The sequence below is a fragment of the Lactuca serriola genome, chromosome 4, assembly GCF_051521515.1.
Source record: "Lactuca serriola cultivar US96UC23 chromosome 4, Lser_US96UC23_V15, whole genome shotgun sequence".
NCBI lineage: Eukaryota > Viridiplantae > Streptophyta > Magnoliopsida > Asterales > Asteraceae > Lactuca > Lactuca serriola.
This window is the reverse complement of record NC_136411.1, coordinates 168,332,766-168,404,854: the sequence shown is the minus strand read 5'-3', so window position 1 is coordinate 168,404,854 and position 72,089 is coordinate 168,332,766.

The following is a 72,089-nucleotide window of genomic DNA, read 5'->3' as shown; positions in this document are numbered from 1 at the left end:
ATTCGTGAACAAGAATCCTTAAATCATCAAAAACCATATACAATTGTTGCCATAAGAAACTTCGAAAACCATAAATAATCAAAGAACCAAGAAAATCAATTTGTTAGCATATATATATATATATATATATATATATGTGTGTGTGTGTGTGTGTGTGTGTGTGTATAGAAAAAACTAAATATACCCGACATGGTATAAAAGTTTAGATACTACGTCGTTTTGTATCATATATATGCATTGTAATCGTACAAGGTTCTTAAACTTCAACTTTAAATTGATTTACGTCCACGATTTTTGAAATTTCACTATCATCTTCCTCTTACATCTCATCTTTCTGTCAGAAACCTACCAGACTATATATATTATAGTTGAAAATGAAAATTATATAAGATGAAGATAATGGTGAAATTTCTAAAAATCATGAAAGTAAATCAAGTTAGGAGTTGAATTTTAAGAAGTTTGGGAGATTACAATGCACATATGACACAAAATGAAAGTAAATCAAGTTAGGAGTTGAATTTTAAGAAGTTTGGGAGATTAATAATATGTAACATCCCTCATTTTCGAGATAGAAGTTTGGGGCGTTTCGGTAAAAATAATTTTTTTTGGAAATAAAAAATAATTAAATTTAAGTACATAATAAATAAGTACAAAATGAAAAATATAAAAAAAAAACTTTTGAAGAGAAATTTTATATTTAAAATAAGTATTTAGAATGAGTATTTGTGAAGCCTCAATTAAATTTCAAAAGTTTCAGGGACTAGTTTTGCTAAATAGTTAACTTTATGACTAGCATTGACTTAGTTAATTGAACAATTCATTTAAAAGTAATATTTTACGCCTAATGTGTGAGAAATAGAAGTTATATAACCTAGTTGATTTAATGGTGTCACTTTTGTTAAATTAATAAAAGGGAAGAGCCAAATATGTCAAGTGATGAAAGATGTAGCTAGTTAGATGGAGGTTCTTCTCCAATTGTGAGAGAAAACAACTTGGAGAAGAAATAAGAGCACAAAGGGGGATTTTAGAGCTTAAAGGTATGAATTATAGATAACCTTGAAGATGGAAGAAGATCATGAAGCCAGAGTTTCAGCTAAGCAATTAGAAGTATAATTTCTACCCATTTCTATCTAGATTTCGAACCTAGGGTTTCGGGTGAAGTCCCAAATCCAATGATGGCGATGAAATGAGTGTTTATTTGATTTATTCATGTAAATATTTTAAATTGGAACTTCCATTCTTCATTATATCAAATCCAGTTTGGCAGAATTTTAAATTTAATAATTCAAATGAATTTTGGAGTGTTGGATTACCTTTTAAAACAACATGAGATTGTTAAATCATCCTTAAATGATTTCAATCCATCAATTAATGGTAAGAATGGGTGATTCAAACTCTAGATTTATCATTAGGTTGTACCTTGATAATGATGAGTTGTAGCGTAGCCATTAATTGTAGAATTAGACTTAATTATGGATTAATTAAGTGATTAGATGTTTGTATTTGTTAAGCTCTAGTCTAGCATCAAGTCTCGATATGAATCCATAAGATTTTTCTATGCAATTAAATCAATCATTTTAAAGGAATATAGAATTAAAATTTCCAATGAAGATCCATGAGAGTTTTGAAGAAAACTTTAATGATTGGACAAGGATTACTTTGAGTATTGTCGTAAATTGAAGTTATAATTCATGAATTAAAGTGTTCGCGTATAGATGATTGATTAATCATAAGGTCCCATTTTCACAAGAAAAATTTTCATTTTTAAATTAGGTAAAATCACCATTTACATAAAACCCAAGTTATGAAAATTCGTTTGTACCAAAATACAGTTTTTTGAAAATTAGAGTAATAGAAATAATGCAGAATCTCCATTGTTGTTGATGAGTGTGTACAGTCATGTCTTCGTCTTTCCAAGATCACCAATGGTACATGAAAAACATTTAATCCACAACTGTAAGCCAAAGCTTAGTGAGTTCCCCCAAAATACCACTATAACATCCCAAAAATTTCAATAATTTTAAACTTTTCAAAACGATCATTTTACTAATAAATGTTTACAATAATAGTGTTCTCAAAACATTATTTGAAAATTAGTGCCTCCTAAGATTAATGACATAAAATCAGGATGTGTACGGTCATGCCTTCACCTTTCCACGAATCTCTAAAATGCCTGAAACCATAAATCAAAAACTATAAGCACAAAGTTTAGTGAGTTTCCCCCAAAGTATCAACACACAACAGATAGCATACACAACAAACAACATACTACGTGTCCGATCAACCATTGGGTTGGAATACCCCAGGCCCCTCAACCATCGGGTTGGAATGCCACATAGTACGTGTCCGATCAACCATTGGGTGGGAATACCCCAGGCCCCTCAACCATCAGGTTGAAATGCCAACATACTATGTGTCCAGTCAACCATCGGGTTGGAATGCTAACATACTATGAGTCTAATCATCCTCGGGATGGAATACCCTCGGGACCAATCAACCATTAGGTTGGAATGCCGCGGCCTGTTGGCTTACATACAAAGCAAAGAAGCCTCATCCACCAATCAAACATGTGCACATATAATAGTCTACAACCAGTCAAACATATCTACAGATCAATAAGCATAGCAACATCCTATCTACCAGGATACCAATCTAATATATCATAACAGCATAGCAACATCCTATTTACCAGGATACCGACCTAACAGATCATACTAGCATAGCAACATCCTATCTACCAGGATACTGATCTAACAAATCATAACAACATATCAACATCCTATCTACCAGGATACCGATCTAATAAAATCATAACAGCATAGCAACATCCTATCTACCAGGATACCGATCTAACATATCATAACAACACAATATCATGCATAACAAGATATCAATCCAATGGGTTGGCATTGGTGCCTTCGACCCGCAAGTACAATGAGGACAACTCACCTCGCACTACCGAAACACACATACGATCCCTTGCTGCTGACTGACGGATTCCCCGAACTTTCAAAATCAAAACAACACCCAATTATCAATTAGGTTCCAAACCAAAACCATAAATCCATACTCGGGGTAAAAAGACCATTTTACCCCTAACCAAGCTTGGTCCAAGACCAAGGCCCAAAAGCCAAATAACCAACCAAGGCCCAATTATGGCCCAATGTTCCAAATTGGGCCCAAACCCCTTACATGGGCCTTACCCTAAAGCCCAACCAAAATTCGTAGTCCAAGACACTTATGCTCAGATGGCCCATTAATAACTCAAACACCCATGCCCAAAAAGGAAGCCCAACATGATGCCCAAAAGCTAAAACCCTCCTGACTCAGTACGAGGGGCGTACTCAACTGTATGCTAAGTGTACTTGCAATTTCGCTTGTACGCTGCATGTACAGACTTGTACGCCCAACGTACTCATCCATTAAGCCAAAACTCCATTAAGCACTTAACGCTAAAGACCAGGAGTCCAAATCACACATCTACTTCTTAAAAAACTGTAACGCCCGTAGATCTGGCCTACTCAATTTAGAGATAATAGGGGTCGAAAACGACTTTTCGACAAAAGATTATTTAGAATAAATAATCTTAACCAAGTTGTAGAATATGTCTCAAGGGTTCCGTACATATAAAGAGCGCCGAAATCCGAGTTATAACGAAGAAGTTATGACTCGTCGAAGTTTAGCGACGGAACCGGCACGGCACCGCGAAGACGTAAATAGTGAATTTATGATAGAGAGACTTTTAGCCTTAGTAATCTAAATGAAAGTCGTAGAATATTTTAAACTAAGAGCGTCCATAAAAAGAACGCCCAAATCTGACTTCTTATGAGGAAGTTATGATTTTTCGAAGTTTCGGCTTAGCGGTGTACAGCCTGAAGTTAGAGTATTAGATTGAGCGGTTTTTAGCCGACACAACCTAAATGAGAATCGAAGATCTCATTATTAGTAGCATAACGATAAAAAGACAGACAAAAATGGACATCTAATGGAGAAGTTATGAGATTTTAACGGACCAATCATGTCCCGGCCTGTTAAAAATATAACTTTAAAAATAAAGTCAAAATTAGCCGACGGAGTCTAAACGAAAGTTGTAGAGTACATCTCCACCTACACATGGATATAAATAATGACAAAAATGGAGTTCGTATGAAAGACTTAAAAATTATAATAGCATATTTACGTATTAAAATAAAGTATAAATCATATATACGTACACACATATATATACATATGTATATATCATTAGAAAGGTATCGACGATGCGGTCATTATAAGACTAATGTTGAGTTCTTTCGACATTACTTTAGTACAAATATCATTAAATCTATTTAAAATAGTATTGTAAAGGGGTGTTTAGTTGTTTATATAACTAAAAGGTCATTAAGTAATTATGGAGTGTAGTTTTTGAAAATTCAATTAGTATAAATAAGAGCCTTGGGCTCTCATATTTCTTGCACCATTCTCTTGATTCAAGAGTCTTTCTCTTCTTATCCCCCGAGCATTTCGGTCCCTCGTGATTCGACTTCTCTTTCTGTAGTTTTAGTATACTAAGGTGAGCGCCGAAGCACTGCACGAATCTTTCTTAGAAAGATTCTGCGACGAAGTTCTGCCCCTGCATAGCCCAACTCCTAGCTAAAACCCCCTTGTTAGTAACTTATGCTTACCCTATTTTAATATAGCTTATATTAAAAATTAGTATTTTAATTATGAACTTATAATAAATATTTGGGATATTATTATATAAGTGTCGTTATAATATATTTTTAGCTACCCCTGTCTGTACATAGTGGTTGGAAAGTATTGTTTAAACACTTATATAATAATAATAAGACTAATTATTAGTCACAGTAAATATTAGACTAAAATCTAGTGGTAATAATACTAGGTTTCGTTGAAGGAAATTATTTAAAAGTAAACGAAGCGCTGTCCGAGTACCGAGTCACCACCTTCTCAGGTGAGTGCATAGTTACTCTCATCTTACACATATATATGAAGTATTTTATATAAATTACGTGCTATATGTGCATATTATCTGAGTACTTGTTGTCTATGCTAGATGAACGATTTTTATACATGTTTTAAATGATTTAAATTGTATATGTATTTTATATCTACGATAATGTTGGGGTAAAACATGGGTAGATGTAAGAGATGGAAAATGAGTTGGATGATGAGTTGAGAGGTGTTATAGACCACGAGGTGAGGGTAAGGTGGACGATGTGAAAATCCTTTCCCAAATGATGGCCCCGTCAGTCAGCAAAGTATGGGTGGCAACCACGGACTATTCTAGACAGTCCAGTGGAACACTAGCAGGCTCTCAACCTGTAGGTGTTGTGAACGATGTGTTCACTCGGTGTACTCTAAACCATGGCGTCCATGCAGACTTGGTGCCTAAACCTTGGTGATCATGTAGACTTGATGCCTAAACCTTGGTGATCATGCAGACTTGATACCTAAACCTTGGTGATCAAGCAGACTTGATGCCTAAACCTTGGCGACTATGTAGACTTAGTGCCTAAACCATGGCGACTATGCAGACTTAGTGCCTAAGCCCTGGAAACTATGCAGACTTAGTGTCCGTTGTGTAAACCATGGCAACGATGGACTTCATGACGATTCCTTAGGATGATCCTTAGGAATGAGTGAACGAGAAATAGCTGATTCTTAGGGTAGATCCTTAAGAATAAAGAAGATAATGGGGTTGGGTAATTGGGTTGATTGCTTGATTGTTTAAACAGAAATAATTATATTATTGGCGGTTGAAAACCCTATGTACTCACCAGGTTTCCCAACCTGACCCACTCAGTTTATTTATATCACAGGTGTCAATATGAAGTTACATTACACTGAGAGATTTATAAGAGATGTAGATCACTAGAGATAATGAATGTAAGTTTTGTTTATGCTTATGTTTCTGTATTGACAATGACATCCCAAATGTTTTAAAATGAATAAAAATACTTTTCTTCGGAAATGCTTTGATAGCGTATTTATCATGTTTTATTGGGAACAAATTCCGAAACTTTTTTATTAAAAGAGGTACTTTGGTTTTTATAAAGCATAAACAAAATCGGTCTTTTCTGGCCGAGAAAATGGGGATGTCACAGTTGGTATCAGAGCATTAGTTTAAGCGAACTAGGAATTTGTAGGAAATTTCAAGACTTAAACTTAGAATGCTAAGCGATGATTGTGAGATGAGTGTCTGCTATAATTTAGACACGAGTACTAGTTTATTTTAGGAAAGATGCCTAAAATGTTTTATGTGCTAAATGATTTATGTTATAGCTATAAAGATGCCTTATATGCTGTTATTTGTTCGGATCTATGGTCTGTTGCTGACCGGATCTGGAAACCTTATGTGTTCAGGATTCTAAGCGTATGATTACGGTATTAGAACTACCATGTAACGTTTCGTTGTGACAAGGAGATTTATACGTCTATCGTAAATAAAATCTTTCTTATCTTAAATTCTCGTCTCAGTACACCGAACGTCTGCTTGTGTGTACAAAACAAGAGGAAGATGACAACCTGAGCCTAAGAATGTGATGGGTCATAAATCGGTCATTACGCCTGCACCCGAACCTATCACAATGGCAGAAGTTCAGGAAGTGATGCGAACCATGATAGACTGAGAAAATAGAGGAAATGAGATGGCTTATGATACTGAATGATACATATCGGAAGATATCATAAGAGAGGTATCTTGCCTTTAGAATACGTCTGATAAAATAGCAGTACGTCTATAGAAGTAAGGTACATCTGAATGTACACATTTGATTGGAGGGATGATAGAACGATTGGTGTAATTCCTAAAGTTTTCTTATCATCTGGAATGTCCATCACCAACCGAGTTGAAGCGGAATTGATGATTGAAGATATCCATGGAAGAAGTCCTAGTAGAGTCCAGGGAAATTTTTATAATTATTTTGACACACTCGTTTATGTTAAAAATTTTTGTGATTTTAGGACATGGAGACTACGAGACAATACTTCGGACGAGTATGAGTAGGTGTGAAGGGTAATAGATGCATATACTACCGGAAGCACAGGACTCACGCTTGGATCGGGGAAAGTCACAAGGTTACCAAGAAGCTAGTAATTGATTTCGTTTTGTTCGTGTATGTCGTTACCATCGTTTCGGTAATCACTAAGAAGATGATTGTTATTCCGACCCTAGTGGTCATATCACTTTGACTCCGACTACGCTGAGTATGTTATGTGGTTCATAAAATCAAGTTCGAGGTAGCATCTGACTTAAGATGAAAGATTGAGATAAAAAGTGATTAGTAGAGGTATCGTGAAAAGTTGCTTGTAGCTAGAAATGCTACCTTTTAAGATGTGGTTAGAACTTGAAGGAAGGTATAGTTTGTTCTGGAATTTGACTCTAAAAGACTTGATTCCAAGCGATGCATCATACGATGAGAGTTCATTAGAACATGACCCATCAGTCTATTATGATAATCGAAGGAAGAAACTTATCTCAAGTTTGTTAAAAAAAGAGTCTCCAATAAAGATCGAGATCGCGACATGAAGATCATGATTGGAAGTCTAACAGGAGATAGAGAGCGGGTCCAAGATCGGGCACCACCTGCAGTCAGGAAGTCTAAGAGTTAGATACTCATTCGAAGAAACATCAAAGTTACGGTTATTAATGTAATGCCCACGTTTCCAGACTAGGCATTTTCGTTGATGTAATAGTCTAGGTTCATCTTTGTAACCCGTTTTGAAATAATAAGAGCGTATTATTTGTGTATTATGTGTTTCGTGCTTAATTGCTTAATTATGTGATTTGATTAATTAAGAATAAAATAAGCGTCAAAATTTAAGTGTAAAATAAACTCAATATCTTTACATGGAGTTGTAATGGCCGAAACGAGGTTTCTGATTATATATAGAACGCCCAAATCTGAATTCGTATGAGGAAGTTATGATTTTCTAAAGTTTCGACTTAGCGGTATGCAGCCCGAAATACTCGATTTGAGATCCAGCGGTTTTTAGCCGAAACAATCTAAACGAGAATCGAAGATCTCGTTGTTAGTAGCGAAACGATGAAAAGTTAGGCGAGAACGGACGTCGGACGAAGAAGTTATGAATTTATAACGAAGTTTTCCTGTCCGGGCCTACTAAAAATAAATAATAAAAATAAAGTCAAAATTAGCCGACGGAGTCTAAACGAAAGTTGTAGAGCGTAGTCTCACCTACGCGTGGATATAAAGAACGTCGAAAACGGAGTTTGTATGACAAAGATACGAATTTTCAAAGTTTATTAAATAATTAATATTTAAATTTAATTATTATGTCCGATATTATCCGAAGAGGAGTCACCAGACTCATCCGAAGTACGCCCAGCATACTTGCGTACGCCCAGCGTACTTGCGTATGCCCAGCGTACAACGAAGCATGACACGCCTCGCACTCGAGTTCTTCGGATGACGCATGCAGTGAGGATTTCGGAGGCTTACGCCCCGCGTAAGTCTGTACGCCCAACGTATTGCGAGGCCTCAGCCTCCTATAAATAGGATGCGAGGGTTCCGGGCATATTTGCTCAATTCTTCTCTTTTTCGTGCCGAAGCTTTGCGTGTAAACCCCCAAAGCCATCCCTACACCCCGTATCTCATATCCAAGTTAAGACGGAAGTTTTACGCTCCCGAGATCCCGAGAAGTGCGATCCCCGAGCCGAAGCCTGCCCGCGAGGAGTTCGATTTTTGTGGAGATCTTCCAGATCTGCCAAAGAATACTACTTCTATAAGCCGTAGTGCTGTCCGATCATCTTCTAATCAAGTGAGTGTGTAGTCACTTTCATTCCAACACATTATTATGAAGTATTTTATACGAAATACATGCTATGTGTATATATTTTGTTGTTATGTATGTGAATGTATATTCACTTTCTTCTATCTTATAGATCTGATTATTTCTCTATGAAATACGTGTTATGTGTGTGTGCCTCATCTGTTATGTGGAAAATGTATTGATTGAGCATGTTATACAAGTTTTAAAACTATGTATAAAAATGTATATTTTATCTACTAATATGTTGGGTAAAACATGGGTAGATAGTTGGTGTGTAATAAACAGATGAGAGGCCTCGATGTTGTTTTGATCCAGTCATCTAGCGGAATTTAGATGACGACCACAGACTTTTCTAGATAGTCCAGTGGAACGCTAGCAGGCTCATAACCTGTAGGTGTTAATGAACTTGGGTGTTCATTCGATGTATTCCATCCCCCTCATGGTTGCCTTATTTGACTTATATTGCTGAGGAACCCCCGAAGCATGTGTTGCCGCCCCAATGAAATATTCTTAGACTAGGTCCCTTATGTTAGTCATCTTAGGGACGTAAAGTGAGAATAACGGGAATGGGTAATTGGGTTATTGTTGGTTGGTGGAAATTAAATATAATTATTTATTGTGGGTTGAAAACCCTATATGCTCACCAGGCTCCCAAGTCTGACCCACTCAGTTTATTTGTATTACAGGTAGTGGCGCAAGGGCATAAGATGGATGAAACATCAAGTGGTTTTGTTTACAAGTCTGTATATGTATATATTTGTTGAATGAATTGTAATGTTACCATTTATGCTTTATGGTCTGTATCGGAACATGACATCCCGAGTTTTGATTATATAATGAAAATACATTTCTTTTATGAAATGCTTTGGTAAATATTATTTTATCATACTTTGCTTTTGGGAATAAGTTCCGCAACTCTTTCAAATCAAAAGGATTTACTCTGAAATTATTTTAAAAGCATAAATGAAAATCGGTCTTTTCTGGCCGAGATTTTGGGAATGTCACAGTTGGTATCAGAGCATTAGTTTAAGCGAACTAGGAATTTGTAAGATTTCTAGACTTAAACTTAGAATGTTAAGTGAAATTTTGAGATATGTGTCTGTTATGTTTTAGACATGAGCACTAGTTTATTTTACGAAAGTTGCCTAAAATGCTTTTATGTGCTAAATGTTATATGTTTCCATATATGATATTATTTGTTCGGATCTATGGTCTGTTGCCGACCGGATCTAGAAACTTTATGTTTGTAGGATTCTAAGCGTACGTCTACGATATTAGAACTAGCATGTAAACGTTTCGGAGTGATAAGGATGATTTGAATATCTCTCGTGAATGAGGATCTAATTTCACCTTATTCGGTGTGTAGATCAAAAATGGTGAGAACAAGAAGTTGAGTTGGAAATGCTGATGAAAACAGGAATCAACCACCAGTGATTGAACAAATACATGTTGTAGCAGCAGCACCTGAGCCAATAACCATGGCTAGTGTGCAAATGATGATTCAAACAATGTTGGATCGTCAAATGGAGGAGACTAGGCAGTTGCTTCAACAGAATCGTGAAGAACTGTCAATTCGTGTGGAAGAGCCTGAATTAAATGAAGGGAACTCGGAAGGTGGAAACTTCAGTGGGTCTGTTGGTCAAGCCAACCCACCGATAGTTAGGCAAAACAACCATGACGGAAGGAATGATGGAATGGGATGCAAGTACAAGGACTTTCTAACTTGCAAACCATTGACCTTTACTGGAAAGGAGGACCCGATCAAAGTGATGGATTGGATCTCTGAAATGGAGTTAGCCTTCATGACTTGTGGCTGCAGAGGCAAGTTGCAGACAACCTATGCAGTCTGTCAGTTCCGAGGTGGAGCCGTTCGTTGGTGGAACACTCTAGGGAAGAATTTGAGCCCTAATGAGCCACTGCAATTGTCATGGGCAGAGTTCTTGGCGCAGTTCAAGCGCAAGTTCTGCTCGGCCCAAAATCTGTTGGAATTAGAGAACAAGTTTTTGGCATTGACGAAAGGCAGCATGTCAGTTGATGAATACACCAATAACTTCAAATATAAGATGGAGTTTGCTTTGCGCATCATTCCAGATGAGCTGACAAAGGTGGACCGGTATGCGAAGGGACTCCCATGGGAGTACGAGGTGCCAGTACGTCAGGCACATACTCTAGAGGCAGCTATCTGGGCTGCCAAGTCTGTTGAGAACATGATTAAGGGGAGAACCACCAACAAGGTTGAGGTTGGTGAGAAGAGAAAGTTTGAGGGAACATCTGGTTCCGGTAAGAAAAGCGAATTTTCGAAATCTGATTCGAAAAAGTTTGGTGGAGGAAAAGGAGGCGAAGCGAAGTGGGGTGATAAGTGTAAGAAAAAGCACTTTGGGAAATGTAGTGAGGATGTAACCTGATACAAGTGCGGAAAAAGTGGGCATTTTGCCAATGAGTGTCCGAACAACAAAAGGATGTGTTTTGGTTGTAATGAAGAGGGGCACATTTTGAAAGACTGTCCGAAGAAGAAGGAGGCAGCTAAGCCCAACATTCCACCAAAGCCGAAGGCAAGAGCCTTCCAGATGACACTTGAGGCTGCGAAAGATGAAGCTGATGTCGCTTCAGGTACCTTTCTCGTAAACGAATTACCTGCTCAAATTTTGTTTGATTCTGGAGCCAACTACTCCTTTATTTCGCATGAGTTTGGTAGAAAACTAGCTTTGCCTGTTGATAGACTAGATAATGTTTTATTAGTCGAAGTTGCTAGTGGCAAGTTTGTACCTGTTAGCCATCGTATGAAAAACGTCTTAATCGACCTTAATGGGAATAAGTTTCACGAGGAATTATTGCCTATCGAACTTACTGGTTTCGACATCGTTTTGGGAATGGATTGGCTTAGCGCCAATGATGCCGAAATTTTATGCAAGAAGAAGATAGTTAAAGTAAACCCGCCTGGGAAAGATTCATTTATGGTGTACGGGGACAAATGGCGAGTAAATTCTGGAATCATTTCCCTAATGAAAGCCAGAAAGTGTTTGACCAAGGGATGTACATCATATTTAGCATTCGTCATCGATGTTAAGAAGGAAAAGAAGGTGATGTAGAGTATTCCAGTGGTGTGTGATTATCCGGAAGTATTTCCCGAAGATCTTCCTGGATTACCACCTGAAAGACAAGTGGAGTTCAGAATTGAAATGTTACCAGGAACCACGCCAATAGCAAAAGCACCTTATCGATTAGCACCGACGGAGATGAAGGAGCTGATGATGCAACTTCAGGAGTTATTGGACAAAGGTTTCATTAGACCTAGTTCATCACCCTAAGGAGCTCCAGTGTTATTCGTGAAGAAGAAGATGGAAGTATGAGAATGTACATTGATTACAGAGAGCTGAACAAGGCAAAAATAAATAATAGATATCCGTTGCCAAGGATTGATGACCTGTTTGATCAATTGCAAGGTTCGAGGTATTTCTCGCAGATCGATCTAAGGTCAGGATATCATCAGCTGAAAGTAAGAGAGCAAGATATAGAGAAGACTGCATTCAGAACACGATATGGACACTATGAGTTTTTGGTTATGTCGTTTGGACTAACCAATGCTCCGGCAGCATTCATGGATTTGATGAATAGGGTTTGTAATCCGTTCCTTGATAAATTTGTGATAGTGTTCATAGACGACATTCTGATTTACTCAAAAAGCCAAGAGGAGCATGGCAGACACTTGTGAGAAGTGTTGGAAGTCTTGAAGAAGGAGAAGTTGTATGTGAAGTTCTCCAAATGTGATTTTTGGATTCGAGAAGTCCAATTCTTTGGTCACATGGTCAACCAAGAAGGGATAATGGTTGATCCAGCAAAGATTGAAGCTGTAATGAAGTGGGAACAGCCAAAAAGTCCCACAGAGATCCGAAGCTTTTTAGGATTAGCCGGATATTACCGAAAGTTTATCCAAGGCTTTTCTTCGATTGCTAGTCCATTAACAGCTTTGACCCACAAAGGGGCTACTTATGCTTGGAGTGATAAGCATAAAGAAGCATTCGAGAAGCTAAAGAAGAGGCTATGTGAGGCACCAATACTTTCTCTACCCGATGGAGTTGAAGACTTCGTTGTGTATAGCGATGCGTCTGGGGTTGGATTGGGTTGTGTTTTGACCCAAAGAGAAAGGGTGATAGCATATGCGTCTCGACAACTAAAGGAGCATGAAAAGAATTACCCGACTCATGATTTGGAATTGGCAGCGGTAGTTTTCGCTCTGAAAATATGGAGACACTACCTCTATGGCACGAAGTGTAAACTTTTCACTGATCATAAGAGTCTCCAATATTTATTTAATCAGAAAGAGTTAAATATGAGGCAACGACGCTGGTTACAGTTACTCAAGGACTACGACTGTGAGATACTTTACCACCCTGGTAAAGCTAATGTTGTTGCTGATGCTCTTAGTCGGAAAGTCAATGTTGAGAGGAAAAGGCCAAGAGCGTTGAGAATAGAAGTTTCCTCGACAATTGTTGAGAGTATAAAGAAAGCTCAAGAAGAAGCTTTAGAGAAGAATGACCGAAAGGCGGAACGTTTGTGTAAAACGTTAGTGTTTGGTATAAACAGTCACGGACTGAAGGTGTTCCAAGATCAGATTTGGGAACCTAAGTCCGGAGGAATTAGAGATCTCCTGATGGAAGAAGCTCACAAGACCATGTACTCGATTCATCCTGGTAGCACTAAAATGTATAGGGACCTGAAACCCTACTACTGGTGGCCGAGGATGAAGCTTGATGTTGCAAAGTATGTGGCCGAGTGTGTGACTTGTGCAAGAGTCAAGACACAACATCAGAAACCATATGGGAGTTTAGAGCCTTTACCTGTGCCTATGGGTAAATGGGAAGACATTGCTATGGATTTTGTCACTAAACTACCCCGAACAAAGAATGGTCACGACATGATTTAAGTGGTCGTTGATCGATTCACTAAGAGTGCGCATTTCATAGCAGCCAAGGAGAAATGGTCTATGGATGAGCTTGCGAATTCTTATGTGAAGGAAATTGTGAGGCTTCACGGTGTTCCGTTAATGATTGTATCAGATCGTGATAGACGTTTCACCTCAAGGTTTTGGAAAAGTCTACAAGAGGAAATGGGTACCAAGTTGTGTTTAAGTACAGCTTACCATCCGCAGACTGATGGTCAAAGTGAAGGAACAATACAAACACTTGAAGATATGTTGAGAGCATGTACCCTGGAATTCCTAGGTAACTGGGATGAACATTTACCTTTGGTAGAATTTTCCTACAATAATAGTTTCCACTCGAGCATAAAGATGGCACCTTATCAAGCTTTGTACGGACAAAAGTGTCGTACGCCGTCTTGTTGGCTTGAGGCTGGCGAAAAGCAGTTTATGGGACCCGAGATGGTCCATCAGACTGCTGAGAAGTTAAAAGTGATCAGGGAAAGAATGTTAGCAGCTCAAGATTGTCAAAAGAGCTATGGTGACAAGAAGCGAAGGGCGATGACTTTTGAAGTTGGAGATTCGGTTGTGCTTAAAGTCTCGCCATGGAAGGCACTTATAAGATTTGGTAAAAGGGGAAAGTTGAGTCCAAGGTTTATTGGACCGTTTAAAGTTCTTCAGAGGATTGGGAACCAAGCTTACAAGCTTGAACTACCAGAAGAACTGAATGGAATTCACAACACTTTTCATGTGTGTTATTTGAGGAAGTTCACGGGAGAAGTTCCCGATATAATTCCAATTTCTGAATTGAAAATTGATGAAGACAAGAGGTTAATTGAAGAACCTGAGACAATTGTTGACCGAAAGACTAAAAAGCTTCAGCGCAAGATGGTCGAATTAGTGCTTGTTCGTTGGAAACATTCGAATGGGCCAAATCTCACCTGGGAAACGGAGAGTGACATGTTGAGTCGCTATCCGCATTTGTTTGTCGATGTGTGATTCCGGGGATGGAATCATCCTAAGGGGGAGAGAATTGTAACGCCCGCGTTTCCAGACTAGGCATTTTCGTTGATGTAATAGTCTAGGTTCACCTTTGTAACCCGTTTTGAAATAATAAGAGCGTATTATTTCTGTATTATGTGTTTCGTGCTTAATTGCTTAATTATGTGATTTGATTAATTAAGAATAAAATAAGCGTCAAAATTTAAGTGTAAAATAAACTCAATATCTTTACATGAAGTTGTAATGGCCGAAACGAGGTTTCTGATTATATATAGAACGCCCAAATCTGACTTCGTATGAGGAAGTTATGATTTTCTGAAGTTTCGACTTAGCGGTATGCAGCCCGAAATACTCGATTTGAGATCGAGCGGTTTTTAGCCGAAACAATCTAAATGAGAATTGAAGATCTCGTTGTTAGTAGCGAAACAATGAAAACTTAGGTGAGAACGGACGTCGGACGAAGAAGTTATGAATTTATAACGTAGTTTTCCAGTCTGGGCCTACTAAAAATAAATAATAAAAATAAAGTCAAAATTAGCCGACGGAGTCTAAACGAAAGTTGTAGAGCGTAGTCTCACCTACGCGTGGATATAAAGAACATCGAAAACGGATTTCGGATGACAAAGATATGAATTTTCAAAGTTTATTAAATAATTAATATTTAAATTTAATTATTATGTCCGATATTATCCGAAGAGGAGTCACCGGACTCATCCGAAGTACGCACAGCGTACATCAAAGCATGACACGCCTCGCACTCGAGTTCTTCGGATGACGCATGCAGTGACGATTTCGGAGGCTTACGCCCCGCATAAGGTTGTATGCCTAGCGTACTGCGAGTCCTCAGCCTCCTATAAATAGGATGCGAGGGTTCCGGGCATATTTGCTCAATTCTTCTATTTTTCGTGCCGAAGCTCTGCGTGTAAACACCCGAAGCCATCCCGACACCCCGGATCTCCTATCCAAGTTAAGAAGGAAGTTTTAAGCTCCCGAGATCCCGAGAAGTGCGATCCCCGAGCCGAAGCTCTGCCCGCGAGGAGTTCGATTTTTGTGGAGATCTTCCAGATCTACCAAAGAATACTAGTTCTATAAGTCGTAGTGTTGTCCGATCATCTTCTGATCAAGTGAGTGTGTAGTCACTTTCATTCCAACACATTATTATGAAGTATTTTATACGAAATACGTGCTATGTGTATATATTTTGTTGTTATGTGTGTGAATGTATATTCACTTTCTTCTATCTTCTAGGTCTGATTATTTCTCTATGAAATACGTGTTATGTGTGTGTGCCTCATCTGTTATGTGGAAAATGTATTGATTGACCATGTTATACAGGTTTTAAAACTATGTCTAAAAATGTATATTTTATCTACTAATATGTTGGGTAAAACATGGGTAGATAGTTGGTGTGTAATAAACAGATGAGAGGCCTCAATGTTGTTTTGATCCAGTCATCTAGCGGAATTTAGATGACCACCACGAACTTTTCTAGATAGTCCAGTGGAACGCTAGCAGGCTCATAACCTATAGGTGTTAATGAACTTGGGTGTTCATTCGCTGTATTCCATCCCCCTCATGGTTGCCTTATTTGACTTATATTGCTAAAGAACCCCCGAAGCATGTGTTGTCGCCCCGATGAAATATTCTTAGACTAGGTCCCTTATGTTAGTTATCTTAGGGACGTAAAGTGAGAATAACGAGAATGGGTAATTGGGTTATTGTTGGTTGGTGGAAATTAAATATAATTATTTATTGTGGGTTGAAAACCCTATATGCTCACCAGGCTCCCAAGCCTGACCCACTCAGTTTATTTGTATTACAGGTAGTGGCGCAAGGGCATAAGATGGATGAACCATCAAGTGGTTTTGTTTACAAGTCTGTATATGTATATATTTGTTGAATGACTTGTAATGTTACCGTTTATGCTTTATGATCTGTATCGGAACATGACATCCCAAGTTTTGATTATATAATGAAAATAAATTTCTTTTATGAAATGCTTTGGTAAATATTATTTTATCATACTTTGTTTTTGGGAACAAATTCCGCAACTCTTTCAAATCAAAAGGATTTACTCTGAAATTATTTTAAAAGCATAAATGAAAATCGGTCTTTTCTGGTCGAGATTTTGGGGATGTCACAATTAATTAGGATGAAGAGATAACATATGGAGTCATCATGTGAGTCATATTTCGTTGATGATTCTGGGACGTAATCATCCTAAAGGGGAGATAATTGTAACGCCCGTAGATCCGGGCTACTCAATCTAGAGATAATAGGGTTCGAAAACGACTTTTCGACAAAGGATTATTTAGAATAAATAATCTTAACCAAGTTGTAGAATATGTCTCAAGGGTTCTGTACAAATAAAGAGCACCGAAATCCAAGTTATAACGAAGAAGTTATGACATGTCGAAGTTTAGCTACGGAACCGGCACGGCACGGCGAAGACGTAAATAGTTAATTTATGATAGAGAGACTTTTAGCCTTAGTAATCTAAATGAAAGTCGTAGAATATGTTAACCTGAGAGCGTCCATAAAAAGAACACCCAAATCTGACTTCTTATGAGGAAGTTATGATTTTTCGAAGTTTCGGCTTAGCGGTGTACAGCCCGAAGTTCGAGTATTAGATCGAGCGGTTTTTAGCCGACACAACCTAAACGTGAATTGAAGATCTCGTTATTAGTAGCGTAACGATGAAAAGACAGACAAAAATGGACATTTAATGGAGAAGTTATGAGATTTTAACGGACCAATCCTGTCCCGGCCTGTTAAAAATATAACTTTAAAAATAAAGTCAAAATTAGCCGACGAAGTTTAAACGAAAGTTGTAGAGTACGTCTCCACCTACACGTGGATATAAATAACGTCAAAAACGGAGTTCATATGAACGAGTTAAAAATTATAATAGCATATTTACGTATTGAAATAAAGTATAAATCATATATACGTACACATATATATACATATGTATATATATAACATTAGAAAGGTATCAACGATGCGGTCATTATAAGACTAATGTTGAGTTCTTTCGACATTAGTTTAGTACAAATATCATTAAATCTATTTAAAATAGTATTATAAAGGGGCGTTTAGTTGTTTATATAACTAAAAGGTCATTAAGTAATTATGGAGGGTAGTTTTTGAAAACTCAATTAGTATAAATAAGAGCCTTGGGCTCTCATATTTCTTGCACCATTCTCTTGACTCAAGAGTCTTTCTCTTCTTATCCCCCGAGCATTTCGGTCCCTCGTGATTCGACTTCCCTTTCTGTAGTAAGGTGAGCGCCGAAGCGCTGCACGAATCTTTCGTAGAAAGATTCAGCGACGAAGTTCTGCCCCTGCAAAGCCCGACTCCTAGCTAAAACCCCCTTGTTAGTAAGTTATGCTTACCCTATTTTAATCTAGCTTATATTTAAAATTAGTATTGTAATTATGAACTTAAAATAAATATTTGAGCTATTATTATATAAATGTCGTTATAATATCTTTTTAACTACTCGCGGTACGGGGAATCTGGTTTAAAGGGCCGCATAGAGTTGTTGGATTTCACAAGTGCTATATGCCAAAATGGAACTGCCCTCCGGTGTTTTATACCTGGCTCCTGTCTGTACATAGTGGTTGGAAAATATTGTTTAAGCACTTATATAATAATAATAATAATAATAATAATAATAATAATAATAATAATAATAATTAGTCACATTAAATATTAGACTAAAATCTAGTGGTAATAATACTAGGTTTCGTCGAAGGAAATTATTTAAAAGTAAACCAACCGCTGTCCGAGTACCGAGTCACCACCTTCTCAGGTGAGTGCATACTTACTTTCATCTTACACATAGATATGAAGTATTTTATATAAATTACGTGCTATGTGTGCATATTATTTGAGTACTTATTGTCTATCCTAGATGAACAATTTTATACATGTTTTAAATGATTTAAATTGTATATGTATTTTATATCTACGACAATGTTGGGGTAAAACATGGGTAGATGTAATAGATGGAAAATGAGTTGCATGATGAGTTGAGAGGTGTTATAGACCACGAGGTGAGGGTGAGAGGTGGACGATGTGAAAAGCCTTTCCCAAATGATGGCCCCGTCATTTAGCAAAGTATGGATGACAACCACGGACTATTCTAGACAGTCCAGTGGAACACAAGCAGGCTCGCAACCTGTAGGTGTTGTGAACGATGTGTTCACCCGGTGTACTCTAAACCCTGGCGTCCATGCAGACTTGGTGCCTAAACCTTGGTGATCATGCAGAGTTGATGCCTAAACCTTGGTGATTATGCATACTTGATACCTAAACCTTGGTGATCATGCATATTGATGCCTAAACCTTGGCGACTATGTAGACTTAGTGCCTAAACCCTAGCGACTATGCAGACTTAGTGCCTAAGCCCTGGAAACTATGCAGACTTAGTGTCCGTTGTGTAAACCGTGGCAACGATGGACTTCGTGACGATTCCTTAGGATGATCCTTAGGAATGAGTGAACGAGAAATAGCTTATTCTTAGGGTAGATCCTTAAGAATAAAGAAGATAATGGGGTTGGGTAATTGGGTTGATTGCTTGATTGTTTAAACAGAAATAATTATATTATTGTGGGTTGAAAACCCTATGTACTCACCAGGTTTCCCAACCTGACCCACTCAGTTTATTTATATCACAGGTGTCGATATGAAGTTACATTACACTGAGAGATTTAAAAGAGATGTAGATCACTAGTGATAATGAATGTAAGTTTTGTTTATGATAATGTTTCTGTATTGACGACGACATCCCAAATGTTTTAAAATGAATAAAAATACTTTTTTTTAGAAATGCTTTGATATCATATTTATCATGTTTTACTGGGAACAAATTCTGCAACATTTTTATTAAAAGAGGTACTCTGATTTTTATAAAGCATAAACAAAATCGGTCTTTTCTGGCCAAGAAAATGGGGATGTCACAAGAACGTCTAGAACCATAAAGTCAATGACTTGATGAGTTTGCATGCCCCAAAAGAACCCAACATCGAAATAAAACATTATACTTTCACCAAATGGACACCATCTCATACACGGTGGATTCCAAACCCTAAAGGAGACAACACTAAGCATCTAGAACCTTAGAAACACCAAGAGTGGCAACTCATAGCTCCTAGAGTGGTACCAAACCACTAGATCTCATTCTTGGTACCAAAATGAACCAAAAACTCATACAAACTATATCTAAGCCAATTATGAACAAGATCAAAGCTTTTTACCTCAAACAAGTTGGAAATGAAGCACATAATCCAGATCCATAAGCTCATCCTTGATTCACAACCTTGCATCAAAGTCCATCTTCTTGGAAATGACTCAAAAACACCAAAATGCACATCATGAGCTCAAAATTACAAACATGGAGGCTTAGAGACGATTTCTAGGGTTTTGGGAACTTGGAGGATGGCATAGGGACTAACCCATAAAGACTTAATGAGATTATATAGGGTACAATTCCAAGAATTAGGGTTTTTCACCTTTCTATCGTACGCCCCGCGTAATCCTTGTACGCTCTGTGTACGAGGTCTTGCAAACCCGATCTAACCCTCGCATTACACTAAGAGTACTCAACATTACATGTAGCGTAATCCCCTTCGTATGTGTACGCCCTGCGTACTAAAGTTTTCCCACAAACCGTAACATAGTCCGAAGACCATAACTTCTTCGTTATAAATCCGATTCTGATAATCCTTATATCCATGAAAAGGGAACGAGAAGCTCTACACTTCCATCAACTCGTATCGGCCTTACCCAATCTTGAACAAACATCCATTTTCCTTAGAAGCTCGAGTTGAAAAATTACCGAAATACCCTTTGACTCCAAAACACAAACCGAATACCTAAATCATCCAAATTACATTTTCCAACCCCAAATGAGTCCAAATATCAATTCTTCAAGGGTCCCAAGCTCGCTAATACCTAATCATTAATCACTACTCCAAAATGGGAAACGGTTTGAAATAGGGTGTCACAACCACACACCACAAGACACATATAATGCATGCACACATGAGCCTTCAGTCTGTATAACCCGCCTCGTAAGGCCTACAACATGCCTAGAATGCTCTCCTAAGCCTACAGTTTCACTGGACCACCTCGCAAGGCCTACAGTACACCTAGATCGTTCTCTCTCAACATATAGTTGATCCTTACCTGGCCTACAACAAACCGTTGGCCCGCCGGGGTATCTTGGCCTACAGCAGAAAGCAGGACCGCCTCAACCCACCACCCAATATGTTGACATATAGATCAAACAAACAATCAAAGAAACAAATAAGCACATGCAACTATCTACACTAGACTACCTGTCTAACAGTCATCTACTGCATACAGGGTATCATACAGTACTCTACGTCACCACTAGCAGATCACTAATGAATACATAACTATGTGTAATTAGAGGTGAGATAGATAGTCGAACATGTGATCCCACTCTAGAGCCACAACCAAACAAGGAACTGGCAAGAAAGCCTAGATCAAGAGCTCTTAGGCTATCCTACGTGACTATATACAACCCCTAGGACAATTAACTAGACGTTCACTGACCCCTAGTACTCTAACCATCACACCACTACTCCTATATCTTAACATACAAGGATATATGTATTGTAACACGTAGGATAGTGAGGAAACTCACCTGGATCAAAGACCCAATGAAACATAGCAACACCCTCATTTTCTAAAACAATCGCCCTTATGAATTGACTAACGCCAAACAAAGATAGATCTTTAATCAATAATCCAAGTCCTTCAAGCTTGACCCAAAATCAAATTGGTCAAAAGTCAATGGTCATCGGTCAAGAAAAGTCAATGGTCAACTAGTTCAACACTCACCACAACATGGATACCTCCTAGCCACGTCTTGGGCATGTCAAGACAAACCAGTAGACATTCAGGATTCTACCACATTGTGGCAAGCCTTTAGCCATGTTGTGGATCCTGGCAGAATGTCATTCTCTTCATTAAGTGTTTAATCCTGACGGATTTAAACCCAAAACTTCATATCTACTTCTTTTCAATGACTTAATGGATAAAGTTTCCAACTTTATCCATTAGGACTCCATTTTAAGGATCGATCTACAATCCTAAGTCCAATAAGTCCTTAATGAGGCCAAATATTGAACATGGACACAAAGTAACTCCAATATGGCTCCTTTTTTCCATTTTACAGAACATATAGAAACTAGAGGAACCATACTAAGCTATGAAGTTCCTCAAACTCAAGAGCATCCATGGATGGTGCCAAAACCACCTAAATATGACCTCAAACTTGAATCTAGAAGAATAAGTTCCATGATATGAACTTTCTACCTCCAAAAAATCAGAAATCATAAGAGAATGTTGGATCTAAGCTTGCTTCTTATTCTCTTGCACCAAGATGATCCTCTCATTTCCCCAACGTTCACCAAAATCCAAATAATAAAGCCCTCTATCATGCATGGAAGCTAGGGTTTCGTCTGAAAGGGTTAGAGGCTGAAGAGGATGCCTTAAACCATGAGTTTACGCCTTTAAATATGGAAGAAACCCTAAAATTCTTAGGATTGGGATGCAGCGCTCTCCACGTCGTGGCACCCTCCTTTCCACGTCGGGGCGACCAATGTATCTACATTATTCATTAACCATGCACCACGTCGTGGTATACCTTATCCAACCATCTCCAAAACTTGATTTAGGCCCAATATCTCACCATACTCAAAATCTTAACTCCAATTGGAAGAACATTATCCCTTAGGGTCCAAACTCGATACTTTGAGTCTCGGGACCTTTACCAAGTCAATTACCACCTAACCTCCAAGTTAGGGTTATTTCAGAATAAGGTGTCACATGATCTAAAGGAATTTGAAGTAAAACTATGGAATCAAGCTTTTCAATGATTTTCAAGTATGGAATTATCAATTCCAACCCTTGGAATTCATGGATTGGTTACTTCAATATCAATTATGATGTATAAGATGATAATTAATAATGTTTAGATGTTTTATGAGAACCTTGGTAATTAAGAGCTTAATGGCTAAGTAGGAAGCTTAGATAGTTATATGTCATTTTATGCTTTCCTATAGCTCTTATGATATCTAAATGTAGTAACGAATAATCCATGAATGGATAAAATGATAAAACGAATAAGAAAAATGTTAAAACAATCTATTAGACTCTTAAGACTCTATGGTAAAGTTTGGTGAAATAAGAAATCAAGGATAGCATAGTATAATGCTAAAAAGAGGAAAATCATCATGGTTATCGTAGTTGATCAAGATTACGTATAATTTTACATGGTCCATTGCACGACCATGTAATGAGGCAAAAAGAGCATTATAGGATCGTGTTTCTCCAAGGAAAAACATTACATGGCCATGCTTTAATCCAAGAAGGAAAAATGTTATCTTGATTTTAGCTTATCCAGTTTGTAATTTGTTCCTTCTAACACTCTCATATAGGTGTAATTAGATGGTTAAAGTATAAAAATAATGTAACAACCCAACTCCCATGTATAAGTTTTAAAGCATTATGTACATGTTTATGGACATACTCGATGAGTTGGTTACCCCAACTCGTTGTGTAGAGGCGGGTTAGCCCACGTGGATTATTGGACCTACTCAATGAGTCGGAGTGTCCTGAATCGACGAGTAGGAGTTGCTTATGAAAACCATAATTTTTAGGGTTTTCGCCCTATTTAAAGAACCTTAACTCCTCTCCCAAGCCTCCCTTACCAACCTATCGTCAGAAGCAAACCCTAGCAAGCTAACTCTCCATTTTCTAGTGTGTGAGGCTAAAATAGTATGTTTTGGTGCATATCTTGAAGAGATTTGAAGAGTTAGAAGCTTGGAATGAGAAGGATCCTGTAGATCCAACATCTACTTCATTTTGGAATTCATTCGTAAGTAAAAAGTCTTTACCTTGGCTTTCCTTTTCTTAGATCTTCTCTCATGCATGAATATGGTATTTTTGGAGCAAAATGGGGTCATTCTCGGATTTGAACTTGTCCTGAAGATATGGTGTGACATCCCCAAAATCACGGCCAGAAAAGACTAGTTTAATTTATGCTTTTAAAACAATTTCAGAGTAATTCTTTAAGAAAAAGAGTTGCGGAATTTGTTCCCAAAACAAAATATGATAAGATAAGATTTGCCAAAGCATTTCATAAAGAAATGTATTTTCATTATATAACAAAACTCGGGATGTCATGTTCCAATAAATAGACCAAAAGCATAAACATTACAATACAGACCTTACAACAGTTATATATAACAGCAGGTCTATAATCCAAAAATAACTTGACAAGTCATCCAACTTATGCTCTGGCGCCATTACCTGTAATACAAAGAAAACTTAGTGGGTCAGGCTTGGGAGCCTGGTGAGCATATAGGGTTTTCAACCCATAATAAATAATTATATTTAAATCCACCAACCAACAGTAACCCAATTACCCATTCCCATTATTCTCACTTTACGTCCCTAAGACACTAACATAAGGGACCTAGTCTAAGAATATTTCATCGGGGCGACAACACATGCATTCGGGGGTTTCCCAACAATCTTTGCATTTTCTGTATGTGGCCTGTGATGGGTTCACCATCCTTCATTCGGGTTTTTATCACGGAGGAGATGATTTCATACCTCTCTTATCGGGCACTCTGATGGTATCATTCCATCATATCTTGGTGCATCTCAAAAGGGTAGAAGTCCTCATAGGACTTTTGGAGTTCTGTTGTCATGATGGCCATCATGATGCATGTCACTTTGGTGGCATCCCTTTCATGTGCCCGGAAGTCTGCGATCTCCTGGGGAGTTGCAGTGGTCTCGCTAATCTCTTTAAGCTCCTTATCGAGGACATATTCCTTGTCCTCGTAGCAGGTAATCATCCTGATGTTTCTGATCCATTCATTGAAGTTGGATCCATCAAAAGTGACCTTCCCACACAAGTTCATAAGGGTAAAGGAGCCATTAGGAATTAGAGCCAGAAGCAGCAATGTTTGAAGATATCTGAGTAAGAAGAATGACAAGATTAGTTTAGATATTAATTTAGTCCTTAATAAAACACCCAAATGTATTATTCAGGCTAGGACCCAATCACAATATATTATACTTACAAGAGGTATGTCGTAATCTAAGTAATAACATATTTGAAAGGTAAGTGAATGACGATTCACCAATTTCCACCAAAAACGAAATATAAATATATTAGGTTTTTAATTTGGTTCTTAGAAATTCCTAGATTCTTTTGAGATTCAGTGAACTTTTCAAAGGCATGTTTCAATCTCGAGTGTGCCCTCCAAGTTTTGTGACTGGGATACCGAGAATCACAAAACGAGGTGTGATGTAACCATGCAAATCACCTGGTACCCTCAACTTTAAGTTACCCTTTACCTACCTTGTTAAGTTCAAGTTAGTGTGTCGGTTAACCACACACGCTCCGCTAACGACTTAAACAAAGTGTAAAGTGTAATCACATGGATTAGCACCTTATTCACATTTTTCCTAAAGTAACTAAGATTGGGAATTTAATAAAACATTTAGTTACTTTATAATATTCATTATACTTTTAATGAGAATTTATAAGTCCTTGTCCTACCCGTTCGACTAACAACCCTCCACCGATCATAAAAGCGGTGGGTGAGAGTGGACACCCATTAAGTTGCCATTTTATAGGCAACAACCTTATACCCCCCTTATAGACCGGCTTTGTGAATGATGCATACTAGCGGTAAGACGACTTGATCTTATATATATATATATATATATATATATATATATATATATATATATATATATATATATATATATTAACTTATAATTATAAAGTATAAGGGTTGAATTTTAACTTTTAAATTCTAAGGGTTGGAACTAAAGTTTTAATCATGACTTTACTTGTTCCAAAACCTGAGGGCAAGTTTTGTAAACTTTCAAAACTTTTCATTTCTTATAACTTATGAATTAATTAAGTATTAAAAATGAAGACTCTTCATTTTTATAACCCTTGTGTTCTTTTAATGGCTTTTATTAAAGTGTGACCTTTGGTTATCCATAACTTGAGGACAAGTTATGGACTCCATTAAAACACATAATGATCATAAATTAAACTACCAAGTAGGTTACAAACAATTCCTATGATCATCTAATCTTCATAAGTTCAAGAGCATGAATTTGAGCTTCTCAAGAATCATAAATTACTCATAAAACTTGTAGTTTTTGATAACTACCATTGAAAATGGATTAGCATAAACATTACACCATCTAAAACAAGTTTTAAAACACCAAAACAGTTTACGGTAATGTTTCTAGTCCATTTCCAGCAGCAAAAGTCGAAAATCTGTTGTTAGGGCCTCCTACTCGTCGAGTGCATGATCCTACTCGACGAGTAGGATGAATTTTCACTTGGACTCGGTGAGTCCCTCCATAGACTCGGTGAGTCCACTATTCAGACAGCAAGCAGTTTCAATTTTTAACACATTTTTGCACAAATAACAAACAAACAAGCCTAGGCTCAGATACCACTGATGGGTTTTAAGCATTCTACCATTTCCTAAGTGTACATGCAACCCTAATAAACCTTGGATCTATGTTTGTCTAAGATTCATGCAAAATTGATTTCAAAGGTTCATGATCCTAGCTAGCATACATGAGGAACATTTTAACTTAAACGAAAGATAGAATAACATAACTTGTTGTTGTTTTGATTCCTTGAAACCTTGTGAGCCTAGCACCCCAAGTGTGATGCCTCAAATGCTTCACACAAAACCAAATGCTATGGAGTAAACTTGGAGAGAAAGTATAACACTCAAAAATCGGCTCTAGCCCTCAAGTATGCATGTGTAACCGATTTTGGGAGAAACATGAGCTTTATATAGTTTGTTGCATTAGGTAAACCCTAATGTAACATGACTCTTCATTTCCATGATCCATGGATTAACTCCATGGAGCATCCATGGAGCATCCTATGGGTGGAACCTAACTTGATAATCCATGGAGCCTCTTAGCCCACTATATAAGTTATGGATGATTTACATAATCAATCCATATATTTAATTAGTTATCTTTTGATTACTTAATTAATTCTAGATTAATTCTTGATCAACCTAATTAAATAATATTATTAATATATTAGAACTTATAATATATTAGTAAACCATAAGTGTTATTTCTCTTATTTAGTTTATCTAATGCATGGTGCCATGCAACCCAAATGGACCATGCCGGGTTGGGTCAAGTAAATACCAGAAATAGTTATGGAGTTAGACACCTTATCCAACAAAATGTTCATCCCAATTACCTAGGAATTCAAGAGTACATGCTCTGAGCAAATCTTCAAGTGTTTGTATCATTCTTTCACTCTGACCATCAATCTGCGGATAGTAAGTTGTACTTCAACAGAACTTGGTACCCATTTCCTCTTGTAGACTTTTCCAAAACCTTGAGGTGAAACGGCTATCACGATCCGATACAATCGTTAACGGAACACCGTGAAGCCTCACAATTTCCTTCACGTAAGAATTCGCAAGCTTATCCATAGACCATTTCTCATTGGCTGCTATGAAGTGAGCACTCTTAGTGAAGCGATCAACGACCACACAAATCATGTCGTGACCGTTCTTTATTCTGGGTAGTTTAGTGACAAAATCCATGGAAATGTCTTCCCATTTACCCATAGGTACAGGTAAAGGTTCTAAACTCCCATATGGTTTCTGATGTTGTGCCTTAACTCTAGCACATGTCACACATTCCACCACGTACTTTGCAATATCAAGCTTCATCGTCGGCCACCAATAATAAGGTTTCAGGTCCCTATACATTTTAGTGCTGCCAGGATGAATTGAGTACATGGTTTTGTGAGCTTCTTCCATCAGAAGATCTCTTATTCCTCCTTACTTAGGTACCCAAATCCGACCTTGGAATACCTTCAGTCCATGACTGTTTGTATCAAACACCAACATATTGCCCAAACGTTCCTCCTTCCAGTCATTCTTTTTAGAAGCTTCCTCTTGAGATTTCTTTATACTCTCCATAATTGTCGAGACAACTTCAATTCTCAACACTCTTAGTCTTTTTCTCTCAGCATTGACTTTCTGACTAAGAGCATCAACGACAACATTAGCTTTACCGGGATGGCAAAGTATCTCACAGTCGTAGTCCTTGAGTAACTCCAACCAGCATCGTTGCCTCATATTTAATTTTTTCTAATTAAAGAAATATTGGAGACTCTTATGATCAGTGAAAAGTTTGCACTTCGTGCCATAGAAGTAATGCCTCCATACTTTCAGAGCGAAAACTAATGCTGCCAGCTCTAAATCGTGAGTGGGGTAGTTCATTTCATGCTCTTTCAGCTGTCAAGACGCAAATTTTATCACCTTTTCTCTTTGGGTCAAAACACAACCCAACCCAACACCATACGCATCGCTATAAACAGCAAAGTCTTCAACTCCATCGGGTAGAGATAAAATATGTGCCTCACATAGCCTCTTCTTTAGCAACTCGAATGCTTCTCTATGCTTATCACTCCAAGCATAAGCAGCTCCTTTGTGGGTCAAAGTTGTTAATGGAGTAGCAATAGAAGAAAAGACTTGTATAAACCTTCGGTAATATTCGGCTAATCCTAAAAAGCTTCGGATCTCCGTGGGACTTTTTGGTTGTTCCCACTTCATTACAGCTTCAATCTTTGCTGGATCAACCATTATCCCTTCTTGGTTAACCACGTTACCCAAGAATTGGACTTCTAGAATCCAAAAATCACATTTGGAGAACTTTGCATACAACTTCTCCTACTTCAAAACTTCTAACACTTCTCGCAAGTGTCTGCCATGCTCCTCTTGGCTTTTCGAATAAATCAGAATGGCGTCTATGAACACTATCACAGATTTATCGAGGAACATATTACAAACCTTATTCATCAAATCCATGAATGTTGTTGGAGCATTGGTTAGTCCAAACGACATAACCAAGAACTCATAGTGTCCATATCTAATTATGAATGTAGTCTTCTAGATATCTTGTTCTCTTACTTTCAGCTGATGATATCCTGACCTAGGATCAATCTTTGAAAAATAACTTGAACCTTGTAGTTGATCGAACAGGTCAACAATCCTCGGCAACGAATATCTATTCTTCCTTGTTGCCTTGTTCAGCTCTCTGTAATCGATGCACATTCTCATACTTCCATCTTTCTTCTTCACGAATAACATCGGAGCTCCCCAGGCTAATGAACTAGGTCTAATGAAACCTTTGTCCAATAACTCCTCCAGTTGCATCATTAGCTCCTTCATCTCCGTCGGTGTTAGTCGGTAAGGTGCCTTTGCTATTGGTGTCGTTCCTGGTAACAAGTCTATTCTGAACTCCACTTGCCTATCAGGCGGTAATCCGGGAAGATCTTCAGGAAATACTTTAGGATAATCACACACGACAGGAATGCTCTGCATCTTCTTTTTCTCCTTCTTAGCATCGATCACGAATGCCAAATATGTTGTACATCCTTTGGCCAAACACTTTATTGCTTTCATTAGCGAAATGATTCTAGAATTTACTCTGCGTTTGTCCCCATACACCATAAATGACTCTTTCCCTGGTGGGTTTACCTTTACTATCTTCTTCTTGCATAAAATCTCGGCATCGTTGGTGTTAAGCCAATCCATCCCCAACACGATGTCAAAACCGTTAAGTTCGATAGGCAATACTTCCTCGGGAAACTTATTCACATTCAAGTCAATTAAGATGTTTTTCATACGACGACTAATAAGTACAAACTTGCCACTAGCAACTTCGACTAACAAAGCATTATCTAGTCTATAGACAGGAAAAGCTAGTTTTCTACCAAACTCATGCGAAATAAAGAAGTAGTTGGCTCCAGAATCAAACAAAATTTAAGCAGGTAATTCGTTTATGAGAAAGGTACCTGAAGCGACATCAGCTTCATCCTTCGCAGCTTCCAGTGTCATCTGAAAGGCTCTCACCTTCAGCTTTGGTGGAATGTTGGGCCTAGCTGCCTCCTTCTTCTTCAGACAACTTCACAATGTGCCCCTTTTCATTACAACCAAAACACATCCTTTTGATGGACGGAAACTCATTGGCAAAATGCCCAATTTTTCCACACTTGTAGCAGGTTACTTCCTCACCACATTTCCCCAAGTGCTTTTTCTTACACTTATCACACCATTTCGCTTCGCCTTCTTTTCCTCCAAACATCTCCGAAGTACACTTTGAAAATTTACTTTTCTTATTAGAACCTGAAGTTCCTTCAAACCTTCTCTTTTCACCAACTTCAACCTTGTTGGCGGTTCTCCCCTTTATCATATCCTCAACAGACTTGGCAGCCCAAATAGCTGCCTCTAGAGTAGGTGCCTGACGTACTGGCATGGCGTACTCCCATGGGAGTCCCTTTGCGTACCGGTCAACTTTAGTCATCTCGTCTGGGACGATGCACAAAGAAAACTCCATCTTGTCTGTGAAGTTATAAGTATATTCATCGACTGGCATGTTGCCCTTTGTCAATGTCAGAAACTTGTTCTCCAACTCCAACAGATTTTGGGCCGAACAGAACTTGCGCGTTAACTGCACCAAGAACTTTTCCCATATCAGTTGCAGTGGCTCATTAGGGCTTAGGGTCTTCCCCAGAGTGTTCCACCAACGAACAACTTCACCCCTGAACTGATGTACTGCAAAAGTGGTCTGTAACTTGCCTCTGCAACCACACGTCATGAAGGCTAGCTCCATTTCTGATATCCAATCCATAACTCCAACCAGATCCTCCTTTCCAGTGAAGGTCGACGGTTTGCAAGTCAAAAAGTCCTTGTACTTGCATCTAAGTCCATCAATTCCTCCCTCCTGGTGGTTTTGTCTAACTAACGGTGGGTTGGCTTGACCAACAGTCCCACTGAAGTTACCTCCTTCCGAATGCCCTTCATTCAACTCGAGCTGTTCAATCGGCATTGAAAGTTCTTCACGATTCTGCTGAAACAGACGTCAAGTTTCATCCATTTTACGATCCAACATCGTCTGAATCATCAAATCAACACCAGCCATTGTTATTAGCTCAGGTGATGCTGCTACAACAGGTACTCGCTCAACCACAGGTGGTTGATTCCTATCTTCGTTCACGTTTCCAACTCCACTTCTGGTTCTCACCATTTTTTTATCTACACACCAAAAAGATGAATTTAGATCCTCAATCACGATAAATAATCAAAGCATCCTTATCACTCCAAAACGTTTACATGCTAGTTCTAATATCATAATCATACGCTTAGAATCCTAAACACATAAGGTTTCCCGATTTGGTCGGCAACAGACCATAGATCAGAACAAATAATATCATATATGACAACATATAACATTTAGCACGTAAAATCATATTAGGAAACCTTCCTAATATATACTAGTGCTCGTGTCTATAATATAACAAACACTGTCTCAAAATCTTTACTTACCATTCTAAGTTTAAGTTTAGAAATCTTATGAATTCCTAGTTCGCTTAAACTAATGCTCTGATACCAACTGTGACATCCCTAAAATCACGACCAGAAAAGACCGGTTTAATTTATGCTTTTAAAACAATTTTAGAGTAATCCTTTGATTAAAAAAGTTGTGGAATTTGTTCCCATAACAAAATATGATAAAAGAAGATTCACCAAAGCATTTCATAAAGAAATGTATTTTCATTATATAACATACCTCGGGATGTCATGTTCCGATAAATAGACCAAAAGCATAAACATTACAATATAGACCTTACAACAGTTATATATAACATCAGGTCTATAATCCAAAAATTACTTGACAAGTCATCCAACTTATGCTTTGGCGCCACTACCTGTAGTACAAAGAAAACTGAGTAGGTCGGGCTTGGGAGCCTGGTGAGCATATAGGGTTTTCAACCCACAAGAAATAATTATATTTAATTCCACCAACCAACAATAACCCAATTAACCATTCCCTTTATTCTCACTTTACATCCCTAAGACACTAACATAAGGGACCTAGTCTAAGAATATTTCATCGGGGCGACAACACATGCATTCGGGGGTTTCCCAGCAATATATGTCAAATAAGGCAACCATGGGGGGATGGAGTATAGCGAAGGAACACCCAAGTTCATTAACACCTACAGGTGGGGAGCCTGCTAGAGTTCCACAAGACTGTCTAGAAAAGCCGGTGGTTGTCATATAAACTCCGCTAGATGAATGAATCGAAAACATCGATGCCTCTCAGCTGTTTATCACACATCAACTATCTAGCCATGTTCTACCCAACATATTAGTAGACAAAATATACATTTTTATACATAGTTTAAAACCTGTATAGCGTGTTCATTCAAAACACATTCCAAATAATAGATGAGGCACATACACATAACAAGTATTTCATAGAGAATAAATCATATTTATGAGTTTAGAAGATAACAATAATACACTCACATAACTCATATATTTAGTACATTAAATCGATGCTTGTATAAAACTGTGCATTTAAAAGAGACTATGTATCCCCTTCAAATCAACACCAATATATAAACACATAACACGTATTTCATAGTAAATACTTAGTATTTATGTATTAGAAGAAAGTAACTACACACTCACTTGATCAGAAGATGATCGGACAGCACTATGGCTTGTAGAAGTAGTATTCTTCGGTGAAACCGGGAGATCTTCACAAAAATAGGGCTTCTCGCGGGCAGAGCTTCGGCTCGGGAATTTTACTTCTCGGGATCTTCGGGGCTTCGTGACTTGCTTCGGGTCTCGGGAATGATACGGGGCTTCGGGATATTTCATGCACAAAATACGAGGTAAAACGAGAGAGAGAGAGAGAGAAGAGAAAATGAGCAAAGAAACTTGGCAGCCTCGACTTCGTTTTATAGGGGCTAGAACCTTCGATTACGCTGGGCGTAACCCAGATAAGGCCGGTGACTCCCCCCCTTCGGATAATATCGGATATTTATATTTAAATTTAATATTTCAATTATTTAATAAACTTCAAAAATTCATATCTTCCTCATACGAACTCTGTTTTTGACATTCTTTATATCCACGTGTAGGTGAGACTATGCTCTACAACTTTCGTTTAGACTCCGTCGGCTAATTTTGACTTTATTTTTATTATTTATTTTTAGTAGGCTGAGACAGGAAAACTCCGTTATAAATTCATAACTTCTTCATTTTACGTCTGTTTTCGTCTGTCTTTTTGTCGTTGCACTACTAATGAAGAGATCTTCAATTCTCATTTAGATTGCTTCGGCTAGAAACCACACGATCTCATATTCGAGTTTCGGGCTGCATACTGCTAAGCTGAAACTTCGGAAAACCATAACTTCCTCATACGAAGTCAGATTTGGAAGATCATTTTATGCATGCTCTCGGTTTAACGAACTCTACAACATTCGTTTAGATCACTAAGGCTAAATATCGCTCTATCACAAATTCACATTTTATGTCATTCAGTGTCGTGTCGGTCATGTCGCGAAACTTTGACAGGTCATAACTTCTTCGTTATAACTCGGATTTTTTGGCATTCTATATATCTCCAGAATCCTTGTTTCAACCACTACATCTTCATGCAAAGATATCGGGCTTATCTCACACTTTACTTTTGACGCTTATTTTATTCTTAATCCATTAAATTATAATAATTAAGAAAAGAAACACGTAAATCACATAATTCACATAATACTCAAATATTTCATCATTAATACTTCAAAAATAGTTACAAAGGTTTGTTGGAATAGTGTCTAAGGCTGCAACTATATTAGGCAAGTATTTGACCCGATTGTGCATGGTCCTTTTGGGTTGCCTTCACCATAGCAACTTGACAGGATGATTTATAATGAGAGAAGAAATATTATTAATATATTATGAGTATAATATAAGGAATAATAATATTGTTATTTGATTAATATAAGTCATAAATTAATTAGGAATTAATTTGGTGACTTAAAGAGATTAATTAAATAAAAGGGCATAAACTGTCAATTGTATGATAGTTGTACTTTGGGCTGTAATCCCTTAAGGATAAGGGGTGGACGATTTTAGGGGCTTTGGATAGACCTAGAAATCGCCCAAGGCTTATCACTAGGGAGATTGGATTGCTTAGGGCCAAAGTTATCCAATTAGGGTTTAAGGGTGAAACCCTAGGAGCCTCACAAGTATAAATAGACCCATGGGGTCAAGGAAATCGGCACTCTTGCCTTTGGAAGAACCCTGGCAAACTTCTTTCCCTCTTCCCTCTCTCTCTAATCATCCTCTTGCTAAGTTGGTGTTTGTAAGCCATTAGAGGAGTGACATTTGTGACTCTAACCTCTAAGGACAAGAAGATTCAAGCAAGCAACTTAAGGTAATCTTCTAGATCTGTTTTTCTTGTGTTATTATCTAGATCTATTGTTCAAAACTCTTGGATACAATGCATGTTCAATTAGAGAAACCTAAATCCAAGCATTAGGGTTTGCATGTGCACATAGGAATGTTCTTATGGCTCAAACCCATCAGTGGTATCAGAGCCTTGATTGGTTTCTATTGAATTGATGCATTGGTTGCTTGATTGTTGATTGCAAAATTTGATTTTTTGTCTTCTGCCTGATGAACTCGGCGAGTTCCATAGTGGACTCGGCGAGTAGGCCTCAACTCGGCGAGTCCATTGTGGTACTCGTCGAGTTCGAGCGTCAGAAAGAGCTAGTTTCGGGATTTCTTGTTGTTTATCTTTTGGAAACTTGCCTTTATCATTATGGGTCAATATAAATCCGATTTTAAAATATATTTGAGTATATTCTTGACCTAATTAAAGATATTTATCAATTAATTAAATAATAATTTCCTTATGTGATAATTGATTGATTATTTCAATTAAATTGGTAAATTGTTTTGCAAGAAACATTTAAATAAATCAAATAAAGATAATTATGAGATTAAATGGTTAATTTGAATTATTTGTTATTTGATCCTATGTTTTGAAAAGTTTAAAACTTTCCCTCAAGTTTTGAAATTTATGTTTTGTGATTAAAAGTTTAATTTAGACAATTTAAATTTCAAACCCTAGAATTTTACAAGTTTAAAATTCAACCATATACTAATATAATATTACAAGATTAATATATATATATATATATATATATATATATATATATATATATATATAATTAAAATGCTAGTCTTACCGTTAGTAGGCCTCATTCACGAAGCCGGTCTATAAGGTGGGTAAAAGGTTGCGGCCTATAAAATGGCGCTTAATGGGTGTACACTCACACCCACCACTTGCTTGATCGGTGGAGGGTCGTTAGCTGAACGGGTAGGATAGGGCAACCTCATCTCCTCATTAAAAGTATAATATGAAATACAAAGTAACTACATGTTTTTCAAAAAAATTTCCAATCCTAGTTACTTTAGGAAAAGTGAATTGATGCAATCCCATGAAATTACACTTTGCACCCTTGCTAACAAGTTAGTGGAGCGTGTGTGGTTTACCGGCACACTAATTGGTTCTAAGAAAAGGTGGCAAAGGGTGATTCATTGCTTATCATAGTTCGATGGAGCATGTGTGGTTTACCGGCACATCGAATAGGTGATTGTTACAATGAAGGCACCGTGTAGATTTGCATGCTAATTCACACCCACTTTGTGATCCTCGGTATCCCAGTCACAAACAAGAGGGGCATATCGAGATTTAAACATGCCATTGAAAAGTTCAATGAATCTCATCCAAACCTAGGAATTCTCAATACATTTAGAACTTAAAGTTATGTTTTCATGATGGAGAATTAGTGAATCGTCATTCACTTACCTTCAAATTGTTTGCATGTTAGATTACGGCATCCCTTTTCTAATATGTAAATATTGTTGTTGGATCCTAGCCCTAATTTTTCTTCTTGGGTGATAATTAGGGATTCAAATTCTAATTTATCTTTGTCCTTTCTATTTGTAGATGTCGAACGCGAACAACGCTGCTGCTAGTTCATTCACATTGATGAGCCTTTGCCAAAAGGTGACTTTCGATGGAACGAACTTTAGCGAATGGATAAGATACATTCGCACGATTGCTTGCTATGAAGACAAGGAGTATGTCCTCGATGAAAAGCTCCAAAAGATCAATCCGGAAATAGCGACTCCGGCTGAAATGACTGCTTTTGAGACTCATGAACGTGATGCGACGAAGGTTCATTGCATCATGATAGCCACAATGAACGCCAAATTCCAAAAGTCCTACGAGGACATGTATCCGTATGAAATGCACCAAGACTTATTGGAGAGATACCATCAAAACGCGAGGCAGGAACGTTACGAGATCTTCACTAACATGATCTCCGCTAAAATGGGTCATGGAGAATCTCTAACCGTGCACCTGCACAAGATGCAAAGGTATGTCGATCGTCTTCGCAAGTTGAATGTTCACTTTGGGGAAGACTTGGCTATCGACATGGTGATTCACTCATTGCCTCCGTGTTACAATCAATTTAGGATGAGCTACCACATGAACAAGGAGGAGGTCACCCTAAGTAAGCTCCAAGGTCTCCTTAGGGTTACTGAGAGCAACCTCAAGGACAAGTCTGTTGCACCAACTCCCAATCCACCAGCTGCTCCTGTTTTGGCAATTGAGCAAGGTAGGGGTAAGAAGAGGAAGGCTCCATCTAAGAGCTACCGCAAGGGAAAGTCCCGAGATGGATCCTCTTCTAGTGGGACGAAAGTTGATCCTGCTAAGCCCAACCCTAACCCAAAGGAGGCAGAGTGCCACCATTGCCACAAAATAGGGCATTGGAAGAGAAGCTGTCCAGAATACCTGCAAGCCATCAGGGAAGGAAAGATCAAGCTGTCTTTCGTAGGTATATACACAATTAAATCTAATGATTCATCTCATGCTATTTCTTGGGTCCTAGATATCGGGTGTGGTTACCACATTTGTTCTGAATTGCAGGGACTAAGAAGAAATAGGGATGTGGAGCATGGAAGAATAAATCTAATCATGGGGAACAGAAGATCGTCGCCTGTGACCAAGATTGGAGTGTATTCTTTAGTGCTTAGTAATGGTTTATGTTTAGATTTGAATAATTGTTGCTACTCGCCAGAAATGGCAAGAAACATCATTTCGTTTCATGGTTTGTTTAGACAAGGATTTAAATTTTCTTTTAATAATGAGAATGGTTCAATTTATGCTTATCTAAATGGTGTCTTATATTTTGAAGCAATGCCATGTAATGGAATTTATGAAACTGTTATGATTGTAGATAACCTAGGAAATGATGTTTTGTGCATGGATTCTTCCAATATTATGGATAAAGCATCCTTGTGGCATTGTCGTCTTGGACATGTCAACAAGAAGCGCATAGCCCAACTCCAAAAGGATGGAGTGTTGGAGTCATTCGACCTTAGGGAAGATGACACATGCGAGTCTTGTTTACTTGGAAAGATAACTAAGTCACCCTTCACTAGCACTTGTGAAAGGGGTGAGGGTTTATTGGACGTCATACATACCGATGTATGTGGACCCTTTAGATCAACCACGAAGGATGGGAACCGCTTCTATGTGACTTTTACCGATGACTATAGTAGATATGGGTATATCTACTTAATCAACCAAAAGTCAGAAACGTTTGAAAAGTTCAAAGAGTTCAAGAATGAAGTGGAGAATCAATTGGGCAGGAAAATCAAGATGCTTTGATCCGATCGAGGAGGAGAGTACCTAAGTCTTGAGTTCCACGACTATCTCAAAGAGTGTGGAATAGTTTCAAAATTGACGCCACCTAGGACACCACAGTTGAATGGTGTGGCAGAAAGGCGTAATCGAGCCTTGTTAGACATGGTCCGCTCTATGATGAGTCGTGCTTCACTACCTATCTCATTCTGGGGGTATACCTTAGAGACTGCCGCCCATATCCTTAACCGAGTCCCTACAAAGAAAGTTGCCAAAACACCTCACGAGATGTGGACAGGGAAAGCTCCCTCGTTGGCACATATCAAGGTTTGGGGCTGTGAGGTTTTCGTAAGACGAGAGACTCACGACAAGCTCGAACCTCGAAGTGAGCGATGTATTTTCATCGGCTACCCGCAGAAATCCTTTGGATATCTCTTCTATAGACCGAAGGACAATGTTGTTTTTGTTGCGAGGAGAGGAGTTTTCCGAGAACGAGAACTCATAAGCCAAGGAGACAGTGGGAGGAAAATCGAGCTTGAAGAGATTCAAGAATCGATTGATGAAGGAACCTCTACCGCTAGTGTAACACCGAAAGTTTCAAAATAATTTTTCACAATTTATAAAAACATTTCTCATTAACTTTTCATAAAAACATTAGGTTTAAATACCAATTCACATTATACAAAATCCCAAGATCATATGTGTATCAAAAATCCCATGCGTGTGTACAGATCAAGCCGGCGCCTTCCCACAGTCATCGCTTGTACCTGAAACAACAACACTAACACTGTAAGCACAAAGCTTAGTGAGTTCCCCAAAATACCACATAAACATATATATTAGCCACTCGAGGCTATAACTCTGTGGGTCCGTGCACCCAAGCTCTGTGAACCCTCAGGTTCTAACTCTGGGAACCTTCCGGTTCCAACTCTATAAACATGCACAGCATAAATCACATAGACATCATGCAGTACAACACATAGCATACACATAACATACACATACACTGACACATAACTTTGATTACCTACTCAAGGTAAAGTATAGTGAGAAGACTCACCTCGCGTATCTCGATAACTCACGAATCCTGGAAATCCCTCGTGCTCGATCCCCCGAGCTATAATCCTCCTATAACATCATATATCTCTAATTAACACTTTTTAACACTAAGGTTAACTACCCCTAAGAAGTCAACACTGGTCAACTCTGGTCAACGGTCAACTTTGACCAGACTCGGCGAGTGCACTAGGGCGACTCGGCGAGTCTAGAAGTTTTCACCAACTCTCTAGGATTCCCTTTTTGACACGTCGAGTACACCCCTGACTCGACGGGTTCCACCTGGCAATAATCGCGGGGCCACCACGACTCAACTCGCCGAGTCTCAAGAACAACTCGGCGAGTCCCAGTTCGACTCAGTCCACCTGTCAACCCTCTCTAACTCTCCCTGACTCACTGAGTCAACTCATAACTCGGCTGGACCACTCACTGAGTGGTCAAGGACAATCTTCATGCTACTCGTCGAGTCTGTTCTTCAGACTCGGCGAGTCCATGCCATGCACCAACTCAAACTTGCTTCTGAGGTCAGATCCGCTCCAACAACTCATAGATCTGGCCCTCCTAAGCTAATTCATCACGTAAAGTCCATAACTTGGTGCTCATAACACACCCCATGACTCATAAATGGTGTTTCGACCTTAAGCACAAGGACCCCAAATCCAAAACCCTTATAGATTCATAAAAAACTTGGGCAAAGGGACACTCTGGACCTCCAATGGCCCAGATCTATAACTTAACCCACTTAAGGGACCAAGGAAGCACTAGATCTAACCACAAAAGGGCTCAATAAGCCCTAAATCAATATAAACCTCAACATAACAGAAATAGCTCGAAGATAATACCTCAAATGTGATGTTCTGGACTTCAAACTTTCAGGAAATGGCTCCTCTTGCTTTCCCTTAGCTAATTCTTCCTTTCCCTTGCAAAATGATACCTCCAAGGTCAATAATGGCTTCCTACTTTGCTCCAAACGCTCACACTTGCTAGAGTTTCACTCAAGGGACTGGTGAGCACAAATGACGGCCTAAAGGCCCTTTAAATAGGTCCCAAACCCAAGACTTCAGGGTTTCATTAAACAGCGCAGACTCGCCGAGTCCAAACCTTGGACTCGCCGAGTCTAGGCGCGAACCCGCGTCCAGAACCGCGATCCTACTCGGCGAGTCTGAGCTCCAACTCGCCGAGTCCCCTCTCAAAACACCAAAAACATAAACATAAAAGATACCTGGAAATCCGGGCTGTTATAACTCTCCCCCACTAGAACTAGACTTCGCCCTCGAAGTCTCGCTATGAAAATAGCTCCGGATGCTGCTCACGCATCTCACGCTCCGGCTCCCAGGTCATCTCTGATCCCTTCCGATGTTGCCTTTGAACCAACACCAGAGGTACCTCCTTGTTCCTCAGAACCTTGATCTTCCAATCTCTGATGGCCACTGGCCTCCCGGCATAATTCAGGCTCGCATCCACCTGAATATCCTCCAATGGGACCACTGCCGACTCATCGGCTATACACTTCCTCAACTGCAACACATGAAAAGTGTCGTGAATCTGCCCCAACTCTGCTGGCAAATCCAAACGATAGGCTACCCGGCCTACCCTCGCGGTCACACGAAATGGACCAATATACCGGGGCCCCAACTTGCCCCTCTTCCTGAATCGAATCACTCCTTTCCAAGGAGAGACCTTCAGGAGAACGAAGTCGCCGACCTGGAACTCAAGCTCGGACTGGCGTCTGTCTGCATAACTCTTCTGTCGGCTCTGAGCGGTCAACAGCCTCTGTCTGACCTGCTGAATTTGCTCTGTCGTCTGAAGCACGATCTCTGTACTGCCCATCACTCGCTGCCCAACCTCTCCCCAGCAAATGGGGGTCCGACACCTCCTCCCATACAACAGCTCAAAGGGTGGCATACCAATGCTCGAATGATGGCTGTTGTTATAGGAAAACTCTGCCAAGGGTAAATACGCATCCCAGCTACCCCCGAAATCCAACACACATGCCCGGAGCATGTCCTCAAGCGTCTGAATCGTCCGCTCACTCTGACCGTCTGTCTGGGGATGATATGCGGTACTAAAATGCAGTCTAGTACCCAACTCCTCATGAAATTTCTTCCAGAATCTGGAAGTGAAACGCACATCACGGTCCGAAACAATCGAGATCGGCACCCCATGCCAAGATACCACTTCCCTCACATACATCTCCGCCAATTTCTCTGCTGGAGAACTCTCACTAATGGCAAGGAAGTGAGCGCTCTTCGTCAACCTGTCCACAATCACCCAAATTGCATCAACTCCTCTGGAAGTTCTCGGCAATTTGGTGATGAAATCCACAGTGATTTGTTCCCACTTCCACTCGGGAACCTCCAATGGCTGCAACTTTCCATGCGGCCTATGGTGCTCGGCCTTAACCCTACAGCAGGTCAAGCACCTCTCAACAAACCATGCGACGTCCCTCTTCATACAGGGCCACCAATACTCCTTTCTCAAATCCAAATACATCTTGGTGGCCCCCGGATGGATCGAAAATTTAGACTGATGAGCCTCCTCCATCAAAGTGGTACGCGTTCCTCCCACAAACGTTACCCAGATACGCCCCTGAAATGTCATAAGACCCCGACCATCGGTCACGAACTCTGAAACCAAACCAACAACCCGTTCCGTCTTCTGCATCTCAGGTTGCACAGCCTCGGCCTGTGCCCCACGAATGGCATCCAATACCGGAGCTATCATGGTCAATCTCAAACATACACCCCGCAGTGGAGTGCTCTCCGCCCTGCGGCTCAACGCATCGGCTACCACATTAGCCTTGCCTGGGTGGTATAGGATCTCACAATCATAATCCTTGACCACATCCAACCACCTTCTCTGACGCATATTTAGGTTGGGCTGATCCATCAAATACTTCAAACTCTTATGGTCAGTGTATATCGTACACCGAACCCCATACAAGTAGTGACGCCAAATCTTGAGAGCGAACACCACTGCCCCGAACTCTAGATCATGGGTGGGATATCTCGTCTCATGAGGCTTCAGCTGCCTCGATGCATATGCTATCACATGCCCTCTCTGCATCAGCACCGCTCCCAGCCCCAAAATCGATGCATCACAATATACCACAAAGTCCTCCATCCCTTCCGGGAGAGCTAATATTGGGGCTTTGCACAACCTTTGGCGAAGTGTCTCAAAGGAGGCCTGCTGCTCAGGACCCCATGAGAAAGCAACACCCTTCCGGGTCAATCTGGTGAGTGGCACTGCGATCTTGGAGAAATCCTTGATAAATCTCTGATAATACCCTGCCAGCCCTAGGAAACTCCTGATCTCGGAGGGTGACTTCGGCACCTCCCAACCCATCACTGCCTCAACCTTGGCCGGATCGACCAATATCCCTTCCTGGTTAACGAGATGTCCTAAGAATTGAACCTCCCGCAACCAGAAATCACACTTGGAGAATTTGGCATAAAGCCTCTCCAATCTCAGAACTCCAAGAACCTCTCTCAGATGCTCCTCATGCTGCTCTCTAGATCTCGAATATACCAGAATGTCGTCGATAAACACAATCACCAACCGATCCAGCATCGGCCTACACACTCGGTTCATGAGATCCATGAACACTACCGGGGCATTGGTGAGCCCAAAAGGCATCACCACAAACTCATAATGCCCATAACGCGTCCTGAACGCTGTCTTCTGGACGTCCTCATCCCGCACCCTCACCTGATGATATCCCGATCTCAAATCGATCTTGGAAAACCAAGATGCTCCCTGCAACTCATCGAACAAATCGTCAATCCTCGGCAATGGGTAACGGTTCTTGACCGTCAGCTTGTTCAACTCCCGGTAATCAATGCACATCCGGTGTGAACCATCCTTCTTCTTGACGAACAGGATAGGTGCTCCCCACGGCGAGCTGCTCGGCCGAATAAACCCCTTCCCCAGCAGCTCCTGAAGCTGTGAGGATAACTCTTGCATCTCTGGAGGTGCAAGGCGATAAGGAACCTTAGCGATAGGCGCAGCCCCCGGAACCAAATCGATACTGAACTCCACTTGCCTCACAGGAGGCACACCCGACAACTCCTCGGGAAATACATCCGAGAACTCACGCACTACCGGAACCTCCTCCACTGAACTCGGCCTCTCGGAAATCACCCGCGTATCCATCACATACGCCACAAAACCCTTACATCCCTGCTGTAGACACTGCCTCGCCCTAGCGGCCGAACAAAACACTGATCCTGAACGTGTACCCTCGCCGTACACCGAAAGAACTCCCCCACTAGGGTCTCGTATGGTCACCAGCTGTCGCTCACAGTCGATAACCGCACCGAATCTGCTCAACCAATCCATGCCCACAATGACACAGACATCACCCATAGCAATAGGAACCAGATCAATCGGGAACTCAACACCGAATATCTCAACTACGCAACCTCGGAGAACCTCTGTGGCATATATCACCCTCTCATCGGCTATGGAAACTCTCAGAGGCCGACTCAACGCCTCACGACTAACGCTGATATGCTGACTAAAAGCCAAAGATACAAAAGACCGACTCGCACCCGAGTCAAATAACACCAAGGCAGGTACAGAATTCACAAGAAAAGTACCTACGCATAACATAACATGAGCATAATATCACAACATCAAAATAAATACATGAAAGAATACATACCAGCCACGACATCGGGCGCTGCGCGGACCTCTTCCGCGGTCAGCTGAAAGGCTCTCCCTCGTGCCCTCGGCGCCTCGGCCTTCACTGGCCGACTCTCTGTAGCTCCGATGGCGGTAGGGGTAGATCCCTGAGGTGCTCCCTGAGATGACCCTCGCAACTGCGGACACTCTGCCTTCCGATGTCCGGTCTGATTGCAGCGGAAGCACACTGCAAACCCCTTGGGGCAATCCTTGGCCATATGCCCCTCCTTGCCACATTTGTAGCAAGATCCCGCTCTGCAGACTCCATCATGACCCTTGCCACACTTCCCACAAGTGCGGCCCTTCTGGCTCCCTGGTTTGGGATCAACGGGCTTGGCCCGCTTGGCTGCCGGCTGAGACTGTGTTGGCCGCCGATCCCTCCCCTGAGACTCCGCCTCCTCCCTGGCCTGAGTCTCAAGCTCAATCTCCCTCTTCCGGGCATTTGCCTGAAGCTCAGCAAATGTCCGGTTCGAGGAGTTCGCAGCGAACTCCCGAATATCCCTCCTCAAAATGCTAAAATAACGGCTCATACGTGCCTGCTCAGTGGACACGTGCTCAGGTCAGAACATCGTCCTTTCATGAAACATCCTTGTGATCGTTGTAACTGACTCAGTACCCTGCTTGAGGGTCAAAAACTCCTGTTCCAAACGTTCCCTCTCCATCTAGGGAACGTACTCATCTCAGAACATGACAGTGAACCTCTCCCATGTCACTGCCGCAAGCTCAGCAGGCGTATAATGTGCCGTCACAAACTTCCACCAGTCCTTCGCTCCCAAGCGAAGCTGGTTCAACGCGAACCGAACCTTCAAACGCTCAGGAGATGAGCAAGTGAAGAAGCACCCCTCAATATCAGATATCCACCTCATCGCTGCCACCGGATCCTGGGTCCCATCAAACTCTGGTGGTTTCGTGTTGCTGAACTCCCGGAACAACAACAGCAACGCATCACCACCTTGCGGCCTCGCAGCAGCAATCGTTGTGGTAGCCGTTGCAACAGCAGCCTCAGAAAGAGCGGCATAACGCTCGTCAAAAGTCTCGATCAGCGTGGTCTTTATAGACCCAAACATCTCCAGTATCTCTGCCCTGATGGACGCAGCCACCTCCTCATGGATGATCCGGCGGATCTCCTCATCACTGGTACCACTGCTCTCGGGCATCAAGTGTGTCCTCACCATGATCTACCTCTGAAATACAACATACGATAAATTAGAACCCATACGAGCATACTCGCACTCATCAACTCTTTCCTCCTTGATTCTTGGTATTCCAAAGATTCTTACTTGGACTGTACACCGCTCCGGTGCTTTCAGTAGTATGGACCCAATACTACTGTCCACACTGTATCATAATACACCCCAAGTCCTCCTCTTCAGATCCCAAATTCCAAGTACTCTATCATGCATAGACCTCCCTTTAATAGATCTCTCATAAGCCCCTCGCTGCTACCTACTCACTCTCAAGCATCTCATAGCAGCTCACCTCTTCCTAGGCTAAGGCATCACAAATCAGGCCACTCTAGTCCTAATAGGAATACCTAGCCTACTGTAGCATGTGAATACATCTTACCAGTATCAATATCACATAACATAAGGGTATTTTGGGAAATCACCGTTTGGGCGCGGACTGATCGTACACACAACTCTGCTCTGCATTTTCAAAATCTTTTATTCTTTTTGAAAATACTTCTCAAATCCTCAGTTTGAGTTCAAATACGCCTGAAGGTGTACTCGAATCCCTCAAACCAAGGCTCTGATACCAACTTGTAACACCGAAAGTTTCAAAATAATTTTTCACAATTTATAAAAACATTTCTCATTAACTTTTCATAAAAACATTAGGTTTAAATACCAATTCACATTATACAAAATCCCAAGATCATATGTGTATAAAAAATCCCATGCGTGTGTACAGATCAAGCCGGCGCCTTCCCACGGTCATCGCTAGTACCTGAAACAACAACACTAACACTGTAAGCACAAAGCTTAGTGAGTTCCCCAAAATACCACATAAACATATATATTAGCCACTCGAGGCTATAACTCTGTGGGTCCGTGCACCCAAGCTCTGTGAACCCTCAAGTTCTAACTCTGGGAACCTTCTGGTTCCAACTCTATAAACATGCACAGCATAAATCACATAGACATCATGCAATACAACACATAGCATACACATAACATACACATACACTGACACATAACTCTGATTACCTACTCAAGGTAAAGTATAGTGAGAAGACTCACCTTGCGTATCTCGATAACTCACGAATCCTGGAAATCCCTCGTGCTCGATCCCCCGAGCTATAATCCTCCTATAACATCATATATCTCTAATTAACACTTTTTAACACTAAGGTTAACTACCCCTAAGAAGTCAACACTGGTCAACTCTAGTCAACGGTCAACTTTGACCGGACTCGGCGAGTGCACTAGGGCGACTCGGCGAGTCTAGACGTTTTCACCAACTCTCTAGGATTCCCTTTTTGACACGTCGAGTACACCCCTGACTCGACGGGTTCCACCTGGCAATAATCGCGGGGCCACCACGACTCAACTCGCCGAGTCTCAAGAACAACTCGGCGAGTCCCAGTTCGACTTAGTCCACCTGTCAACCCTCTCTAACTCTCCCTGACTCACTGAGTCAACTCATAACTCGGCTGGACCACTCACTGAGTGGTCAATGACAATCTTCATGCTACTCGCCGAGTCTGTTCTTCAGACTCGGCGAGTCCATGCCATGCACCAACTCAAACTTGCTTCTGAGGTCAGATCCGCTCCAACAACTCATAGATCTGGCCCTCCTAAGCTAATTCATCACGTAAAGTCCATAACTTGGTGCTCATAACACACCCCATTACTCATAAATGGTGTTTCGACCTTAAGCACAAGGACCCCAAATCCAAAACCCTTATAGATTCATAAAAAGCTTGGGCAAAGGGACACTCTGGACCTCCAATGGCCCAGATCTATAACTTAACCCACTTAAGGGACCAAGGAAGCACTAGATCTAACCACAAAAGGGCTCAATAAGCCCTAAATCAATATAAACCTCAACATAACAGAAATAGCTCGAAGATAATACCTCAAATGTGATGTTCTGGACTTCAAACCTTCAGGAAATGGCTCCTCTTGCTTTCCCTTAGCTAATTCTTCCTTTCCCTTGCAAAATGATACCTCCAAGGTCAATAATGGCTTCCTACTTTGCTCCAAACGCTCACACTTGCTAGGGTTTCACTCAAGGGACTGGTGAGCACAAATGACGGCCTAAAGGCCCTTTAAATGGGTCCCAAACCCAAGAATTCAGGGTTTCATTAAACAGCGCAGACTCGCCGAGTCCATACCTTGGACTCGCCGAGTCCAGGCGCGAACCCGCATCCAGAACCGCGATCCTACTCGGCGAGTCTGAGCTCCAACTCGCCGAGTCCCCTCTCAAAACACCAAAAACATAAACATAAAAGATACCTGGCTCACACCGGATGTGCATTGACTACCGAGATTTAAACAAGTTGACGGTGAAGAACCGTTATCCACTCCCGAGGATAAATGATCTTTTCGATTAGTTGTAGGGAGCATCTTGGTTCTCCAAGATAGACCTAAGGTCCGGGTACCATCAGGTCAGGGTTAGATAGGAGGACGTGGAGAAGACCGAGTTCTGGACTCGTTATGGACATTACGAGTTCGTGGTAATGTCGTTTGGGCTTACCAACGCGTTGGCGGTATTTATGGACCTGATGAATCGGGTCTGCAGACCGATGCTTGATCGCTCGGTCAATGTGTTCATAGACGATATCTTGGTGTACTCCAAGACCCGTGAGCAGCATGAGGAGCATCTACGGGAGTTATTAGGGGGCTTCAAACGAGAATGGCTCTATGCCAAGTTCTCAAAGTACGAATTTTGGCTACAAGAGCTTCAGCTCCTCAGACATCTCGTTAACCAAGAGGAGATTTTGGTCGATCTGGAAAAAGTCGAGGCAGTTATGCAGTGGGAGGTTCCAAAATCTCCCTCGGATATTAGGAGTTTCTTGGGATTGGTTGGGTACTACCGGAGATTCATACAGGATTTCTCCAAGATTTTAGTAACTCTCACTCATCTGACGAGGAAGGGGGTGGATTTCCGGTGGGTCCCTGAGCAGTAGAGGGCCTTTGAGACCCTCCGACAGCGACTTTGCGAGGCTCCAGTCTTGACTCCCCCAGAGGGAGTTGAGGATTTTGTGGTGTTCTATGATGCATCTATCACGGTACTGGGAGCGGTCCTCATACAGAGAGGATGGGTGATAGCTTACGCATCTCGGCAGTTAAAGTCGCACGAGACGAGATACCCTACTCATGATCTAGAACTGGGAGCGGTGGTATTCGCTCGCAAGATTTGGAGACATTACCTCTATGGGGTTCGTTGTACCATATACACGGACCACAAGAGCCTGAGACACATCATGGATCAGCTGAACTTGAAAATGAGACAGGGCAGGTGGTTGGATATAGTCAAGGACTACGACTGCGTGATCCTTTACCACCCTGGTAAAGCGAACGTGGCCGCGGACGCTCTGAGTCGCAAGTCAGCTGCAGCTTCTACTCCGGCAACAAGTATGAGGATATTAGTGGATTCTCCACTAGTGGGTTTGATCAGGGAAGCTCAGGCTGAGGGTATGCGGTAGGAAAATTGGAAGCTTGAGAGGATTAGGGGTGAGAACACCCAGTTTGTGCAGGATAGTCGGGGATTATTGACCCGTTGCGGCCGGGTCTGGGTTCCGATGTATGGTGGGCCAGACAGATTGTTCTGGAGGAGTCCCATAAGTCTCGTTTCCCTATTCATCTAGGGGTCACCAAGATGTATCGGGATTTGCGATTGAGTTATTGGTGGCCATGCATGAAGCGAGAAATCGCTTGGTACATGGAGAGGTGCCTGACCTGCAGGATGGTCAAGGCTGAGCACCAGAGGTTGCAAGGCCGGCTGCAGACCCTGGAGATCCCTAAATGGAAGTGGGAATAGATCACGATGGACTTTATTTCCAAGCTGTCGAGGACGGCCAAGGGCTTCGACGCTATTTGGGTCATCGTGAATCGATTGACCAAGAGCACCCACTTTTTAGCGATACCAGAGAGTTTGTCGGCTGAGAAGCTAGCCAAATTGTATATCCGCGAGATCGTTGCCCGCCATGGGGTGCCCGTCTCTATTGTCTCAAAGCGTGATGTCCGGTTCACCTCCCGCTTCTGGCAGAAGTTCCACGAGGAAATGGGCACGCGGCTGCACTTCAGTATAGCCTATCATCCGCAGATGGACGGCCAGAGTGAGTGGACCATAAAGACTCTCAAGGATATGTTGAGAGCCTACGTTATCGACTTCGGTGGGATCTGGGACTCCTACCTACCCCTTTCATATTTCTCCTACAACAACATCTTTCATTCCAGTATTGGTGCCCCACCATATGAGTTGTTGTATGGAAGGAGATGTCGCAAACCAGTCTGTTGGGGTGAGATCAGTCACATGGTGATGGTACGGACAAAGGTAGTCCTACAGACTACCGAAAGGATTAAGCAGATCAGACAGCGGCTGCAGACCGCTCAAAGTCGGCAGAAGAGTTACGCTGACAGGCGCCAATCTGAGCTGGAGTTCCAGGTGGGAAACATGGTATTCCTAAAGGTCTAACCCTGGAAGGGTGTGATTCGCTTATGGAAGAGGGGGAAATTGGGTCCCCGATACATTGGTTCATTCAGGATCATTGTCAGGGTTGGCAAGGTGGCATATAGACTGGATCTCAAGGAGGAGCTTAGTCAGGTCTACAGCACTTTCCATGTGTCACAGTTGTGAAAGTGCATAGCAGATGATGGGGCGTGGTATCATTAGACGATATAGAGGTCGACGATCTCCTGAATTACGTGGAGAGGCTGATAGCTGTTCTTGAGAGGAAGGTAAAGGTTCTACGAAATAAGGAGGTATCTTTGGTAAAGGTACAGTAGGAGCACAGGAGGGGATCCAAGTGGACATGGGAGTCGGAGGCAGAGATACGGGAGCACCACCCAAATTTGTTCACCGTGGTATACTTCAAGGATGAAGCCTAGTTCAAGTGGGGAAGAATTGTAACACCCCGACTCCCAGGTATAAGTTTTAAAGCATTATGTACATGTTTATGGACCTACTCGAAAATTTGGTTACCCCAACTCGTCGTGTAGAGGCGGGTTAGCACGCGTGAATTATTAGACCTACTCGACGAGTCAGAGTGCCCTGGCTCAACGAGTAGGAGCTACTTATGAAAACCCTGAATTTTAGGGTTTGTACCCTATTTAAAGAACCTTAACTCCTCTCCTCATCCTTCCTTACCAACCTATCATCTAGAAGCAAACCCTAGCAAGCTAACTCTCCATTTTTCAGTGTGTGAGGCTAAAAGAGTGTGTTTTGGTGCATTTTTTGAAGAGATTTGAAGACTTAGAAGTTTGGAATGAGAATGAGCCTGTAGATCCAGCATCTACTTCATTTTGGCATTCATTTGAAGGTAAAAAGTCTTTACCTTGGCTTTCCTTTTCTTAGATCTTCTCTCATGCATGAATATGGTCTTTTTAGGGCAAAATGGGGTCATTCTCGGATTTGAACTTGTCGAGAAGATATGGTCTCAGATCTAGACTCCTCTAGGTCCCAAATTCAGAAAGCTATTAACTTTATCTAGTATTAACCCCTCAACATGCCCTAAACATCATTCTAAACTTGGTTTTGGTATTCTAAGCCTTTAAGACCTTGCATGCACGTAACGTTTGTAACTTTACATGGAATCTGTGCCTTAGGAAGCTAGATCTACAAGTTGGAGATTTGGAGTAGCTTAAAAATGTCTGAATGGAAAATGGACTGAAGGGACTCGACGAGTTGCAGGGTCAACTCGACGGGTCCGATGAAGATTGATCGTTGTTGATTTCTGCATGGAATAAGCGACTCAGTAAGACGACTCGACGAGTCGGTTAGGGTTTTCCCGACTTTTGGACACGCATGGACTCGACGAGTTGTCTAGAAACTCGGCGAGTCAACTAGGTTTTTCACGATTTCTCAAGTTCTAGAAGGACTCGACGAGTCAGTGAACTGCACTCGATGGGTTGGGTCAACATGGACTGTTGACCTTGACCGTTGACTTTGACTTTGACCAAGGGTTGACCAGTTTGATTTCTGGAGGTATTTTAGTAAATTGGGAATTTATGGAAGTGGTTCTATGGTGAATATAGGTGGTGGAGTTCGCGGCTGTGATTCGAGAGTTTGATCTTATCACTACAATTCAATAGTTGTGAGGTGAGTTTTCCTCACTATAATCAAGGATCTAAGGCACCAAGGTTAGCGCTTTTGGATTGTTATCCTGATAGGTTAGGCTGGTCTGATTTGTTAGATCAGTATCCTGGTAGATAGGATGGTATTATGCTGTTATGATATGTTAGATCAGTATCCTAGTAGATAGGATGATGTTATGCTAGTATGATCTGTTAGATCAGTATCCTGGTAGATAGGATGTTATTATGATTTTATTATTTGTTAGATCAGTTTGTCTATCTATAGCTTGTTATGTGATTATCTGATATATGTGCACATGTTTGATTGGTGGTTGAGGTTTATCTGCTTTGTGCAAGAGCCAACAGACCTAGGCATTCCAACCCGATGGTTGTGGGTCGTGAGTATTCCATCCCGAGGATGATAGGACTCATAGTATGTGGGCAGTCCAACCTGATGGTTGTGGGCCTAGGGTATTCCATCCAAAGGATGACTAGACCCTTAGTATGTTGGCATTCCAAACCAAAGGTTGAGGGCCTGTGGTATTCCAACCCGATGGTTGATTGGACCCATAGTATGTTGGTTTGTGATTATATGTATATGGTTGTGTGTATGGGTATTTTGGGGGAACTCACTAAGCTTCGGGCTTACAGTTTTGGAATTTGTTTCAGGTACTTAAGATGATCACAGTTAGGCAACGGCGTGATCGTACACCTCCGCATGTTTTATGATCTGGAATTTCTGAGATACTCTGATGTTTAAAATATTTTGAAAACACTTTGTAATAATTAATTGTTTTAATTGGTTGAAAAAGTTTTAAATTGGCTTGATTTTATGGGTGTTACAAATAAATTTTAAGAATTCCTAGGGGTATTTTGGTGAATTCAGTAATTAAAGGGGTGTATTGTCTATTGGTCTTGTGTAATGCCTGGTTCCTAGTATGTATTTAATTCTAAATTTTATTCATTTTTGTATAGAAACTTGACGAGTTTGAAGCCCCAAACTCATCAACTATGGATGGATTTGGACACGGGTTGTGAAGTCTACTCGACGAGTTAAGAGGCTCAACTCGACGAGTAGGACTGGCAGAATGAAACCCTAATTTCCAAGGTTTTGCACACAACTTAAACACGTTAACCTTCATAGGATGGCCTCATTTACAGCCTCCAAGAACCAAACCCTAATTTCGAAACCCTAATGCATTGTGTGAGTTTGTGAGCCATCCTTGAGAAAGTTTTGTGTGTTTAACGCTTATGGAAGAAGAACAAGCTTGAGGACTCAATAAGGAGTTTGTGGATCCAGAAACTTCACCCCATCGTCGTCATTTTTATGTAAGCAAGTCTCAAACTTGCCAAATGATTGCCTAGATCTCTTTCTTAACACTTTTATTGCGTTTTGGTCCAAATATCTTGATCCTTGGGAAATGGACGTCCCAAGTGAATACCCTTTCAGATCTAGGGTCTTGAAGGGCTTTCATGGCATAAAGGTGCAAACTTTATGGCCATAGAATCCCCATGCAACCTTTAGACCACTATTTTGGCCATTTAAGCTCCAAAGGGCCATGTATGAAGAGAAAGTTGAAGGCTTTACATGTCCATCTAGTCTCTAAGGTCCAGATCTCTGTTTATACACCCTATCTTGAAGTATTGATGGCTTTTTGATCAAGATCTAGATCTTTTAGAGTTAGGGTTTGAGCTAAATATCTTGGGGAATGGTAGTAACGGGTAAAGTTGGAAACTTTACCCTTCTAAGGTCATTTCCAGTCTAAATCTGAAGTATGGAGCTTAGATCTGAAGATTAGTGACTTAGTCCATTGAGAAGGGGCAACAGACTAAAGAACTCGACGAGTTCATAGAGGAACTCGACGAGTTGGGTAGAATTGACCCGGTTCTGTAAAATGATGAGCTAGACGAGTCTAAGGAATGACTCGACAAGTTGGCTCGTTTTATCACGATTCTGAGAAACATGGAAACTCGACGAGTTAGAGGATGACTCAACGAGTTGGGTCAACTCAAAGTGTTGACTTTGACTTTGACTTGACATTGACTTTGACCTAGACCATGACCAAGGTTGCCCCGTGAAGGGGTTTTGGGTATGGAATGATATCTAAAGGATTATTGGATTAAACTAAGTATTATGTTGGTAATAACAGCTCGGGGAGTCTTTGGAGCAGCGTTAGAAACTTCTTACTGTGAGATTATGCATTCAGCTTTGCGAGGTGAGTTTCCTCCTGTATGAACAGGTCGAAGGCACCAATGTCAGCCTGTATATGTATGATAGTATATTCCGGACTAAGTTCTAATGCCAGGCAATGTCCGATGTAGGTTATAATGTTTCGGGATTCGAATCTGATGTCGGGCGGTGTCTGAGGAATGTTTGTATGCTTGATGTATTCATGATTCTTGCATGTGCTTGTTTTATATAATTCCGGACTTCGGTCCGATGCCGAGGAAAGCCCGAGGAATGTTTATATGTTTTTGGATTTCGTTCTGATGTCGGACGGGGCTCGAGGAATGTTTATATGTTTATGTTATGTGATTATTTATGTGTATTATTCGATATGTTATATGTATACCGAGCTTTGCTCGATGTCGGGCGGGGCCCGATGTAACGGGCAAGGACCATGTTATGTTATTATGTTATTATGTGATTATGTGATTATGTGTATGGTATGTGGTAGTTTGGGGAGACTCACTAAGCTTCGTGCTTACATTAAGTTTTGGTTTTAGGTACTTCCGATAACAATGGGAAGAGCTCGGGATGACTACAGTGCACACACCATGTTTTTAGCCTAGGATGTTTCACTCTGATATATTTGAAAAATGATTATGATATTTTTGAGATACAATGGTTTATGATTTTATGTGATGATCTGATAACTATGGTTTTATTAATAATTGAAAATGAAAATTTTTGGACTGTATTTTTGGGATGTTACAAGTTGGTATCAGAGCCTTGGTTTGAGGGATTCGGGCACACTCTCGAGTGTGTCTGAACTCAAACTGAGGACTTGGTATAAAAATTTTAAAATAAAAACCATTTTTACAAAAAGTATTTTGAAAATAGAAAAGGGTGTGGTGCATGCAATCAGTCGAGCTCAAGTAAGTTCTCCCAAATTACCCATATTGTAACAGCCCGAAATCTCAGGTATTGTTTAAATTATGTTTTTGGGTGATGTAAGGGGGGGACTCGGCGAGTTGGGGCCTAGACTCGCCGAGTAGGATCGCAGACTTGGTCGCGGGATCACGACTGGACTCGACGAGTCCAGGTATGGACTCGGCGAGTCGACGCTGTTTAGCGGAAACCCTAACCGTTCAGGTTTGGGACGTATAAAAGGGACTCATAGGCCGTCATTGTTCGTTTTAGCCTTCTGAGAAGAACCCTAAATCGATTTAGTGCAGCTGGAGCAAGGATCTTAGGCCATTGTTGGTTATAGAAGAGTGGTTGTGCAAGGAAGAGAAAGGATTGGCTAAAGGAGCAGCAAGGGGTCACATTCTGAGGATTGGGAATACAGAGAATACATCATCCAGGTAAGAATTCGTGTATGCTCTGCTATATTGATGTATTTATGAAATTAGGGTTTATAGAACCCATTTAGTGATTAGATGAAGTAGTGCCTTGTTACCCAACGACTATAATTTTGTAGTAGGACCTTTAGAGGTCCAGAAGGTCCCATGCATGTGTATTCGGGACGAGACCTATCTCAGGAAGCAGTTACTCGTCTGCATGGCATGGACTCGCCGAGTTGTTCTTCAGACTCGACGAGTAGTTTGAAGATTTACTGGGACTCGCCGAGTTGTTCTTCAGACTCGGCGAGTGGAGTCGGGGTGGCCCCGCGATTCTTCCAGGAGTAACTCGTCGGGTCGAGGAGGGTACTCGACGAGTAGATAAGGAATCTCAGAAAGTTGGAAGACGTCTAGACTCGCCGAGTCGCCATGGTACTCGCCGAGTCCGGTCGAGTTGACAGTTGACCGTTGACCAGAGTTGACCTAAGTCTGACTTCTTAGGGATAGTCACACTTAGAAGATATAAGTATTAATGAGTTACGTAATGTTATAGGGAGGTTGTAGCTCGTCGGTTGTGCACGAGTCATTTCAGGAGTTGCTAGCTTTCAGCATATACGAGGTGAGTCTTCTCACTATACTGTACCCGGAAGGGTTTGACTGTGTGACCGGAAGGTCGGATATGTTATGTGATATGTATGCTATATGTGGTAAGTTAATTGTTATATGTGCTATGTATGATATGTGGGCCGGAAGGCAATATGTTATGGGCCGGAAGGCGATTATGTTATGGGCCGGAAGGCGATGTATTGAGGACCGGAAGGTCAGGGCCTGGAAAGGCGTATGTGCGTAAGTGTATATTGGGGAACTCACTAAGCATTTATGCTTACAGTTGTTGTGCATGTATTCCAGGTACTAGCGAGGACCGTGGGAAGGCGCCGGCGTGATCGATACACACTGAAGATTGTTTTTATGATCTTGGGATTTTGAATAATTGTATTTGACAGATTAATTAAACTATTTATGCCTTGTTTTAAATGGAAACAACTATGTTTTAAAAAATAAAAAAAATTTGTTTGAAAATTTTGAGTTGTTACAATTGGTATCAAAGCCTTGGTTTGAGGGATTCGGATGCACCTTCGGGGGTAACTGAACTCAAACCGAGGATTTGAGGAAACTTTTCAAATAAAGGCATAAACGTTTGTAAATGGTTTTGTGGTAAGCAAGAAAGAAGCAGTGTGTACGATCAGTCAGCGCCCGAACGGTAAAGATCCCCAAAATACCTTACAATATTATATGATGTGAATTGTTATGCATGCTAGAAGACTAGGTATTCATGATAGGACTAGAGTGGCCTGATTTGTGATGCCTTAGTCTAGGGAAGTTTGCTTATATGAGATGCTTTGCTAGTATGCGGGTAGATAGTGCATATCAGAAGTAGAGTACTCACTATCCGAAGTTTGGGGAGGAGGACTTGGGATGAACACTGATGCGGTGTGGTCGGTAGTATTGGGCCCGTACTACCGAGGACACCGGGTCAGTGGGAGACCCAAGTAAGAATCCCTGGATATCGGGGACGGGGTAGGGTTGCGTTATCAAGTGCAATTACACTTGATGGGGTCTCTGATAGTTTTATGTTGTATTTCAGAGACATCATGGTTAGACCACGTCACGGAGCGAGTACGAGCGGTGTGAGTGACGAGGATATTCGTCAGATGATTCACGAGGAGGTGGCGGCGGCGATCCGGGCTGAGATCCCGGAGATGTTTGGGTCTATCAAGACCACCCTGATGGAGACGTTCGACGAGCGGTACGCCGCATTGACTGAGGCTGCAACCGCTGCAGCTACCGCAGTTGTGGCCGCTGCTAGGCCACAGGGGGGCGACTCATTGCTGTTCCGAGAGTTCAGCAACACGAAGCCACCAGAGTTCGATGGGACGCAGGATCCGATTGCTGCGATGAGGTGGATCGCAGATATAGAGGGGTGCTTCTACACTTGTTCATGCCCGGAGCACCTGAGGGTGCGGTTCGCTTTGAACCAGCTCCGTCTGGGAGCAAAAGACTGGTGGAAGTTCGTGACGGCGAACTTCACTTTGGCAGAGACTGCGGCGGTGACATGGGAAGGGTTCACTACCATGTTCAGGGATGAGTACGTTCCCCCGGTGGAGCGGGAACGATTGGTTCAGGAGTTCTTAACCCTCAAGCAGGGTACTGATTCGGTGGCGGCGATCACGCGGAAGTTCCATGAGAGGGCGATGTTTTGCCCCGAGCTGGTGGCCACAGAGCAGGCTCGGATGAGCCGGTATTTGGGTGTTCTGAGGAGGGAGATCCGGGAGTTTGTGTCAAACTCCACTTACCATACTTTTACTGAGCTTCAGGCGAATGCCAGGAAGCGTGAGATCGAGTTAGAGACTCAGGCCAGGGAGGAGGCCGAGTCTCAGCAGGCAGACCGGCGGCCGGCTCAGTCTCAGCCGGCAGCCAAGCGGATCAAGTCTGCCGATTCGAGGACGGGAGGTTCGAAGAACCGCATTTGCGTAAAGTGCGGTAAGGGTCACGATGGGGCGTGTCGAGCCGGTGCTTGCTACAAGTGTGGCAAGGAGGGACACATTGCTAGGGAGTGTCCCAAGGGATTTACGGTTTGCTTTCATTGCAACCAGACCGGCCATCGGAAGGCCGAGTGCCCTCAGCTTCGTCAGGGATCTGCACCTGCTTCCAGGACTACTGAGACTCGACCGGTGAAGGTCGAGGCCCCAAGGGCTCGTGGGAGAGCCTTTCAGCTGACTGCGGAGGAGGTCCGCGCTGCGCCCGATGTTGTGGCAGGTATGTCGTAATTCATGTATTTATTTTAATGTCGAGATGTTATGCTTATGTTATTATATGCGTAGGTACTTTCCTTGTGAACTCTGTGCCTGCCTTAGTGTTATTTGACTCGGGTGCTAGTAGGTCCTTTGTGTCCTTAGCCTTTAGTCAGCATATCGGCGTTAGTCGTGAGTCGTTGAGTCAACCTTTGAGAGTTTCTATAGCTGACGAGAAATCGATTTATGCCACGGGGGTCCTTCGAGGATGTATGCTAGAGATTTTCGGGGTTGAATTCCCGATTGACCTGATTCCTATTGCGATGGGTGACGTCTGTGTTATCGTGGGCATGGACTGGTTGAGCCGATTCGGCGCTGTCATCGACTGTGAGCGTCAGTTGGTGACCATACGAGACCATAGAGGGGGAGTTCTTTCGGTGTACGGTGAGGGTACCCGGTCAGGATCAGCTTTTTGTTCGGCCGCTAGGGCGAGACAGTGTCTACAGCAGGGCTGTAAGGGTTTTGTGGCGTATGTGATGGATGCGCGGGAGGTTTCCGAGAGACCGAAGTCAGTTAAGGAGGTCCCTGTGGTGCGTGAGTTTTCAGATGTTTTTCCCGAGGAACTGCCGGGAGTACCTCCTGTGAGGCAAGTAGAGTTTGGTATCGATCTGGTTCCGGGGGCCGCGCCTATTGCTAAAGTGCCCTATCGTCTTGCACCTCCAGAGATGCAAGAGTTGTCCTCGCAACTCCAGGAGTTGCTGGGAAAGGGATTCATTCGGCCGAGCAGCTCGCCATGGGGAGCATCCATTCTGTTCGTCAAGAAGAAGGATGGTTCACACCGGATGTGCATTGATTACCGGGAGTTGAACAAGCTAACGGTCAAGAACCGTTACCCGTTGCCTAGGATCGATGATTTATTCGATCAGTTGCAGGGAGCATCTTGGTTTTCCAAGATCGATCTGAGGTCGGGATACCATCAGGTGAGAGTACGGAATGAGGACGTCCAGAAGACAGCGTTTAGGACGCGATATGGGCATTATGAGTTTGTGGTGATGCCTTTTGGACTCACCAATGCCCCGGCTGTGTTCATGGATCTCATGAACAGGGTATGCAGGCCGATGTTGGATCGGTCGGTGATTGTATTTATCGACGACATTCTGGTATATTCGAGATCTAGAGAGCAGCATGAGGAGCATTTGAGGGAGGTCCTTGAGGTATTGAGGTCGGAGAAGCTTTATGCAAAGTTCTCCAAATGTGACTTCTGGTTGCGGGAGGTCCAGTTTCTAGGACATGTGGTTAATCAGAAAGGGATATTGGTCGATCCGGCCAAGGTTGAGGCGGTGATGAGTTGGGAGGTGCCGAAGTCACCCTCTGAGATCAGAAGTTTCCTCGGGTTGGCAGGGTATTATCGGAGATTTATCAAGGATTTCTCCAAGATCGCAGTACCACTCACCAGATTGACCCGGAAGGGTGTTGCATTCTCATGGGGACCCGGGCAGCAGACCTCCTTTGAGACACTTCGCCAGAGATTGTGCGAAGCCCCGGTATTAGCTCTCCCAGAAGGGATGGAAGATTTCGTGGTATATTGCGACGCATCGATTTCGGGATTAGGTGCAGTGTAGATGCAGAGGGGTCATGTGATAGCTTATGCGTCGAGGCAGCTGAAGCCTCATGAGATGAGATATCCCACACATGATTTAGAGTTGGGGGCAGTAGTGTTCGCTCTCAAAATTTGGCGTCACTACTTGTATGGGGTTCGATGTACGATATACACGGACCATAAGAGTCTGAAGTATTTGATGGATCAACCCAACCTAAATATGCGTCAGAGGAGGTGGTTGGATGTGGTCAAGGATTATGATTGTGAGATCCTGTACCACCCAGGCAAGGCTAATGTGGTAGCCGATGCATTGAGCCGCAGGGCGGAGAGCACTCCATTGCGAGATGTATGTTTGAGACTGACCGTGATGACTCCAGTATTGGACGCTATTCGTGGAGCCCAGGCAGAGGCTGTGCGACCAGAAATGCGGAGGAAAGAGCGGGTTGTGGGGTTAATCTCAGAGTTTGTCAAGGATAGTCGAGGCCTTATGACGTTTCAGGGTCGGATTTGGGTACCGTTCGTGGGCGGTACGCGTATTACGTTGATGGAAGAGGCTCATAAATCGAAATTCTCGATCCATCCCGGTGCTACAAAGATGTATTTGGATTTAAGGAAGGAATATTGGTGGCCCTGTATGAAGAGGGACGTAGCATGGTTCGTTGAGAGGTGCTTGACTTGCTGTAGGGTTAAGGCCGAGCACCAGAGACCGCATGGCAAGTTGCAGCCATTGGAGATCCCCGAGTGGAAGTGGGAACAGATCACTATGGATTTTATCACCAAATTGCCAAGGACTGCTAGGGGAGTTGACGCAATTTGGGTGATTGTGGATAGGTTGACGAAGAGTGCACACTTCCTTGCCATCAGTGAGAGTTCTTCAGCGGAAAAGTTGGCGGAGATATACGTGAAAGAGGTGGTGTCTCGGCACGGGGTGCCGATCTCGATTGTGTCAGACCGCGATGTGCGCTTCACTTCCAGGTTCTGGAAGAAATTCCATGAGGAGCTGGGTACTAAATTGCATTTTAGTACCGCATACCATCCCCAGACAGACGGTCAGAGCGAGCGGACGATTCAGACGCTGGAGGACATGCTCCGAGCGTGTGTGTTAGACTTCGGGGGTAGTTGGGATGCGTATTTACCATTGGCAGAGTTCTCCTACAACAACAGCCATCATTCGAGCATTGGTATGCCACCTTTCGAGCTGTTGTATGGTAGGAGGTGTCGGACCCCCATTTGCTGGGGAGAGGTGGGACAGAGAGTGATGGGCAGCACGGAGATCGTGCTCCAGACGACAGAGCAGATTCAGCAAGTGAGACAAAGGTTATTGACTGCCCAGAGCCGACAGAAGAGTTATGCTGACAGGCGCCGATCCGAGCTTGAATTTCAGGTCGGCGACTTCGTTCTCCTGAAGGTCTCTCCTTGGAAGGGAGTGATTCGGTTCAGGAAGAGGGGCAAGTTGGGGCCCCGGTATATTGGGCCATTTCGTGTGATTGCAAGGATAGGCCGGGTAGCCTATCGGTTGGAATTGCCAGCAGAGTTGGGTCAGATCCATGACACTTTTCATGTGTCGCAGCTGAGGAAGTGCATAGCCGATGAGTCGGCAGTGGTTCCATTGGAGGATATTCAGGTGGATGCGAGCCTGAATTACGCGGAGAGACCAGTGGCGATCAGAGATCGGAAGATCAAGGTTCTGAGGAACAAGGAGGTACCCTTGGTGTTGGTTCAATGGCAACACCGTAAGGGATCGGAAATGACTTGGGAACCGGAACGCGAGATGCGGGAGCTGCATCCGGAACTATTTGCGGAGTGAGACTTCGAGGGCGAAGTCTAATCCAAGTGGGGGAGAGTTGTAACAGCCCGAAATCTCAGGTATTGTTTAAATTATGTTTTTGGGTGATTTAAGGGGGGGACTCGGCGAGTTGGGGCCTAGACTCGCCGAGTAGGATCGCAGACTTGGTCGCGGGATCACGACTGGACTCGACGAGTCCAGGTATGGACTCGGCGAGTCGACGCTGTTTAGCGGAAACCCTAACCGTTCAGGTTTGGGACGTATAAAAGGGACTCATAGGCCGTCATTGTTCGTTTTAGCCTTCTGAGAAGAACCCTAAATCGATTTAGTGCAGCTGGAGCAAGGATCTTAGGCCATTGTTGGTTATAGAAGAGTGGTTGTGCAAGGAAGAGAAAGGATTGGCTAAAGGAGCAGCAAGGGGTCACATTCTGAGGATTGGGAATACAGAGAATACATCATCCAGGTAAGAATTCGTGTATGCTCTGCTATATTGATGTATTTATGAAATTAGGGTTTATAGAACCCATTTAGTGATTAGATGAAGTAGTGCCTTGTTACCCAACGACTATAATCTTGTAGTAGGACCTTTAGAGGTCCAGAAGGTCCCATGCATGTGTATTTCGGGACGAGACCTATCTCAGGAAGCAGTTACTCGTCTGCATGGCATGGACTCGCCGAGTTGTTCTTCAGACTCGACGAGTAGTTTGAAGATTTACTGGGACTCGCCGAGTTGTTCTTCAGACTCGGCGAGTGGAGTCGGGGTGGCCCCGCGATTCTTCCAGGAGTAACTCGTCGGGTCGAGGAGGGTACTCGACGAGTAGATAAGGAATCTCAGAAAGTTGGAAGACGTCTAGACTCGCCGAGTCGCCATGGTACTCGCCGAGTCCGGTCGAGTTGACAGTTGACCGTTGACCAGAGTTGACCTAAGTCTGACTTCTTAGGGATAGTCACACTTAGAAGATATAAGTATTAATGAGTTACGTAATGTTATAGGGAGGTTGTAGCTCGTCGGTTGTGCACGAGTCATTTCAGGAGTTGCTAGCTTTCAGCATATACGAGGTGAGTCTTCTCACTATACTGTACCCGGAAGGGTTTGACTGTGTGACCGGAAGGTCGGATATGTTATGTGATATGTATGCTATATGTGGTAAGTTAATTGTTATATGTGCTATGTATGATATGTGGGCCGGAAGGCAATATGTTATGGGCCGGAAGGCGATTATGTTATGGGCCGGAAGGCGATGTATTGAGGACCGGAAGGTCAGGGCCTGGAAAGGCGTATGTGCGTAAGTGTATATTGGGGAACTCACTAAGCATTTATGCTTACAGTTGTTGTGCATGTATTCCAGGTACTAGCGAGGACCGTGGGAAGGCGCCGGCGTGATCGATACACACTGAAGATTGTTTTTATGATCTTGGGATTTTGAATAATTGTATTTGACAGATTAATTAAACTATTTATGCCTTGTTTTAAATGGAAACAACTATGTTTTAAAAAATAAAAAAAATTTGTTTGAAAAATTTGAGTTGTTACACATATAAGTTTGTTATGTTATGATTATGAGAATTGCATGCTAGATTAGGGCTAAGGATCAAGGAATGATACCTTGAATGCATATTATATGTTTATAGGAACTGCATGCTAGTAGAGGGCTAAGGATCTAGGAAGGATGCCTTATATGCCTGTTGTATGAGCTTATTGAACTATATGTTATTACTGATTAGTCAGTAAGATGATGTCATGAGTAGGATACGCTTGATTATGATTACTCAATGATCGAATGATGTTTTCTTTGTGCTTTTAGGAGTCCTAGTTATCTTTAATTAACTAGTAAACGAATACGTTAAGTTACATATTACAAGGACTAAATAATTTTAGAAGGTTAGGTCTAGCCCTATTTCGTAGCTATTGTCTGAGTCCAACCTTTGTAGGGTAAGACCTCTTATTCAAAGAATTATCTGGTCTTAGTAATATGTAATGGTATTCGCGAGCTAGTTAGGGAGAGATAGCAGGGACTTCTTTTGCAGCTGATGGCGGAGAGTGGGTTGGAGGTTACCCTAGGGTAAGCTTAGGATGAGATTAGTGTAGAGAGTAGTAGGAGTGAAAGGGACTTGGTGGAGTCAAGGCAGTTGTTGAGGAAGGGAAAGTAGTATGGGCCCATACTACTTAAAGCAGAGGATCCGCACTTGAATCAAGGAAGGCTGAGATGAACCCAGGGAACTTATACTTTGTGTGATCCCTTGAGTTATGACAAGTATATTGATGTTTGTTACAGTGTATTTTCAGTATGGTGCCACTAAGCACTAGAACAGTTGGCAGTTCAGGTGCCGGTGAGGGATCAGGCTCGGGCTCTGGAGCCGAGCAGCTCGACGAGCAGATGAGAGAGTTCATTTCATCTGAGGTCACGTGCAGTATTTTAGACCAGGCTCCTGTTATCTTCGATACGGTCAAGGAGGGCATCTTATAGATACTTGATGAAAGGTTAGGTGCATTCCGCACCGAGATGAAGGCCATGTTAGGGACACGCATAATGATATTCAGGGAGTTCCGAGCTTGTGGAACTCAAGACTATCATGGGGCTCGGGACCCCAATGCTAGCAGCATGTGGTTGGCTGATATCGCCAACGCCTTCCGTGCGAGCTGATATCCCGAGGGGGACAAGTTCCGACATGCTTCCTATTTTCTAAAGGACGGAGCATGTGACTTGTGGGAAGAGGTCGGGCATGCCATTGGAGATGATGCATGTCACACCCCAAAACCAAGAACGGCGTAAACGTTCAGGGGTGGAGGACGTCATGTGAAGTATCATAACAGTGCAAAGTAGTAAACAAGCAATAACATCATCCATTACATTAAAAGTAAATTTTTAATACATGTGTGTTCTTTGATAGTAATAAGACACCAAAATACGTAAACAAAATAAAAGGCGAGTCTTGTCTGCTCTCCGTCTTCTCAAAACCTGGTCATCGTACCAGTCTACTGGTGACCTGAGAATACAAGTTATTTTGAAAGTGTAAATCAGCATAAAGCTGGTGAATTCATAAGTATTTAAGTATCATTACTCTATTTTGGAAAGCTGTTATGAATGCCATGTAAATCATTGAATGAAACATTTGATATAAGTGTGAAAACCCTAGAAAATCCCATCTTTCCTACTAGTATAAAAGTAGTCTTCTACCAAGACTTGAATGTTTTGAAAGTAGTCTTCTACCAAGACCTGAATGTTTTGAAAGTAACAAAGATGGTTTTTCCCTAGAATGACTACTATTAACAATATATATAGTCAACCTCATCGTTTATGTGAATGTATCATAAAATAAAAGTAATAGGGAAAATATAGCCATATAAGTATTATCCTCTTGTATTAGGATAAACCCGACATCGCGACTGCCGAATAGTATTAACCTTTAACATCTGTAGATGTTCATTGCCCTCTGTAGCTAACAGCGGGGTGTAGGAATGGTTAGTCCCGTAAAGGTACCCTAGTATAAGTATTAACCATAGGCATCCGTAGATATTCATTACCTCTGTTGCTAACAGTTGGGTTCCGGAATGGTTAGTCCTGTATAGTATCCTTTTGTACTAGGATAGACAGAACTAATCTACACATATAATATGTAATAGTATCTCATCATATAGTATCTAAGTACAAGTATCCATGTAAGTGTATCCATGTAAGAGGATCCAGGTAAGTGTATCTCTTCATATAGCATTTAGTATAGACTTATGAATGAACTGACTCTGGTGTAATTCCTTGTAATAGGAATAATGTTTTGTATCCCCTAAACTATCCCTATAATAGTTTACTGGAATGTATTTGATGTCCAAGAAGGTTTATACACCCTTGCTACTCAAGAGTGTGGAAACTGAATGAAGGATGAAAGCTATCATATCAATACATACATACATACATATATATATATATATATATATATATATATATATATATATATATATATATATATATATATGAACATAAGTGTATAGATATAGTTTTGATCAAGAAGATGAAAGAGGCTTTGTAAAACATTTAAGAGTTTTGAACAATAAATAACAATGACTTGATGTCATTTTATAAAACATTTCAAAAGTAATTCATTTGATAACAAAATATTTTAAGACAGAAAACCATTTCCTATATCACATTTTGAAGTATGTGAGATCAGTTGGTTGAAAACATAGTTATAAATCACATGAGATTGATTCTACAACACATTGTTTTCTACTTGTATTCCCCCCCCCCCCCCCCATTAAAGCATTTAAATTCATTTAAAATCAATTAAACATTGATTAAGGGGTATGAACTCACCTGCAGTTGGTGATTTGGATGAACGGATGATGTAGGATGCTAAGTGTCAAGCGAAGACTTGTACACACACTATGATCCTAGTTAACATATAATCACACATATATGTGTCCAATTAGACTTTAAACCACTAATTAAATAAGTTAAGACATCCTAATACATGTTAAACACCTTATATAAGTGCTACAAGTCATAAGGATTGCATCTAAGTGCTATAAGACCTTGCTATTGTGTTTGGGGTTCAAGGGTAAACTCCCTTGGAGTTTACGATTTTGTGACTATAACCCCATGGGTTTACGGTCGTAAACACATGAGTTTACGGCCGTAAACTCATGTTCTTTTGACCATTTGTTTTTTTGAAGCTCTACTAGTCCTTTAGAAGTATTTCTACTTGATGGTTAAGCCTTTGGAAGAGATTAGGGCACCATTTCCCTCCTTTGAGGAGTTTACGGCCCTAAGACCATTTCCCTTTGGGTTTACTGCCGTAAACCCTTATGATTCATGGTATTTTGATGTTTTCAAGTCCTAAACATATTAAGGAATGAGTCTAGACTAGTTTCCAAAGCTTGTGAAGGGACTAGGGTCACTTTGGCCCCTAAATTAGGGTTTACGGTCCAAGAACACCTTGGACCGTAAACACCTTTATCTTGGTGTTTCTTGGTGTTTTTCTTGATGTAATGAAGTGTATCAAGCCTTATACTACTCTAGGATAGGAGTACTTACTAGTTAGAATCTTGAAAAGGTACCAAAAGGCCAAGAACACTAGTGTGTGTTCTTCGTGTTCTTGGTGAAACTTGAAGATTCAACCTTTTGGAAAGATTTCATGGATAGAAGTGTGTTAGATCACTAGATTAAGTAATATAACAACTTAATGGGTCTAGAAACACTTACTAGATGAAGATCTTGAAGAAAGTTTTGGATGATACTTGATAGAGTTTAGGCTTTGTTCTTGAAAAGGTGGTAAAAATGGTATAAATGACTGAGTGTCACTTATATACCCCCTTCCTTGGGGTTTACGGCCGTAAACACCATTGTTTAGGCCGTAAACTCCAATATTTTGGTGTTTGAAAGTTTATTGTTTCACAATAAACCCTAGGTGTTAATCCTAAAATACTCAAACTTATTCCAAAAAGTCTGAAAATTAACAGTAACTGTTCTGAATTCTATTGACTTGACATGATATACAGAATAGAAATTTGGGGTTGTCACATCATCCCCCCGTTAGAAGGAATTTCGTCCCGAAATTAGAATTCAAGCAAATAAATAGTTACAATTAACTAAGCAAAAAGATGAGGATATTTCAGTTTCATCTGATCCTCTCGCTCCCAAGTGAATTTCGGTCCTCGCTTAGCGTTCCAACGAACCTTCACTATCGGGATACGGTTTTTCTTCGTTTGCTTGACCTCTCGGTCCATGATTTCTATTGGTTCTTCCACGAAGTTGAGGCTCTCGTTCATCTCGATCTCTTCGAGTGGGATAACAAGAGTCTCGTCGGACAGACACTTTTTCAAGTTCGAGACGTGGAAGGTAGAATGTACGTTACTGAGTTCGCGCAGTAGATTGAGTTTGTAAGCTACGGGGCCGATTCGGGTAAGAATCTCGAAAGGCCCGATGTATCTTGGATTGAGCTTCCCATGCTTTCCAAAGCGTATCAAGACCTTCCAGGGTGAGACCTTCAGTAGAACGCGGTCGCCCACCTGGAATTCCAATGGTTTCCTTCGCTTGTCAACGTAGCTTTTCTGTTGGTCTCTAGAGGCTTTCAATCATCCACGAATTTGAACAATCTTCTCTTTCGTTTCCCGAATGATCTCCAGACCCGTGAGAGTGCTTTCGGGAACTCGTCCCTTAGCTAACTGGGTATCACCCACCTCAGCCCAGCACAGAGGGGATCTACACTTTCGGCCATAGAGGGCTTCGAAAGGAGCTGCCTTTATGCCCGTGTGATAACTGTTGTTGTAGGAAAATTTGACAAGGGGTAAATGAGTATCCCAAGCTTTCCCAAAGTCAATCACACAGGCTCGCAACATATCTTCTAAGGTTTGGATAGTTCTCTAACTTTGTCCATCGGTATGTGGATGGTAGGCTGTACTCATGTCTAGCCTAGTTCCTAGGGAACTTTGTAGCAACTGCCAGAACCTAGAAGTGAATCTACTATCTCTGTCCGAGATAATGGAAATGGGAACACCGTGTAGTCGTACAATTTCCCTAATGTAGGTTCTCTTAAGTTTCTCCATTTTTTCGGTTTCTTTGATGGGTAGGAAGTGCGCGTACTTGGTCAATTTGTCGACGATGACCCATATGGTATCAAGTCCACCCATTGTCTTGGGCAACTTGGTTATGAAGTCCATAGTGATCCACTCCCACTTCCATTCTGGTATCTCTGGTTGTTGTAGAAGACCGGAGGGTTTCTGGTATTCGACCTTGACCTTGGCGCAAGTAAGGCATTTACTTACGAAGGTAGCAATATCTGCTTTCATGTTAGGCCACCAGTATAGCTTTTTAAGATCAAGATACATCTTATTTGATCCTGGGTGGACGGAATAATGGGTGTTGTGTGCCTCGGTCATGACCAAGTCTCTGAAGCCACCATGTTTCGGTGTCCAGATCCGATCCATGAGGTATAAGGCTCCGCCACCCTTGACTTCAAAATTCTTATATATCCCTCTTAGGGATTTACCTGCCACATTTTCAGGTTTCAAAGCGTCGAGCTGAGCCTCCTTAATTTGCATGCACAAGTGTGAATGGATAGTTAGAGTCAAAAATTTGACTCTACGACCAGAATATTTTTTCCGACTTAGGGCGTCAGCTACTACGTTGGTTTTACCCGGATGATAACGAATTTCGCATTCGTAATCACTGAGTAGCTCGACCCACCGTCGTTGTCTCATGTTGAGATCCTTCTGGTCGAATATATGTTGTAGGCTTTTGTGGTCTATAAAGATCGTGCTTTTTGTACCATACAGGTAGTGTCTCCATATTTTCAGAGCAAACACAACTGCTCCTAGTTCCAGGTCGTGTGTGGTGTAGTTAACCTCATGTGTCTTTAGCTGTCTCGATGCATAGGCGATGACCTTACCTCGCTGCATCAGAACACATCCGAGTCCTTGATTTGATGCATCGCAATAGACAACGAAGTCTTCTATCCCTTTGGGGAGGGATAGTATTGGTGCGGTGCATAAGGCTCGCTTGAGCGTTTGAAACGCTCTTACCTGTTTCTCTTCCCAGTCAAAGGCCACACCTTTCTGGGTCAATATTGTAAGAGGTTTCGCTATGCGGGAGAAGTTCTTAATGAACCTGCGATAGTAGCCAGCGAGACCTAGAAATTGATGAATTTCTATAGGTGTCTTCGGTGCTGACCAGTTCCCAATGACCTTGATTTTGTAAGGGTCCACGTGTATTCCCTCTTCGCTAACAACGTGGCCCAAGAATTCGACTCTTCGAATCCAAAATTCGCACTTAGAGAACTTCGCATAGAGCTTCTCTGATCGTAATGTTTCTAAGACTCTGCGGAGATGTTGACTATGTTCCTCCTTACTTCGAGAGTAGATGAGTATGTCATCAATGAAGACGATGAAGAAGTGATCCAAGTAAGGACGAAACACCATATCCATCAGATCCATGAATACTGCGGGCGCCTTAGTTAATCCGAATGACATCACTACAAACTCGTAGTGTCCATAACGAGTTCGGAAGGCTGTCTTGGGAACATCCTCCTCTAAGACTCGTAGTTGGTGATATCCGGATCGTAGATCTATCTTCAAGAAGTAGTTTGCTCCTTGAAGTTGATGAAATAAATCGTCTATGCGGGGCAAGGGATAACGATTTTTAATAGTAAGCTTTTTGAGTTCCCTATAGTCGATGCACATGCGAAACGATCCATCTTTCTTCTTGACGAACAAGACCGGTGCTCCCCATGCCGAGAAGCTTGGCCTAATGAATCCCTTCTTGAGAAGTTCGTTAAGTTGACTGGAAAGTTCCTGTATCTCTGTCGGTGCCAGACGATAAGGAGATTTGGCTACGGGAGTAGCCCCTGGCACTAAGTCGATTCTGAACTCGACTTAGCGTTGTGGTGGTAATCCTGGGAGTTCTTCTGGAAATATGTCGGGAAAGTCACGTACCTCTGGGATGTTCTGAATGTCTTTTAATTCTTGACTCATATCGACGATGTGTGCGAGGAATGCATGATATTCCTTTCGTAAGCACTTCTGGGCTTGGATGCACGGAATGATGTGAAGGCTCGTACTAGGTTTGTCGCCATATATAACTAAGGTTTCGTTGTTAGGAAGGTTAAGACGAACTACTTTTTCAAAGCACATGATGTCGGCGCGAAGAAGACTCAACCAATCCATGCCGATGATAACGTCGAAACATTTAATTAGGACTGGCATGAGGTCTATCTTGAAAGTATGGCCACCTAAAGTTAAAGTACAATCTACGTATATGCAATTAGTACTTTCCGTTTTCCCATTTGCCATTTTTACCGTGAATGATTTATCTAATGCACATGGTTTTTGTTTAAGTAGGTGTGAAAATTTATGACTTATGAAACTTTTCTCTGCTCCACTGTCAAAAAGTATGAAAGCATATGAGTTATTGAGGAGAAACGTACCAGTAACTATCGTAGGATCAGCTACGGATTCCTCGTGGCCTATGGCCAGAACTCTTCCTACTCCGCCAGCCATCCCCGCCTTAGGGCAATTCCTCTTGTAGTGGCCTACCTCGCCACAACCGTAGCAAGCTTGGCCCACACCGGTGTTAGGAACTTGGGCGGTCGGCCCTGCTGGAATTTTGCAGAAACGAGTTGTATGCCCCTTTATGTTGCAGTTAGAGCACTGCATTTCCTTGCAAGGTCCGTGGTGATGGAAGTTGCATTTGTTTCACCTCGGAAGATTTCCAGCATAAGTTTTTGTTGGTAAGGGGTTTGCAGGGACAACAGGGGTTACCGTGGCAACATTGTTTGCCACAAGTTGTTGTCTCTTTGAGGATTCTTGCGAAGCCCCGCGTTTCCTCTTGTTCCACCCCTTTTTCTTGTTGTCATTGTTGTTTCCCTTTTGTAGCTAGGGTGTAGGGATTGTTGGGTTCAGGTGTTTCCCGTGATCTATGAGAGATTGTGCCAGCTCTTTGGCGCTGTCGAAAGTAACAGGCCCGGATGCTAACACACTTGATTGGATCTAGGGCGACAGTCCCCAGATGTATCTCTCTATTCTTTTGCTCTCCAGAGCAACCATGTCAGGGCATAGAATTGCCAGATCACAGAATCTATTCGTATAGGTTGATATGTCGGAACCAACCATTTCTAGACCCTAGAGTTCCTGTTTAAGTTTTTGTATTTCCCCTCGAGGACAGTACTCTCTCATCAACATGGCTTTCAAGTTTTCCCAGCTGATAGAATTTGCCACCACAATAGTCAGAGACTTAACATGGCCATTCCACCAAGTTAGTGCTCTTTCAGAAAAGGTACAAGTAGCAAACTTGACCTTGTTGCCCTCCGGGCAGGTGCAGATTTCAAAGACCGCTTCCGTCTTTTCAATCCATTGCCTTAAGACCATAACCCCACCAGTTCCATTGAAGTTTCGGGGTTTTGCATTTTTAAAGTCCTTGTAGGTGCATTCCCTTGGATGCCCATGGCTCTCACCGTGGTTGGAAGGATGTGCACCTGTTCCCGATCCACTAGGGACAGGAGTATTGATGGCTGACACGGCAGCTGCTACGGCTGCTGTGAGGGCGAGAGAGAGAGAGAGTGAGAGAGTTGGATTTGGAGATGGAGAAGAAGAGGAAGCCATAGGGGGTTCAGTCAGGGAGCGCAGGCAAGAAGCGCAATGTATCAGATCACCAATCAAGGAGCCAGCAGGGTCGCAGCCATTATGACAAGTGCGGCAAGTTGCACGAGGGTACGTGCAAGGAGGGTAGTTCGGGCTGCTTCAAGTGTAGCCGAACTGGTCATGTTAGCAGGATTGTACTACTACCCCCACCTCCACGATAGTATCAGATCTGATTTGCTTCTAGTGCAATCATAGGGGACGCAAGCGATCCTAGTGCTCGAGTTTAGCAGCAACAGGACAGGTGGTGTCACCCGCTCCTGCTATGTTGACGATAACTGATGGTCGTCAGGGTTGGTCAGAGGCACCTGTTGCGAAGAGCAGAGCCTTCCAGTTGACAGTAGAGAAGGCATGTGCAACTCCCAATGTGGTAACGGTTATGTATCTTCTCCTTATCCTTTTATTTACATTGATTATTGCTTATGTTTATGTGCTTCATTATAGGATCATTCCTTGTGAACAATATATCTGCTCTGGTATTATTTGATTCGGGGGCTACTTGATCTTTTGTGACGCACGCGCTCAGCAAGTGGTTTGTGGGAGCTCCAAGAGAGCTGGACTGTCCACTAGATGTAGAGATAGCAGATGATAGGACCGTACGGGTTGCGAGAGTTCATCGGGGATGTACACTATAATTATTTGATGAGCAGTTTTTTGTGGATTTAGTCCCCATACCCATATGAGGGAATAAGGTTATAGTGGGTATGGACTAATTGAGCCCCAATGAGGCAGTGATCGACTGCCAGCAGCAGCTTGTGCGGGTTCAGAACCCAAGTGGGTGAGGTTTAGTGATTCAGGGCGAGAGACCGCAGGGTGGACTGACTTTATGTTAAGCAGCGAGAGCGAGGTGCTACCTTCAGCAGGGTTGCGCAGGTTATGTCACCTATGTTATGGATACCCAAGATAAGGGTAAGGCGACCGTGGATGATGTACCAATCGTACGGGAGTACCCAGACGTGTTCCCAGAGGATTTCCCTGGGGTGCCTCTGGAGAGGCAGGTAGAGTTTAAGATGACCTAGTCCCTGGTGCGGCTCTAATAGCCAAGGCACCATATCGGTTGGCTCCTCCCGAGATGCAGGAGTTGTCTACACAGCTGTAGGAGCTGTTAGACAAGGGATTTATCAGGCCGAGCAGTTTACCGGGAGTTGAATAAGGTAACGGTGAAGAACCATTATCCCCTCCCGAGGATTGATGATTTATTTGACCAACTTCAAGGTGTATCTTGGTTCTCCAAGATTGATCTGCAATCGGGTTATCACCAGATGTGAGTTAGGGATGACGATGTGCAGAAAACAGCCTTTCGGACTCGCTATGGTCACTATGAGTTCGTAGTGATGTCATTTGGGCTCACCAATGCTCTTGCCGCATTCATAGACCTCATGAACCTCGTGTGTAGACTGATGTTGGATCGGTCTGTGATATATTTTATCGATGACATATTGGTTTACTCCAAGACTCAGGAACAACATTAGGAGCACCTGAGGAAGGTGCTAGAGACACTGAGGAAGGAGATATTTTTCGCAAACTTCTCCAAGTGTGAGTTCTGGTTGCGCGAGGTGCAATTTTTGGGGCACCTTGTCAACCATAAGGGTATTTTGGTCGATCCGGCCTAGATAGAGGCTGTGATGAAATGGGAGGTTCTGAGGTCTCCATCTGAGATTCGGAGTTTTCTTGGTCTAGCAAGTTACTATCATAGATTCATCCAGTATTTCTCCAAGATCGTTGTTCCTTTGACCCGACTGACCAAGAAGTCGGTGACATTCCGCTGGGGGCCTGACCAGCAGGCAGCCTTCGAGACACTCAGGCAGCGTTTATGCGAGGCACCGATTATGACCTTTCCGGAAGGCATAGACGACTTTATGGTTTAGTGCGCTGTTTCGATCACAAGTATGGGTGCAGTGTTGATGCAGCAGGGTCACGTGATAGCATACGCTTCGAGGCAGTTGAAGCTTA